The 67259-nt window shown below is 42.5% G+C and overlaps 2 protein-coding genes across 2 annotated transcripts; both read left to right on the forward strand.

Moving 5' to 3' along the window:
• Positions 1–12520: 12520 nt before the first annotated feature.
• LOC142209093 (5-hydroxytryptamine receptor 3A-like) lies at positions 12521–37639 on the forward strand. Its single transcript, XM_075278032.1, has 9 exons — positions 12521–12581; positions 18877–19046; positions 21481–21525; positions 22822–22931; positions 24915–25084; positions 31314–31471; positions 33257–33467; positions 36489–36719; positions 37368–37639. Exons 1-9 carry the CDS (start codon positions 12521–12523, stop codon positions 37637–37639), a joined length of 1428 nt encoding a protein of 475 aa, XP_075134133.1.
• Positions 37640–41519: 3880 nt separating this feature from the next.
• On the forward strand, positions 41520–50230 carry LOC142209094 (5-hydroxytryptamine receptor 3A-like). The gene is made up of 9 exons (XM_075278033.1): positions 41520–41574; positions 42790–42950; positions 43438–43482; positions 44338–44447; positions 46145–46314; positions 47253–47401; positions 48511–48721; positions 48833–49042; positions 49962–50230. Exons 1-9 carry the CDS (start codon positions 41520–41522, stop codon positions 50228–50230), a joined length of 1380 nt encoding a protein of 459 aa, XP_075134134.1.
• Positions 50231–67259: the final 17029 nt, after the last annotated feature.

Genomic DNA, 67259 nt, shown 5'->3' on the forward strand with positions numbered 1-67259 from the left:
TGACTATATTAGGTAGCAAGAAGTACTATGGAATACCCCAGGAAGACCCCCTACCCAGCTATAAAAGAGACCTACATCTAATAATTGGGAAAGCATATAAGGGGGAGTATTGTTCAAACACGAAAGAGATTATATTTTGGTGGAAAATCGATTTACCCCTTATATTGCAAAAAATGAAACCACCAGGAAGACCCAGAACAGTAAGGAATGGTTTCATTGACATGTAGACTCTTGGAGTACCCGGATAGACAGCTACAGAGGTATGTTTTGGCATATGGTGGTACATTTGATACATTTGCATATGATGGTAACACAAAGGAACTGAATTTGAAAGGGGAGATATACACAATAATGAGGATTTTTGTTACATTTTTCAGATGTTTTATCAATTATATGCTTTTAATATGGCAAAGGTCAGAACAGTAGAAAGAATATCTTGAATATCTTAAAGACAACCACGGTGGGCTTAGTTATAGTGGACATAGTGATAAAAAGGGAAATAGCTTTTTAGGTTTGGTACTGTTTATTGACGAAGGTAAAATTGAGACAAAAACATTCAATTGACTCCAATAGCTATTTGAGTTTTAATAGCGTTCATATAAAGAAATAGAAGGTGAATATGCCTTATGGTCTAATGGTGCGGTTAAGAAGAAATTGTTCAAGGGAGAAAGAGAAATAATAGCAGGAATACTAAAAGATAAAAAGCATTGATACGCTGTTATTGAGGGGGCAAAGAAACACATTAAAAAGACAAAAAAGGAAAGATGTGATGAGGGAGAAGATTAAACAGCATAACAGAGAAAGAAATGTAATCTAGATTGTGTAACAGAATATAATAATAACAGAGAGATTATGGAGGATTTGGAGGAGACGTTGGCGGAGAACACTCTGAACAATGTACTGGGAAAAAAAAATCAAGTACTGTACCACCTCTAATATACATTTTAATAAAAAGTGATTAAAGCAATAGACATTCCCCAAAATGGTATAACTAAAAAGTACAAGTAAAAGAAAAACGCCCTATGCATCCCCGTACACGAAAATATAAAAAAGTTATGGGTGTCAGAATATGGCGAAAGAATGAATGTAAATGTAAATAAAACAATCTAAAAATTGGTATCTCCTAAACCAGACCTGGGCAATGTCCAGCCCGCGGGCCACATCCGGCCCTCTGACTGCTTCTGTCCGGCCCAAATAGCTAGTGGAAGGTTTTTCAAGGACCTGTGATGATGTCATCACAGCCTATCACCAGGATAGGCTATGACTCATTAGTGGGCGGAGCCTCACGGGACTGTGTGCTTTCTGCAAGCTGCCGGCAATGGGGGCTGCTGGATGATAGAGAGAAGAGACAGCATGTGTGAGCAAGAGGGGGGAACTAGGGGCAGATGTAGGGGGCAGTTAAACTGAATGCACATGGAGGGGGGGCATTAAACTAGGAGGCAGATGGAGGGTGACATTAAACTGGGGCAGCTGGAGGAGGATATTAAACCATGGGGGGTAGCTGGAGAGGGACATGTCTGCCTCTAGTTGCCCCCAGTTTAATGTCCCCTCTAGTTTCTGCTAGTTTATACTGGGGCACCAGGAGAGGGACTTAATACTGTGGGACATTATGAGTGAAACATTATAATGTGGGGGTATATAATGTTAGGTTGACTGTAGGAGGATTTTACTTTGTGGGGCACATGGAAAAATGATTGAGAATGGGCAGAGTCAGCGGAGAAGAGAGTGGAGCTAAATTTCCCGCGGCGCGCATGGCCCTCTAGAGCCGTTAAAATTTCTCATGTGGCCCCATGGGTAAATTAATTGCCCACCCGTGTCCTAAACCGTACCACAATATAGAATACAGGTGACATGTCATTTTGGCTGTAGAGTGAACGCTGTAAAAATGAAACCCGTAAGAAAGTCGTACGAATGCACTTTTTCTCCAATTCCACCCCAGTCTCAATTTTTCTCCAGCCTCCAGTACATTGTACACAATAATAAAGAATTATTTGTCCCGCAGACATTGGTATATTTACAGAGTACAATTTATACTACATACACTAAACCTTCAAATAATGTTATGGAAGCCATGAAGTCAAAAACAATTATTTTTTTTTTAATTCCTCTGGCGGGAAGGGGTTAAAACTGTACACAGGGATTGTTCCCTGTCGTCCTCAACAGCGGCACAATGTGGGGTATTTCTGCCCCTGTGTGCTGATAGGACAGGCGGATATTTAATTAGCCAATCCAATGCGTGGCAGGCCCTATAAGAGGGCACAAGAACCTCCCCTCTGCGTGTTTTTTTCTGTCCTGTGATGGCACAAGCTGGATGTGGTTAGATGCCTGCAGATCTACTTGCAGCGCACTCGCCCCTTTAGGTGGACTGAAAACCTGTTGGTCAGCTACACGGGGGAAAACAAGGGCGCCAAAGCCGCCAAAGCTACAATATCCCGGTGGGTTACCGAGACTATTAGAGTTCGGTCATGGGTTTGTCCCACCCATCTTGGGGACCTGCTTGCTATATCCCCACATTGTGCCGCTGTTGAGGACGACAGGGAACGAGTGATTATGAAGATAATCTTGTTTCCCTTAGTCCTAACAGCGGCACAAGATTTCCCACCCTGGGAATCATATCTTATGTATAAAACTGTATATAAATGTAATGGAGGTACTTTTGTATTTACACGCAGAGGGGAGGTTCTTGTGCCCTCTTATAGGGCCTGCCACGCATTGGATTGGCTAATTAAATATCCGCCTGTCCTATCAGCACACAGGGGCAGAAATACCCCACATTGTGCCGCTGTTAGGACTAAGGGAAACAAGATTATCTTCATAATCACTCGTTATTTTATATTTTATTCATCAGCAGCCATTTGCCTAAATGACTTTAAAATGTAGCCTATGGCCAATATATTCGAATTTGTAGGAACTAGACTAAGGACATTGACATGGACTTCTAAGAACAAGCAGACTTGTAGTATCTTTACTGGTGTCTATAAGAAAACTGTTAGAATGTCCCAAAGGAATTGTTTAAAGGATATCCCTTTAAGTCGGAATATGGGTACTATATATGCACACAATGATATGGATAATGGAATATCTAAGCATTTATATATGACTAGCTTTAATAATGGCTATATCATAGAATAGAATTACAACCAATTTACATAAACATTGGAATATTTTATTATGAGCAGTATTCATAAGACGTCAAACACTGAAGAATATCTTAGCGCCTCGTGTCTTACAGAAGCCAAAATTGCACTTAGCTTCCACTTCTATGTCTACCATGGAACCAGACAACAATATTATCAATGTGATAATGGCCGCCGTCTCTGTTGCCAAATATTCCTGCATGGGGCTCTTTCTTTTAGCACCAACAGTCCTGAGGACACACATTTCAGCTTTAAATCTTCATTTGTCATTTATTTGGTCCAGTGTATATGCGGTTTGCTGCACATTGGACGGACCCCGTTGTCCACCCATATACTCGTACTGTACGTTTCAGCAAACATTGTTACAATATAATCATATTCTTAGACGAAGTCTTCCAGGCATATTCATTTGTTTCATCCAGGTATGTCGCTTACCCTTAAATTGTAGATTATTGAGCAGATTCCATTCACTATACCTAAATTGGGATGGAATAAAGAAATCAAAGCCTCAATAATCGAATGTGTCTGAAGCTGAATGTAAAACATAAAAAACACTGTTACTTACCTCTCCTGGCTCCTGAATGCTTCATGTCTACTTGGTAACATCTTACACATTACGTGGGCCATGGCTTGTGTTGTTATGAGTCGCAATGCAAGCCCAGCCCAAGTGACGTCTCTTCCGTCATTGAAGATGGCCAACATCAGCTGGGAATGTGCCGAAGCCCGGGAGAGGTAAGTAATAGAGATGAGCGAACACTAAAATGTTCGAGGTTCGAAATTCGATTCGAACAGCCGCTCACTGTTCGAGTGTTCGAACGGGTTTCGAACCCCATTATAGTCTATGGGGAACATATACTCGTTAAGGGGGAAACCCAAATCCGTGTCTGGAGGGTCACCAAGTCCACTATGACACCCCAGGAAATGATACCAACACCCTGGAATGACACTGGGACAGCAGGGGAAGCATGTCTGGGGGCATAAAAGTCACTTTATTTCATGGAAATCCCTGTCAGCTTGCGATTTTCGCAAGCTAACTTTTCCCCATAGAAATGCATTGGCCAGCGCTGATTGGTCGAATTCCGTACTCTGGCCAATCAGCGCTGGCTCTGCTGGAGGAGGCGGAGTCTAAGATCGCTCCACACCAGTCTCCATTCAGGTCCGACCTTAGACTCCGCCTCCTCCGGCAGAGCCAGCGCTGATTGGCCGAAGGCTAGCCAATGCATTCCTATGCGAATGCAGAGACTTAGCAGTGCTGAGCAGAACTGGCTCAGCACTGCTAAGTCTCTGCATTCGCATAGGAATGCATTGGCCAGCCTTCGGCCAATCAGCGCTGGCTCTGCCGGAGGAGGCAGAGTCTAAAGTCGGACCTGAATGGAGACTGGTGTGGAGCGATCTTAGACTCCGCCTCCTCCAGCAGAGCTAGTTCTGATTGGTCGAATTCCGTACTCTGGCCAATCAGTGCTGGCCAATGCATTCTATTAGCCCGATGAAGTAGAGCTGAATGTGTGTGCTTAGCACACATATTCAGCTGTACTTCATCGGGCTAATAGAATGCATTGGCCAATCAGCGCTGGCCAATGCATTCTATTAGCGTGAGCTGAGTTTGCACAGGGGTTCTAGTGCACCCTCGGCTCTGCTACATCAGATTGCTACATCTGATGTAGCAGAGCCGAGTGTGCAGACTCGGCTCTGCTACATCTGATGCACACTCAGCTCTGCTACATCTGATGCACACTCCGCTCTGCTACATCTGACGCACACTCGGCTCTGCTACATCTGATGCAGCAGCAGAGCCAAGTGTGCATCAGATGTAGCAGAGCCGAGTGTGCATCAGATGTAGCAGAGCCGAGTGTGCATCAGATGTGTAGTTGAGCAGAACTGGCTCAGCACTGCTAAGTCTCTGCATTCGCATAGGAATGCATTGGCCAGCCTTTGGCCAATCAGCGCTGGCTCTGCCGGAGGAGGCGGAGTCTGAGGTCGGACCTGAATGGAGACTGGTGTGGAGCGATCTTAGACTCCGCCTCCTCCAGCACAGCCAGTGCTGATTGGTCGAATTCCGTACTCTGGCCAATCAGCGCTGGCCAATGCATTCTATTAGCCCGATGAAGTAGAGCTGAATGTGTGTGCTTAGCACACACATTCAGCTCTACTTCATCGGGCTAATAGAATGCATTGGCCAATCAGCGCTGGCCAATGCATTCTATTAGCGTGAGCTGAGTTTGCACAGGGGTTCTAGTGCACCCTCGGCTCTGCTACATCAGATTGCTACATCTGATGTAGCAGAGCCGAGTGTGCACACTTGGCTCTGCTACATCTGATACACACTCGGCTCTGCTACATCTGATGCAGCAGCAGAGCCGAGTGTGCATCATATGTAGCAGAGCCGAGTGTGCATCAGATGTGTAGTTGAGCAGAACTGGCTCAGCACTGCTAAGTCTCTGCATTCGCATAGGAATGCATTGGCCAGCCTTCGGCCAATCAGCGCTGGCTCTGCCGGAGGAGGCGGAGTCTAAGGTCGGACCTGAATGGAGACTGGTGTGGAGCGATCTTAGACTCCGCCTCCTCCAGCAGAGCCAGCGCTGATTGGTCAAGTTCTGTACTCTGGCCAATCAGCTCTGTCCAATGCATTCCTATTGGAAAAAGTTTATGTCACAAAAATCACAATTACACACCCGATAGAGCCCCAAAAAGTTATTTTTAATAACATTCCTACCTAAATAAAAGTTATCCCTAGCTATCCCTGCCTGTACAGCTATCCCTGTCTCATAGTCACAAAGTTCACATTCTCATATGACCCGAATTTGAAATCCACTATTCGTCTAAAATGGAGGTCACCTGAACTCGGCAGCCAATGACTTTTTCAGATTTTTTTCGATGCCTCCGGTGTCGTAGTTCCTCTCCCACCTCTCCTGCGCTGTTATTGGTGCAAAAAAAGCGCCAGGGAAGGTGGGAGGGGAATCGAATTTTTTTGGAGTTTGCCACGTGATGTTCGATTCGAATCGAACACATCGAACAGCCTGATATCCGATCGAACATGTGTTCGATAGAACACTGTTCGCTCATCTCTAGTAAGTAACATTGGTTTTTATGTTTGTATCCTGCCATGGGTCTCCAATTATCTGAAAAGACCCCAGAGTTTAATAATTGTTCATGGGTTGTCCACAATGGGGCATAATACTATGTGCAAGGATCACTATTGGTCATCATACTTTGTGCAGGGGCCACTATGCGGCATAATACTTGAGGGGGGGAGGTTCATTATTCCAGAGTTTACCCAATTTTTTTTTCCCAATTTAAGCACTGGGAACAGTTATGACACTTTAAATAATTGTGAGTCTTATTTCATAGTCAAGATGAATTCTTTGTCTCCTCTGGGTCTCAATAAGATTATTGATCCCCTAGGATACATACTAATGGTACTGTTATTATGCATTCATGTATGAATGGCTATATGTGTGTATACTTGGAGATCAAATTTAGAGAACAATTTATCAACATTTGATTTTTTCAGAAATAATGTAATCTTCATCATTGAACAGTTAAGGGAATTTTTTGTTGTGGCCATACCATGCTACCACAATAGTGTTTTACAAGATAACCAAGGCACTTCGAAAAAAACTGTTATTTTGCATAAAACTGAATGATCAAAGTAGAAAACAGCAATGTCTATAGAAGAAAAGAAAGATTGCAACTCAATTTTCTGATGGTTACTGGAACAGTCAAGAATTAGTAGGAGGTGTACAGGTCTTTGCTTGGAATGACTTCACAAGTCTCTCATGTTGCTCTGGTGATTTTGGTTCACTCTTCTTCCAGTCTCTTCCACAGTTTGGTTTCTTGGGTCTAGATTTGTCACCAAGGATTTTCCAGAGGTTTTCTACTGGGTTTACATCAGAACTCTGGACTGGTCATTTTATTGTTTCAATGTTTCCATTTTCAAGGAACTGTCGAGCAAGGTCAGCCACAGAAATGAACCAATTGACCATTGAGAATCTCCACATTATCTTCTCCTTCCTTGCATTTGTCTTTCGTGGTCTACCATTGTTCTTGAGGGACTTGAATGAGTTTGTGATCTTGTAAAGATGCAATATTCTAGAGAGCAGAGAATTGGAATGACCAAATTATCTCGCTATGGATGATACGGTCATCCCTTTGGCCAATATCCGGATACTCTACTGCTGGAGGGTTTCAGTCATTTTAGAACTGCTCACCATCTAGTAGCCAGTGAATGTTGGAAAGTTAGGCTGCCAGTTAACCACTTCCGGACCGCCCATAGACTATAAACGTCTGGGAAGTGGTTGCCTTGTTCTGACAGTATGTACTGGTACGTCCTGTCAGAATACAGCAGCTGCATGGAGATTGTTCAGCTACTGAAGCTGGGAGCCAGCTGTAACGTCAGCCGGAGCTCCCAGGGAGATGGCAGGGAAGGTTTATGCCCTTCCCTGCCATCTCGATCGCTGTGTATACAGCGCTCAATGAGCGCTGTATACACGGCTATGGGCACCACCATGATGCGGCCACCCTCTGACCCGGCAGTCACGTGATCCGCCGGCAGCAGCATTTTGCAAGAACTGCTGGGTCCTAAAGGACCCCAGATCAGCTCAGTAAGCTGTGTATATAGTGTGCAGGAGGCTGTATTCCTCCTGCAACTGAGGCTAAATGTACCAGCCCCAGTTATAAAAGAAATCAGCCTCCAGTACAAAAAAAAAAAAGTGATCAGATGTCCCCAAAGGTCTCTTATCACCTTATGGGGACACAATCTGAAAATAAATAAATATATATATATATATATATATATATATATATATATATATTAAAAAAGTTTTTAAAAAAGTAAATAAAATAATAATAATAATAATAATAAAAAAAAACAATAATACGCTAATAAAACGCCGTTATTAAAGGTTATAGCCCCACCCCCAATTACACCATACAAAATTAAAATTACCGTAACGGAGAAGAAAAACTATATTATAAAGTTTTTCAGTGACACTTTGTGTTATTAAATAAAATAATAATAATAATAATAATAATAATAATAATAATAATAATAATTTGAAAACCAGTCACAATTTCCCTCCTATTATGTTTATATTTTTCCGGATATATAAAAAAAACACATTCAAAAATAAAAACAACATAAAAATAAAACCCTATGTCTCCCCGAAAAAAGACACAAAAATTAGTTGACTGAGACATACGAGAAAAATCTTACAGACCTCAAAACCGCACATACAAAATAAACCTAAAATGTGTCTGGTCCTGGACCACAAATTGGCCCGGTACTGAAGTGGTTAAATAGGGTTTATCAGATATTTAAGGAATTTACCATGGGGTCCCAAATAACTGGGAGATATCTGAAAGTGTTCTGTAATTTTGATATCTTCTTTTTCAAATTTATCATTGAGGTTTTTGTACTGTACTTCAGAATCACTGAAACTGATGAAATATGCTTAAAATACAGTTCTTTTACTCCTGTTTGGACAATTACATTAGGAGTACGCAGTGACGGTGACATTTAGGAAATTGTATGTTTTTCTATAATTTCGATCTGATATATGTAATTCACTATTTTTGTATTTCTTAACAGGTTTTCTATTATTTGTAACTGATTTGTATCAAATCTGATATCATTTCCCTAATTGAAGAAGTGTTGTACAAGCATTGCTCTAAGAAGTGTGTCCATGCCACTACGTAGATCAAGCATAAGACTGTCGCCAATGCAGGGACATACTGCAATCTGTATAATGGTTTTGTTTCCCCCAAGTTACCTAATGAAAAATTGGACCCATTCACCCAACGTAAAGATGGTATAGCATTAACCTTTTATATGCACACATACCCATATCCAATGCAACATACAACACTTAAAACCTCACACAACTGTAACATGTTTGCTCTTCTACCATACTGTAGCATCTCTGCCTGTTTAGGTCTCTGTACCACCCTCCGCTCGCACACTGCGGTGCAGAAGGCCTGTTCAGTTTGATTCCTTGCTTAGAGGTTTTTATTCCACAGTCTGAACACCTCTCTATTAGCTATCCTCTGTAATTGAATTTTCACCACGCCCATCTCCTGCACCTTGTTTCCCTCTGTCTATCAAATAGTTAATCTTAGCCTTGCCTGTGTGATTGACAGCCTGTATACCAATCAAGTTTGGGGCAGGTCCTGGACTTCCTATATACAGGTTATCAGCCCCCACAGGTTTGCTGGCTATTTTGTCTCTGTCCTGTGACTTTGTTCTCATTAGCTTCCTACTTCCTCTTACTATTGTATTACTAACCTCTGACCTTTGGCCTCCCTTGCGACTACTCTTTTGGATTAAGCTTTTGTACTGCTTTGTCTCTCCGGCTTTGTCCCTTGGCTTGCTGACTTCGCTTCTGTGTTGTTTTGTCCTTTCTTGCTCTGTGTAACACTTATTTCAGAGAAGGGATCACCACCCAGTTACTCCCTGTCATAAGGATAGTTGTATCAATTAGGTAGGGACAGGGGCTGTGTCGAGTTTAGGGCTCATTGTCTGTCTTCCCCTTCTTCCTTTCCATTCCAGCATCAGCACTTGGGAATTGCACAACTAGCAATTCCCTTACACATGCATTCTGTCTATAATGTAAAAAGCGAATACCCTAAAGAACGCCCAACTATCAGCCCAGTAGACTATGTATGTCCAAGTAGCACTCGCTCTGTTTTTGTGATCAGTGGGAATCCCAGTTATCCTATATTTTTCCTGATCCTATGAAGACTTTTCTTAGGTCAACCCTTTAAGAGAACACTTTCCTGTCGGTGGTTCTCCATTACCCACTGCCTTTGTACTTTCTCTTTTATGTCATGGCTGTATTTCTGGAAGTCCTGAGGCTCATGTGACGCTGAGACCTCAGTGGCCTCAGGAGTTGCTGCATAGGGACCGGTCGCGTTATTTTATACCTCCTCATCTGCCCATGGCTTACTCAAATTCCTGGACAATACCTTTAAGACTGAGCCTCTATGCTAGTCACAACTGCTGTATTATGTAAGGTGTTGTGCCTGGTATACAATGAGGCACTAGTTGTGTTCTCCAGAGAGCTGACCACAGGGTGCCTGGTGTCAATCCCCCACTAATCTGATATTGATGACTTATCCTAAGGACAGGCCATCAATATAGCAATAATAAAATACCTCTTTGAAACAACTTCAGGGATCTGAAATGAACCTTGCCTGATATTCTGATATGTTTCACGTACTGTGGTAAGTCATTATTCCAGTTAGAGCGCTCTACTTTCCTGGATGGTTAAGATATCACTTATGGTAGCAACTGGAAATAAGTCAAGGATATTATGGCTGTAATGGATATGCAATATCTGCATTTATAATAACCTTATACAGTATATCTAAAGGGAAACTTGAAATACCAGAGAGGGACTATCAGAAATATCCTGTATTTAAGACATATTGCTTCTGCTATAAAACCTGAGACAAAGAATTTATTCTCACAACCGTAACAGAACTGGTTACGTACCAAAGAATATTGAGACTGTCGCTTATATGTCTGTTCCACATCTACTTGTTCTCTTTTGACCACCACATTTGCACTTTAAACTTTCTATCCAGATTCACCCAGGTAAGTTATATTATATAACTTCAGAACTGGTATAAAACATTATAGGTGTTCCATTACTTAGGGGCCCAACCAAGTGGGTCCACTCGCCTCCATAGAATTGATTATAATATTTTGTCAGCCAGTAGTTATTATTAAGAACAAGTTTGTGACTGAGTTAAATAGGAGCAGTATAATTCTATGGCTGTCTAATGGGAAGCAGACCGATTTGGGGTTTTGTATTAGTAAAAGGCAGTTTAATGCAAGTAGCTAAAGATATGCTGTAGCCAGTCATGGCACAGCCGAAACATTGTCAAGGAGATGAGTTTCATTAAAACAAAGAACTTGGAAACTGTGTCGAAAGACAGCCATCTATTCATAACAGTTACAAATAAAAGTAAGGGGATAATTGTACACATCAGGGAGAGTGTGTGCCTACATAGGCAGTACGGAGACTTAGAAGTCATTCCTGCTCCGCTAGGGATTCTGGGTAAAAAATATGCAAATCTATTCTCCAGGATGTAATTAGGAGAACAGTGCACTCTGTACACCGCTCTCTAGAGGGCAGCATCCTTAACATCATGCATGACTCAGTTAATAAGTCTATTTAATCATGATGCGGATTTTAATTGCCAAATTAGTATTTCTATTCCAAAAGGAACAGATTCCCAGCTGTGGACAGCGCTGTTTCGGTCTTTTGGACCTCCAAAAGTAAGGGAACCCTTTGCAATTACATAGAATTCTGAATTGTGTCCTATTAAAATGTAATCTAATTGTGACCCCTTGTATTCATAGACTTTAATATTCAACAAATTCCTATTGTAGTTAAAATCACCTCGGCCAAATGTTTTCTGTAGCTTTCATTTAGGCTTACACGTAGTTGAGAAGGAATTGTGGACAAGTGAGTATCAGCTCATCACTTCTTCTAGGATTGCATGTACAGCCTTCTCCTGGTCACACCATAGCATTTTGATATGGTTACAGGTAGGAATCTTCTAAAATACAATCATCTTTTTCTTTTCATTATTTGATTTATGTGAGTGCTTTTGGTCATTATCTTGTTACATCACCCAGGTTCCAGGGTTTTATACTGACTGCCAGATTGGAGTCAGGAAGGAATTTTTTTCCCCTGAAATGGGGCAATTGGCATGAGCCTCATGGGGGTTTTTTTTGTCTTCCTCTGGGGACTGTAGGGTTATAGATTGGATTTGATGGACTGATGTCTTCATCCAACCTCATCTACTATGTAACTATGTAACACTTCTTCAGCTTGAGAGCATGGACAGCTACCCTTACACTCTTCTGTAAAATGTTTGGGTCCACCTTACAACTCTTTGTTCCCTCAAAGTATCCAAAAACTCCTCTGTATAAAACTTTTCTTTCTACCAATTTTCGGCAATTTCTGCCTCCAACGCAGACTCCAGCCCAGATGTGAACCCAGTCTTAGGTCTATGTGTTCTAGACATGTTATGTGTAGAGATTGGTGAGCTTCACGAGCTATTGCAAGTAATTATCTCTATTAGGAAGCTCCAACTCCCCTGAGGGTGCGGATATTACTCAAAACAACAGGAAATCAACCACAGAGAGACAAATGATAATGGATGCTTAAGATGCTTTAATAAGAAGCTAACATCTCAAATCAACTGGCACGCAAAAGAGCAACAAACTAAGATACCGGTAAGTTTTTACTAATAATCAGAGATCGTAAAGATGCGAGTGAGACAGTATAGAGCTACTAATCTAAGATATATTAAGATATAACAAATATCCCTTATCAACCTGGATTTACAGACACTTCTCTTCAACCAATGCCGACATGGTGCAAGGCTGGATACAGAATATCGTCTTCTGCCTACTTCTTCTGATAACTTCTTCAGGTGAGTTCACCGGAGATCATACTGACCACAAGAGCTTGAGAATTACTTTTATGACCCTGCATTACATTATGTTAACCAAAAAAAATTTTTTTGAAAATTTTAACACTAATTTCCATAGGTTATAAGTGAATGTATATTAGTCCTATAGTTATAGATCCACTAGTGGTCAATGAGCTTAAATTCAAGAGACTTTCTAAGACTTTAACACGGATGGTCTATCCTCAGACCTGTAGTTCAACTCCTGGAAACCCCCCCACTCAGGTTTAAAGGGGTCAAGGCTTTCTCTACAACTTTCTCTCATTTAAGTTGTGGGTGTCAGATCCCTGGATAAGATATTGATGACTTGTCTTAAGGATAAGTTACCAATAATAGTAGCATTGGGACTTCAGAACGTCATATAACAGCGAAAGCCTTTGGAGTTGTGTCTAGATTGTAATAACCAACACCGGGGCAAAACAGAGAATACTTTACTATGAAGATTTAGCAGTTGCTTGAAGAATTCTATCACTTATTAATAAGCCTCTGCTGTCATTTTCTGGAACCTCATGCAATGAATGAAGGTATAATAATGACAATTTATATGAATGTCTAACTTGGATAAACCATACATACTCTTTTTGTGCAACATGTACTTTAGTGCTTATTGTACTGTTCTGCTCTCTACCTGTACTACAGTGTTGGCCAAAAGTATTGGCACCCCTGCAATTCTGTCAGATAATACTCATATTCTTCCAGAAAATGATTGCAATCACAAATTCTTTGGTATTATTATCTTCATTTAATTTGTATTCAATGGAAAACCACAAAAAGAATTGTCAAAAAGCCAAATTGGATATAATTCCACACCAAACATAATAAAAGGGGTGGACAAAAGTATTGGCACCGTTTGAAAAATAATGTGATGCTTCTCTAATTTGCACCTGCTACTTACCTGAGGCACCTAACAGGTGGTGGCAATAACTAAATCACACTTGCAGCCAGTTGAAATGGATTAAAGTTGACGCAACCTCTGTCCTGTGTCCTTGTGTGTACCACATTGAGCATGGAGAAAAGAAAGAAGACCAAAGAACTGTCTGAGGACTTGAGAAGCAAAATTGTGAGGAAGCATGAGCAATCTCAAGGCTACAAGTCCATCTCCAAAGACCTGAATGTTCCTGTGTCTACCGTGCGCAGTGTCATCAAGAAGTTTAAAGCCCATGGCACTGTGGCTAACCAACCTAGATGTGGACGGAAAAGAAAAATTGACGAGAGATTTCAACGCAAGATTGTGCAGATGGTGGATAAAGAACCTCGACTAACATCCAAACAAGTTCAAGCTGCCCTGCAGTCCGAGGATACAACAGTGTCACCCCGGACTATCCGTCAGCGTCTGAATGAAGAGGGACTGTATGGTAGGATACCTAGGAAGACCCCACTTCTTACCCAGAGACATAAAAAAGTCAGGCTGGAGTTTGCCAAAACTTACCTGAGAAAGCCAGAAACATTTTGGAAGAATGTTCTCTGGTCAGATGAGACAAAAGTAGGGAAAAGGCATCAACATAGAGTTTACAGGGAAAAAAAAGAGACCTTCAAAGAAAATAACACGGTCCCTACAGTCAAACACGGCGGAGGTTCCCTGATGTTTTGGGGTTGCTTTGCTGCCTCTGGCACTGGACTGCTTGACCGTGTGCATGGCATTATGAAGTCTGAAGACTACCAACACATTGTGCAGCATAATGTAGGGCCCAGTGTGAGAAAGCTGGGTCTCCCTCAGAGGTCATGGGTCTTCCAGCAGGACAATGACCCAAAACAAACTTCAGGTCAGCACTAGAAAATGGTGGTGAGAAAAAGCCCTGGAGACTTGTAAGGTGTCAGCAATGAGTCCAGACCTGAATCCCATAGAACACCTGTGGGGGAGAGATCTCCTGATGGCAGTTTGGAGAAGGCCCCCTTCACATCTCAGGGACCTGGAGCAGTTTGCCAAAGAAGAATGGTCTAAAATTCCAGCAGAGCATTGTAAGAAGCTCGTTGATGGTTACCGGAAGCGGTTGTGCGCAGTTATTGTGTCTACCAAGTATTAGGCTGAGGGTGCCAATACTTTTGTCTGGCCCATTTTTGGAGTTTTGTGTAAAATGATCAATGATTTGATCACTGATCAATAATTTGATCACCAACACTGTACATGTCCTGTACTGCCTTCTACCTGTACTACATGTACTGTACTGCCCTCTACCTGTACTACATGTACTGTACTGCCCTCTACCTGTACTACATGTACTGTACTGCCCTCTACCTGTACTACATATACTGTACTGCCCTCTACCTGTACTACATGTACTGTACTGCTCTCTACCTGTACTACATGTACTGTACTGCTCTCTACCTGTACTATATGTACTGTACTGCTCTCTGCCTGTACTACATGTACTGTACTGCTCTCTACCTGTACTACATGATCTGTACTGCTCTCTACCTGTACTACATGTATTGTACTGCCCTCTACCTGTTCTACATGTACGGTACTGCACTCTACCTGTACTACATGTACTGTACTGCTCTCTACCTGTACTACATGTATTGTACTGCCCTCTACCTGTACTACATGTACTGTACTGCCCTCTACCTGTACTACATATACTGTACTGCCCTCTACCTGTACTACATGTACTGTACTGCCCTCTACCTGTACTACATGTACTGTACTGCCCTCTACCTGTACTACATGTACTGTACTGCTCTCTACCTGTACTACATGTATTGTACTGCCCTCTACCTGTACTGCATGTACTGTACTGCTCTCTACCTGTACTACATGTACTGTACTGCCCTCTACCTGTACTACATGTACTGTACTGCCCTCTACCTGTACTACATGTACTGTACTGCCCTCTACCTGTACTACATGTGCTGTACTGCCCTCTACCTATACTACATGTACTGTACTGCCCTCTACCTGTACTGCATGTACTGTACTGCTCTCTACCTGTACTACACGTCCTGTACTGCCCTCTACCTGTACTACATGTCCTGTACTGCCCTCTACTTTACTACATGTACTGTACTGCCCTCTACCTATACTACATGTACTGTACTGCTCTCTACCTGTACTACATGTCCTGTACTGCTCTCTACCTGTACTACATGTACTGTACTGCCCTCTACCTATACTACATGTACTGTACTGCTCTCTACCTGTACTACATGTACTGTACTGCCCTCTACCTGTACTACATGTACTGTACTGCCCTCTACCTGTACTACATGTACTGTACTGTCCTCCATCTGTACTACATGTACTGTACTGCCCTCTACCTGTACTACATGTACTGTACTGCTCTCTACCTGTACTACATGTACTGTACTGTCCTCTACCTGTACTACATGTACTGTACTGCCCTCTACCTGTACTACATGTACTGTACTGCCCTCTACCTGTACTACATGTACTGTACTGTCCTCTACCTGTACTACATGTCCTGTACTGCCCTCTACCTGTACCACATGTACTGTACTGTCCTCCATCTGTACTACATGTACTGTACTGCCCTCTACCTGTACTACATGTACTGTACTGCTCTCTACCTGTACTACATGTACTGCACTGCTCTCTACCTGTACTACATGTCCTGTACTGCCCTCTACCTGTACTACATGTCCTGTACTGCCCTCTACCTGTACTACATGTACTGTACTGTCCTCCATCTGTACTACATGTACTGTACTGCTCTCTACCTGTACTACATATATTGTACTGCTCTCTACCTGTACTACATGTACTGTACTGCTCTCTACCTGTACTACATGTACTGTACTGCTCTCTACCTGTACTATATGTACTGTACTGCTCTCTACCTGTACTACATGTACTGTACTGCTCTCTACCTGTACTACATGTACTGTACTGCTCTCTACCTGTACTACATGTACTGTACTGCTCTCTATCTGTACTACATGTATTGTACTGCTCTCTACCTGTACTACATGTACTGTACTGCTCTCTACCCGTACTACATGTACTGTACTGCTCTCTACCTGTACTAGATATATTGTACTGCTCTCTACCTGTACTACATGTACTGTACTGCTCTCTACCTGTACTACATGTACTGTACTGCTCTCTACCTGTACTATATGTACTGTACTGCTCTCTACCCGTACTACATGTACTGTACTGCTCTCTACCTGTACTACATGTACTGTATTGCCCTCTACCTGTACTACATGTACTGTACTGCCCTCTACCTGTACTACATGTACTGTACTGCTCTCTGCCTGTACTACATGTACTGTACTGCCCTCTACCTGTACTACATGTACTTTACTGCCCTCTACCTGTAGTACATGTACTGTACTGCTCTCTACCTGTACTACATGTACTGTACTGCTCTCTACCTGTGCTACATGTACCGTACTGCCCTCTACCTGTACTACATGTACTGTACTGCCCTCTACCTGTACTACATGTACTGTATTGCCCTCTACCTGTACTACATGTATTGTACTGATCTCTACCTGTACTACATGTACTGTACTGCTCTCTACCTGTACTACATGTACTGTACTGCTCTCTGCCTGTACTACATGTATTGTTCTGCTCTCTACCTGTACTACATGTACTGTACTGCTCTCTACCGGTACTACATGTACTGTACTGCTCTCTACCTGTACTGCATGTACTGTACTGCTCTCTACCTGTACTACATGTACTTTACTGCCCTCTACCTGTAGTACATGTACTGTACTGCTCTCTACCTGTACTACATGTACTGTACTGCTCTCTACCTGTGCTACATGTACCGTACTGCCCTCTACCTGTACTACATGTACTGTACTGCCCTCTACCTGTACTACATGTACTGTATTGCCCTCTACCTGTACTACATGTATTGTACTGATCTCTACCTGTACTACATGTACTGTACTGCTCTCTACCTGTACTACATGTACTGTACTGCTCTCTGCCTGTACTACATGTATTGTTCTGCTCTCTACCTGTACTACATGTACTGTACTGCTCTCTACCGGTACTACATGTACTGTACTGCTCTCTACCTGTACTGCATGTACTGTACTGCTCTCTACCTGTACTACATGTCCTGTACTGCTCTCTACCTGTACTACATGTACTGTACTGCTCTCTACCTGTACTACATGTATTGTACTGCTCTCTACCTGTACTACATGTACTGTACTGCTCTCTACCTGTACTACATGTATTGTACTGCCCTCTACCTGTACTACATGTATTGTACTGCCCTCTACCTGTACTACATGTACTGTACTGATCTCTACCTGTACTACATGTATTGTACTGCTCTCTACCTGTACTACATGTACTGTAATTCTCTCTACCTGTACTACATGTATTGTACTGCTCTCTACCTGTACTACATGTATTGTACTGCTCTCTACCTGTACTACATGTACTGTACTGCTCTCTGCCTGTACTACATGTATTGTTCTGCTCTCTACCTGTACTACATGTACTGTACTGCTCTCTACCTGTACTACATGTACTGTACTGCTCTCTACCTGTACTACATGATCTGTACTGCTCTCTACCTGTACTACATGTACTGTACTGCTCTCTACCTGTACTACATGTACTGTACTGCTCTCTACCTGTACTACGTGTACTGTACTGCTCTCTACCTGTACTACATGTCCTGTACTGCTCTCTACCTGTACTACATGTACTGTACTGCTCTCTACCTGTACTACATGTATTGTACTGCTCTCTACCTGTACTGCATGTACTGTACTGCTCTCTACCTGTACTACATGTATTGTACTGCTCTCTACCTGTACTACATGTATTGTACTGCTCTCTACCTGTACTACATGTACTGTACTGCTCTCTACCTGTACTAAATATACTCTATAGCTCTAATCTTTTAATGTGTTTATTATACTGCTGTCTACCTATATAGTGCTACATGTACTTGACTATAATGCTTTATACTGTTTTACATACAGTATGTTGTGCTGTCCTCTACCGATGCTACTAGTACATGGACTGTCCTTCCTCTCTCTCAGTTATAGAATTAGCTGCTACTTTGGGAATTGTGTGTAGCTGCATATATGACATTATTCTATTTGTTCTGTGCGAGCCCATTGATATGCTTCTGCCCTTAACTTAGTAATTCTCTAGATTTCAGCTGCTTTTTCAGACATTTACGTTAGCTCCTTAGATTTTTTTTTTACTTTATTTTTTATTTTAAGTGTCCATATTGTGGGCTTTGGAGGCTCCTGCTTCAATATTTCCTCATTATAATGGCAGTTCAGGTTGAATTAAATAGTTTTGTGTGTTTGACAGGAGGAAAGGGAAAGATTAAAATGAAAAGTCTCAAATACTCCAATTTGACCCAAGTGCGTCTATTACACTCTCTGTTGGATGGATATGAAAAAGACCTAAGACCTGTAAAGAACTGGAAAAATGGGACCACAGTGTATTTAGATATATCGCTATATGCTATTCTATCAGTGGTAAGTACAGATAGTTGGCTAAGTGTAAATTGTACTGTACCAATCTCTTCATTTAGTCCTATAAATAGAGATGAGCGAACAGTGTTCTATCGAACACATGTTCGATCGGATATCAGGGTGTTCGCCATGTTCGAATCGAATCGAACACCGCGTGGTAAAGTGCGCCAAAATTCGATTCCCCTCCCACCTTCCCTGGCGCCTTTTTTGCACCAATAACAGCGCAGGGGAGGTGGGACAGGAACTACGACACCGGGGGCATTGAAAAAAATTGGAAAAAGTCATTGGCTGCCGAAATCAGGTGACCTCCATTTTAGACGAATAGTGGATTTCAAATCCGGGTCATATGAGAATGTGAACTTTGTGACTATGAGACAGGGATAGCTGTACAGGCAGGGATAGCTAGGGATAACCTTTATTTAGGGGGGGAATGTTATTAAAAATAACTTTTTGGGGCTCTATCGGGTGTGTAATTGTGATTTTTGTGAGATAAACTTTTTCCCATAGGGATGCATTGGCCAGCGCTGATTAGCCGAATTCCGTACTCTGGCCAATCAGTGCTGGCCAATGCATTCTGTTGGCGTGATGAAGCAGTGCTGAATGTGTGTGTTTAGCTCAACTACACCTTGTGCACCCTCGGCTCTGCTACATCAGAGCCGAGGGTGCGCTTGAACCCTTGTGCACACTCTGCTTCATCAAGCTAATAGAATACATTGGCCAGCGCTGATTGGCCAATGCATTCTATTAGCCCGATGAAGTAGAGCTGAATGTGTGTGCTAAGCACACACATTCAGCACTGCTTCATCACGCCAATACAATGCATTAGCCAGTGCTGATTGGCCAGAGTACGGAATTCGGCCAATCAGCGCTGGCTCTGCTGGAGGAGGCGGAGTCTAAGGTCGGACCTGAATGGAGACTGGTGTGGAGCGATCAGACTCCGCCTCCTCCAGCAGAGCCAGCGCTGATTGGTCGAGTTCCGTACTCTGTCCAATCAGCGCTGACCAATGCATTCTATTAGCGTGAACTGAGTTTGCACAGGGGTTCTAGTGCACCCTCGGCTCTGCTACATCAGATTGCTACATCTGATGTAGCAGTGCCGAGTGTGCATCAGATGTGTAGTTGAGCAGAACTGGCTCAGCACTGCTAAGTCTCTGCATTCGCATAGGAATGCATTGGCCAGCCTTCGGCCAATCAGCGCTGGCTCTGCCGGAGGAGGCGGAGTCTAAGGTCGGACCTGAATGGAGACTGGTGTGGAGCGATCTTAGACTCCGCCTCCTCCAGCAGAGCCAGCGCTGATTGGTCGAGTTCCGTACTCTGGCCAATCAGCACTGGCCAATGCATTTCTATGGGGAAAAGTTAGCTTGCGAAAATCGCAAACTGACAGGGATTTCCATGAAATAAAGTGACTTTTATGCCCCCAGACATGCTTCCCCTGCTGTCCCAGTGTCATTCCAGGGTGTTGGTATCATTTCCTGGGGTGTCATAGTGGACTTGGTGACCCTCCAGACACGAATTTGGGTTTCCCCCTTAACGAGTTTATGTTCCCCATAGACTATAATGGGGTTTGAAACCCATTCGAACACTCGAACAGTGAGCGGCTGTTCGAATCGAATTTCGAACCTCGAACATTTTAGTGTTCGCTCATCTCTACCTATAAACATCATAATGAAAGTATAAAATATAAAAAACAAAAAACTTGACAGTCTTCAGTAGATGATACCTATTTTAATGGCTAACTCATAATGATGACAGAATATAACGTTTCGAAGCTCTTTGGCTTCTTCTTCAGATATAACTAAGAACAATTTCTGAAGGCTGCATATTTATGTACAACAGGACACATAGGGATAGGATTTCAGGAGGGAGGGGGATGAGGAGAAGAGGCTTATTAGTATACACATGTAAACAATTCACAGTTCCCAGGTTCTTATCTGACGCATAAATGGGGTATCCAGTGTATATACAGGATGGGCCAGAATCGTCTTAATTCTTTTATTGTCCCATGTATTTGACCTGTACCTATCTCTGGAACCCTGGTCTCCCACCATATCCAGGCAGATATTACATAGAAAGTAGAGGCTGTAGCACTTGTCCACTTCTTTGGGAGTCCCAGAAACAGCTTAGCATGATTGAGTAGCTGGTTCCACAACTGCCATAGAAGTGAATGAAGAGAGGGGTAGTCAATTCTCCATCCATAATCTGCCTGAATGTGGGGTGGTAGATGGTGCCCCTGCCCCTCCCTTGGCTAGAATGTGGTCAGGAGACTAGAGTTTTGGACAAAGGCACAGGATCTAGAGGAGTCATTACTTTTAAGGACAGAACTATCATACAGTATTCATCTTAGATTCATAGATTACATTTGCGGAGGTCTCGACACAAATGTAAGCAGAATTTTGGTACTATACTTGGGTGCCGTGTTCTTTTGTTCCTTTTGCAGGAGGAGAAAGATCAGCTGATGTCCATCTACTGCTTGTACAATCGGGTAAGAGAACCAAGACGTCATCAAAATTAATAGTTAAAACTGACTTCATGTTAAATACATGTTTGGGGATATTCTAGGATCTCTCAATTATCATACATCCACTGGAACTCAAAATTGACAATTTGTTGTGGCTCCATGATTATATTGGGTAATATGAAGCAGTGGCAAAATATTATCTCCGTCAACCTCTAGAAGTAGCAAAGTCCTCTGACCTGGGCTGTTTTAGAATTTTCATTCATATGTTTTTAGCCCCAAGTGATATCTAGTAAGACGACGTTCACATCTGCATCGGAGTCATCACTTGGCTGTGAGGAATACCCCCTAACTGTAGTCTTCCATAACTTTGTATTGTCAGAACGAAGTGTTCCTCACAGCCAGGGGCGTACAACGTAGGTGGCCCATAAGCACTGGCATCAGTATTGAGATTGCAGCTTCCATCTGGCCCATAAACCAAGGAGACCCACAGATTACCCTAACCACAATAAGGTGGATTAAACTCATTAGCACCCATAACCATCACTATCAAGAATTCACTATAGGGAGAGGTAGGGTTCTCGGACAAAAGATTGAACTGGGGCCCACAAGACTTTAGTTACGGCACTGCTCACAGCCCAATGATGATACTGAATTCCCTTGATAGTGCAGGGATATTGGTGCCAAAATTAATGGCACCATTATCTCTGCAAATGATGCACATACTGGCAAAGCATTATATAACGCCACTAATATCAGAGGACATTTAATGTCACATACATGTGAATTGAACCTTATGTGCTTTAGCAGGACTTCCATTACTAGATTAAAAAATATCTGGGCAAATGGGACATCCTAGTCTTGTTCCATTGGTAGTACCAAAAGAATTACACTTGTGAATATGAATAATTGTTGAAAAACGTGTAGAGAACAAGTCCCAAGAAAGGAGCAGAGAAATCAAAGTGAGTCCAGTCCATGTATATCAAAAATCTCCAGCGTGTTCTGTTGAAAAAACTTTTTCCACATCTAGAATCAAGAACACCCTTGGGATCTGCTTGATCTCCACTAACCACTCTGGATGGAAGAGGAGGCATGTGGCATCTTTGGCTTACCTACCTTGTATATCATTACTTGGTTTGACTGAATTTTGGAATCACCAACTCCATCCATTGTCACTGTTTAGAAGGGAGATTGGTTTATATTTAGTCACCGCTTCCTTTTCTAGTCTGATTTAGGTAACATTATGCTGGGGATAAATGTGATTTTGAGAATAAATTGCCAACCCCTTTATGGATTTATCCCTTAATGGAGTTTTCTTTTTAGTACTGGACTGATGAATTTCTGCAATGGGATCCAATGGAGCATGACAATATCACTTTAATTTCATTCCCTACGGAGAACGTATGGCTGCCAGATGTACACATCCATGAATTGTGAGTAGAAGTTTTAATTATGAAAATATTTGGTTATTAAATTTTTAAAAAATCCAAATGATAGAAAATTCTATATCTGTAAGTGAAGTGTAAGAGAAAATATGGCTTTATTACTAAACTTTTACCCATTTAACTATTCCTATTGCCTTCACGGGAAATTCTTAATACTCATTAATTTAAATACATTTAGTAATTTATTTTGACAATTTTTTTTGTTTTCTTTTTATCCCATTAAAGAAGCTTTTTCTGCATCCTTAATGGCAACTAATTTTTCAATAGACTTTGCATAAATCAATAGTACAAATATAAGAAACTCTGCAATATTTTTTTCCAGAGAAAAATGACTCTTTCTCCTGTTTTCTGGCTCTTTTCCTACTCCCACCTTCTTCTTAAACTGAAATTAACTCTAAAATCTCTGCTGAAACCATCTTGCAAGCCAGATGGACTGTAGCTTATAGGTGTATCAAATAACAATATATGGAGAGACACGGCTGGAAGAGTTCTGGAGGAGAGACAGAACTGCTGGAGCTAAACAGGAAGTTTCTATCTCACTCCAACTGCTTAATTCACATGAATACAAGTCAACACTTCTCTATAATGTCTTTGATTCCAAAAAATTAAAGAGGACCTTTCATGTTGTTATTAGAGATGAGCGAGTAGTACTCGATCGAGTAGGTATTTGATTGAATACTACGGTATTCGAAATATTCGTACTCGATCGAGTACCACTCGCTGTTCGAATGTAAAAGTTTGATGCAGAACCAGCATTGATTGGCCAAATGCTATACAGTCAGCCAATCAATGCTGTTTCTTCTCCTACCTTTAGAAGTCTTCTCTGTGCAGCTTCCCCACTGCGTCTTCCGGCTCTGAATTCACTCTGCCAGGCATCGGGCCTGGCCAGAGCCGACTGCGCATGTTCGCTTGTAGTGCGGGCATGCGCAGTCGGCTCTGCCCAGGCCCGATGCCTGGCAGAGTGAATGAAGAGTCGGAAGATGCCGCGGGGACGCTGCACGGAGAAGACTGCACGGAGGATCCAGCCCGACCCTCACTCGTGGACTTGGTAAGTATAATTTGATCGAACGTTACCTACCCCTGAAACGAGCATTTTCCCCCCATAGACTATAATAGGGTTCGATATTCGATTCGAGTAGTCGAATATTGAGGGGTTACTCAAAACGAATATCGAACCTCGAACATTTTACTGTTCGCTCATCTCTAGTTGTTATAGATGTGTGATATTATATACCGTTAGAAAGGTAACAGTGCACTGAATTTGACGGCTTTCCCAGTATGAGCCCTGTGCTGAAGAAATCGGTGGCATTAAGATTGGCGCTGATATCTCCCCACTGTCAGCAGGACAGACCTTACAGCCCTTCTGACAATAGGGGTATATTGGTGCTGAAATTAACACCACCTATATCTTCAGCACCAGGGCTCATATCGGTAAAGGCATCAAATTCAGCGCACTGTTGGCTTTCTAGTAGTATATAACAAAATATCTTTGAGGATGTGAAAGGTCCTAATAACCCAGTGGTCAATAGTAATCATGGCATGTAAGTGGTTACAAGGGGTTACAGGAGAAACAAGTCAAGTATCAGCTCACCCAGATCATGATCAAAGTTGTTGTATGCCTAATGGTCAGTCTATATGGGGGACCAAACACCAATATGGCACTAGGTACTTGAAGTTAAAGGAAAAATTGAATAATATTCAAAAAACTTCTTCAAATCCATTTTTATTCCAAAAATGATAAAAACACATACTATCTAAAAGCCTGATCAAGAACAAGGTTTTACCAAGTCTAAACTTCCTAACAACCTTCCAGGCTATATAGATCAAGTTATGCAACAAATGGTAAAAATACTTGTCCTATCCATGAAAAAAATGTTGATCTGCACCCCAGAATAGCCATCAGTTCAGGACGATTTTCTTTGTGATTTTCCATTGTCATTCATTGTAATAAGAATTCATGTCTTCCCAAAGTGTGGAGTCAGAAACACCCTCAGAAAATGATTTCATCTACATTAACCACAAGGGACTAGTCAACTACCAAAAACCATTCCGAATGACATGTATGTGCACGTTCTACATCTACTTCTTCCCTTTTGATCAGCACAATTGCACTTTGACCTTTCAAAGTCAGCTTCACACAGGTAAGTTATATTACATACCTAGCAGGCAATCCTGACACTTATTACAATATATTATGAGCAGGTATCCACAACCTGTACTTCTTGGTGAAAGATTTGGGCTGAAATTACAGTATTGCAAGCAGCCCTAGGCTCGAGGCCTAGAAGTTAGAAGACACCGCCGGAAGAAGACATGGTGAAGACCTCGTTCCAGAAGAAGATGGAGGTGGCGCTGGAGAGTTCTCTGGCAGCATTGGGGATGTCTCCAGTGCTGTTTCAGTGCTGAGGCACACCCCACCCCCACCCCCAGTGCTGCGAGAGAACTCATTTACATACCAACAAAAAACCGAATATCAGGCGAACAGCGGCGTGGAGAAGACAATGAAAGGCAGGAGAAGAATAACCTTTCTTAAGGCTATTCCGACGTGTTAATGAGAAAAAAATGTGATTGAGTGATAGGATCCCTTTAATGGTTCCCCCATATCTGTATGTTTTCTGAAAGCAGACACCTGATACATTGTCAAACTGATACTGAAGTCTTTACATAAACAAGCACCTTTATGCAGTTTTGTGTCAAAGTGGAAAATATATATATATATATATATATATATATATATATATATATATATATATATATAAGATATGGCTTCTGAAATTAGCAGAACTACAAAGACTGAAAATTTGATTTTAGCCTAAGGCCCCATTTTGTGGAGCTTTTTTTATTTTTACAGAATTGCAAGCAAAAATGTGTAAAAAAGAAAACATAGCTTCTAGCACAGCTCATCCACACTATTATATTTGTTTTGTATATTTTGTTTATTATATGTAAACACTCAAATGTACAGCACCATGTAATTAATATATTAATGTACAGCACCATGGAATTAATATATTAATGTACAGCACCATGGAATTAATATATTAATGTACAGCACCATGTAATTAATATATTAATGTACAGCACCTTGGAATTAATATAATAATGTACAGCACCATGGAATTAATATAATAACGTACAGCACTATGGAATTAATGTAATAATGTGCAGCGCCATGGAATTAATATATTAATGTACAGCACCATGGAAATAATATAGTAATGTACAGAACCATGGAATTAATATAATAATGTATAGCACCATGTAATTAATATATTAATGTACAGCACCATGTAATTAATATATTAATGTACAGCACCATGTAATTAATATATTAATGTACAGCACCATGTAATTAATATATTAATGTACAGCACCATGGAATTAATATATTAATGTACAGCACAATGTAATTAATATATTAATGTACAGCACCATGTAATTAATATATTAATGTACAGCACCATGGAATTAATATAATAATGTACAGCACCATTGAATTAATGGTGCTATTTAAATAATAATGATGATGATGATGATAATAATAATAATAATAATAATAATAATAATAATAATAAATTGTGAAGATGCATTGAAACACATGTCTACATTCAGAGGTTTGTTTGCATGTCAAACAGATGCACACCTGGATTGCACTAGACTTGGATTGCACCAAAAATATTTGCACACCAATTATGTAGGGAACTATATTGGTATAGGTATTTGATTTCCCATTCCCCTATACAAACTTTAACCCTTACCAATAACAGTACATCTCTATATATTACTTATGTGATAACTAAGAGCACTTTCAGATGGGTGTAATGTGGTGCTTTATTGCTCCTGATCTGCAGTTAGAGCACATAACCCTGGTGTAGGAGCTGCGTCTATTGGTGCCAAAAAAAAACCCCAAAAACCCATTATATAATATATATTATCTGAAAGTAATTTTTCTTTAAAACAATCATTAATGGCAACCGTCTGTGGGCAAATGTGTGTTTTCTGACTGGCAGAAATCTCTTCCATCTGTCAGAGCTGTATTAGACATTTCTCTGTAATGATAATAATTATCGCTATTTTTGGTGCTATGTAATGAATATCGCCAGGGAGGAGATTTGCACAATTTACATAAAAGAGCAAGTACAGTCTTAATAGGGACGGAATATCATATTAACTAATGTTTGTATCTGTGTAGTGTGAGCGTTCGGTGTGACATTTTTTGATACTGCGTTCCAGATACTGGTAATTATCTGGGTTAAACTATCAATAAATGGGCATGGAGGAGTTATTACATGGGTGAATGCTCATGTTCTTACTTGTTTTCCCAAAAAAGTAAGACAACAAGAGAGCAAGTACAAAATACTAGGGAGTGACATGAAGAGACGTTTTTATTACCCTTCTCCCTGGTGACATGTTCAGTTATATAGGGAGGGGAAGGTCTATACCTCTCTCCTCCTCGCCCTACAGCCTGTAAGCATTCCCCTGCTGGCACCCCCTGTCCTCCTCCATGCTGTCTGTGATCTATACCTTGTTACATAACTTTGAATAGGCACTGCTGTTTCAACAAACTCTGCATAAATAAATCGTGGAAAAAATTATTAAAAAACGGCCAAGAAGTGTAGGAGATAAGAGAACAAACAGGCTTCGTCTGATGCTGGAGCTATGTAGGAGCTTTCAATCACAACTGAAACATTTCACTTACATAAGTAAATGTCAGTCCTTCTCTATATATGTCCTGTATGGTCTGTGAGTTAGGGACAGATAACTATGGAGCAGATTCCTCCTCTAATCACTTTGAGCAGTGTGTAACATCTAGTCTCCACTCACCAGCTTAGAAAGATCCACAAATTCCAGATCTAGCATGCGGAGAGGAAAACTGCTAAGAACTGCAGAATATAAGTCATACAATGACCATAAATAGTGTTACTCCTCATGTACACACACATAGCAGCGTATCCTGAAAAGTAAAATGAGACTGACACGTAGCCAGAGATCCAGCCATTTGATGCTATGATCCAGAGGAAGGACTGCATATATTTTATTATGCAAAAGTTATAAGCAATGCTGCAAAGTATGAATACTTTCAAAAATAGAAGTGTTAATTAGAGATGAGCGAGTAGTATTCGATAGAGATGAGCGAACACTAAAATGTTCGAGGTTCGAAATTCGATTCGAACAGCCGCTCACTGTTCGAGTGTTCGAATGGGTTTCGAACCCCATTATAGTCTATGGGGAACATAAACTCGTTAAGGGGGAAACCCAAATTCGTGTCTGGAGGGTCACCAAGTCCACTATGACACCCCAGGAAATGATACCAACACCCTGGAATGACACTGGGACAGCAGCGGAAGCATGTCTGGGGGCATAAAAGTCACTTTATTTCATGGAAATCCCTGTCAGTTTGCGATTTTCGCAAGCTAACTTTTCCCCATAGAAATGCATTGGCCAGTGCTGATTGGCCAGAGTACGGAACTCGACCAATCAGCGCTGGCTCTGCTGGAGGAGGCGGAGTCTAAGATAGCTCCACACCAGTCTCCATTCAGGTCCGACCTTAGACTCCGCCTCCTCCGGCAGAGCCAGCGCTGATTGGCCGAAGGCTGGCCAATGCATTCCTATGCGAATGCAGACTTAGCAGTGCTGAGTCAGTTTTGCTCAACTACACATCTGATGCACACTCGGCACTGCTACATCAGATGTAGCAATCTGATGTAGCAGAGCCGAGGGTGCACTAGAACCCCTGTGCAAACTCAGTTCACGCTAATAGAATGCATTGGCCAGCGCTGATTGGCCAATGCATTCTATTAGCCCGATGAAGTAGAGCTGAATGTGTGTGCTAAGCACACACATTCAGCACTGCTTCATCAAGCCAATACAATGCATTAGCCAGTGCTGATTGGCCAGAGTACGGAATTCGGCCAATCAGCGCTGGCTCTGCTGGAGGAGGCGGAGTCTAAGATCGCTCCACACCAGTCTCCATTCAGGTCCGACCTTAGACTCCGCCTCCTCCGGCAGAGCCAGCGCTGATTGGCCGAAGGCTGGCCAATGCATTCCTATGCGAATGCAGACTTAACAGTGCTGAGTCAGTTTTGCTCAACTACACATCTGATGCACACTCGGCACTGCTACATCAGATGTAGCAATCTGATGTAGCAGAGCCGAGGGTGCACTAGAACCCCTGTGCAAACTCAGTTCACGCTAATAGAATGCATTGGCCAGCGCTGATTGGCCAATGCATTCTATTAGCCCGATGAAGTAGAGCTGAATGTGTGTGCTAAGCACACACATTCAGCACTGCTTCATCAAGCCAATACAATGCATTAGCCAGTGCTGATTGGCCAGAGTACGGAATTCGGCCAATCAGCGCTGGCCAATGCATTCTATTAGCCCGATGAAGTAGAGCTGAATGTGTGTGCTAAGCACACACATTCAGCACTGCTTCATCAAGCCAATACAATGCATTAGCCAGTGCTGATTGGCCAGAGTACGGAATTCGGCCAATCAGCGCTGGCTCTGCCGGAGGAGGCGGAGTCTAAGGTCGGACCTGAATGGAGACTGGTGTGGAGCGATCTTAGACTCCGCCTCCTCCAGCAGAGCCAGCGCTGATTGGTCGAGTTCCGTACTCTGGCCAATCAGCGCTGGCCAATGCATTCTATTAGCCCGATGAAGTAGAGCTGAATGTGTGTGCTTAGCACACACATTCAGCTCTACTTCATCAGGCTAATAGAATACATTGGCCAATCAGCGCTGGCCAATGCATTCTATTAGCTTGATGAAGCAGAGTGTGCACAAGGGTTCAAGCGCACCCTCGGCTCTGATGTAGCAGAGCTGAGGGTGCACAAGGGTTCAAGTGCACCCTCGGCTCTCCTACATCAGAGCCGAGGGTGCGCTTGAACCCTTGTGCAGCCTCGGCTCTGCTACATCAGAGCCGAGGGTGCGCTTGAACCCTTGTGCACACTCTGCTTCATCAAGCTAATAGAATGCATTGGCCAGCACTGATTGGCCAGAGTACGGAATTCGGCCAATCAGCGCTGGCCAATGCATCCCTATGGGAAAAAGTTTATCTCACAAAAATCCCAATTACACACCCGATAGAGCCCCAAAAAGTTATTTTTAATAACATTCCCCCCTAAATAAAGGTTATCCCTAGCTATCCCTGCCTGTACAGCTATCCCTGTCTCATAGTCACAAAGTTCACATTCTCATATGACCCGGATTTGAAATCCACTATTCGTCTAAAATGGAGGTCACCTGATTTCGGCAGCCAATGACTTTTTCCAATTTTTTTCAATGCCCCCAGTGTCGTAGTTCCTGTCCCACCTCCCCTGCGCTGTTATTGGTGCAAAAAAGGCGCCAGGGAAGGTGGGAGGGGAATCGAATTTTGGCGCACTTTACCACGTGGTGTTCGATTCGATTCGAACATGGCGAACACCCTGATATCCGATCGAACATGTGTTCGATAGAACACTGTTCGCTCATCTCTAGTATTCGATCGATTAGGTATTCGATAGAATACTACGGTATTCAAAATACTTGTACTCGTTCGAATACTACTAGCTGTTCGCAGTAAAGATTCGATTCAGAACCAGCATTGATTGGCCGAATGCTATACAGTGTATAGTATTTGGCCAATCAATGCTGGTTCTGCAGCACGAGTAAGTTCACAGTAGCGCTTGCCTCCCGTCCGGAAGGAGTTTGCAGGAGGACCCCCCGAAAGGAATATCAGCGCAACTGCAAGCGCTGTGCAGTTAAAGTGCACGGACCCGTTATAGTCTATGGGGTCCGTGCGCTTTAACTGCACAGTGCTCCTCATCAACACTCCTCAAATGCACAGCGATCCTCCTGCCACTCGTGGACTTGGTGACTCTCCTTTAGTCGAGTTGTGGTTTCCCCTGAAACGAGCATTTTTTCCCATAGACTATAATGGCATTCGATATTCGATTGAGTAGTCGAATGTTGAGGCTCTACTCGAAACGAATATTGAATCTCAAATATTTCACTACTAGCTCAGCTCTAGTATTAATAGTTTATTTTTGTCTTGACCACTCAAAACAGCATCAGTTCTTCTAGGAACTTGCAAACAGTTTTGAAGGAACTCGGCAGGGAGGTTGTTCCAAACATCTTGGAGAACTAGGCTTAGATCTTCTGAGTGTAGGCTAAATTTTTTTTAAAAAAATTATCTTTTCTAGTCTGATTTTGTCGAACAATTTTGCTTTGTTACTTCAAAGATCTCCGAAAGATGAACACTGGTCATCTCAGGAGGCTTCACAGTATCAAAGTTCTTTATTATGTTACACTAGACCTTGTATCTTATTCTACAACTATAATATTAGCTATGACAATTCAATCTGACTTACACATTTTCTTCTGGTTTTCCAGTGGAGCATATTAAGTTGTCCATGTGGAGAAAACCAGAGGATATGGAGAAGGATCTGATGAAGTTTTACAAGAAAGGAGAATGGGAACTTCTCAATATCTCCTACAGCTATAAAGAAGTGGATGACCTGGGGGACATATTTAGTGCGGTAGAATTATATGTGAGTTGACTCTAATGGCTTCTTATGTTGTCTACAGTATGACCAGATTAGGTAGAGAAGTATCAGACATATTGAATTTCAACATGCCTGACTCCATGTTCTTACGGGAGAGAAAAGCAGTCACAAGTGGTGTCTGGCCCCCGTTTACTCATGTTTAGATCTCATGTTAAGTTATGCTGCCATGTTCATTGGGAAGTCAAAGAGTGGGTCTTGGTTGACAAATATTGAAGGCTTTGGCCAGCTACCTTCAGTCACCGTAGATCTATTGATTCATTTTGTGACTATTTTTGTACATCGTTATGCATTCATTTTCCAAAAAATATGTCCATTATAGTCGACCATATGCAAATTCCTCTGAAATCAAAAAATGAAAAACCAGAGTTATATGGTATTTTGGTATTCCTTCGCATGAAAATTGATGGTGTCACCCTGGAACAATTGAAATCAATTTATCAGATTGGCCACAGTGTTTTGACACTTATTACTGAATTTCAATGAGCCAATCATTGCCAAAGTCAAAGTGGCCATTGAAAATAATAACAGAGGTAGTTCCTACTGAATTGTCCGCTATTGAATTTTATGGACCGGACAGCTACTGCTTTCAAGGAAGTTTATTCATTGCTTTTCAAAGCAATTGGGGCCCTTCCCAATTCTAGCAAATTTTGGCAAAACAAATTTTGGAGATTTGCTCATCTCTAAACTTAGGCAGATATAACTGGAGATCAGTCAAGGTCTGCATTTTAGTTTTTTTTACTACTTTGAAAAACATTGAGTATTGCACATTATATTTACATAAAGGTATTGTAAGGGAATTGCAATTTGAGCAATTCTCCAGTCACTGCTGCTGAAATCAGTAAGTAAGAGAATAACAGACAGTGAGTTCTAAACTTGACCCAGCCCCTGTCCCTGCCTACTTGCCTCAGCTACCCTAGGTGGTAGAGGACAACTGAGTGACAGTCCCTTCTTTGAATAAGTGTTACACAGAATAGGACAAGACAAAACAACACAGAAACAGAGTAGAGCAAGCTGAGGTCAAACCAGAGAGACAAACAGTACCAAATCGAAATCCAAAAGAGTAGTAACAAGGGAAGCCAAAGGTCAGAGGTCAGTAATACAATACAATAGCAGGAGAAACACTTAGCAAGGACAGAGTCACAACAGCCAGCAAATATATGTGAGCTGATGACTTGTTTATAAGAAGTCCAGAACCCGCCCCAGGCTTGATTGCTGGATAGGCTGTTAAACACCCAGGGAAGGCTAAGATTAACTAGTAGAGGAGCAAAGGGAAACCAAGGTGAAGAAGATGGACGTGGTGGAAAATCAATTACAGCGGTGAAAGAATAGGAGAGTGTTCAGACAATATAAGAAGAAACTAAAGCAAGGAATAATAACTGAACCCGCCTCCTGTGCCGCAGCGCAAGAGCGGAGGGCAGCACAGGGGCCTGAGTTTTACTACATTTTTTTTATAAAATATGTCCCATGTTATGCCATGAAGCTTTCACAGATAATACATGACTGTTCATGTGAATTTGGCTAAGGATACCAGTTTCTAAAGACATTAATTTACTACAATATCTTGATATGATAGGCTGTAATTCTCAATACACCCACTGGATAGCCACATGTTGTATGACTTAGTGACAGAATACTGCACAATCATGTTGTTGTGAAAAGGTAATCATCTCATGTCACACATATTTGGATACAGTCAGCTAAGAGGAAAGGTAAGGAAGGACACGTGTTTGTTTCATTTCCTAATTAGACAACTGATTTGTTTTCATGTAGATCGTCTTCAGAAGACATCCAATGTACTATGTGGTGAATCTAATTATCCCCAGCGCATTTCTCATAATAATAGATATTATTGGCTTCTACCTCCCTCCAGAAAGTGGAGAAAGAGTTTCATTCAAGATTACCCTCCTTCTGGGTTACTCAGTCTTTCTCATCATAGTTTCAGACACATTACCTGCCTCGGCCCAAGGAACTCCAATAATAGGTATTAATAATTTACCAATTTTAAGCATGTCTCCCCTAATCCCCTGTACAAATCTCCAACTCAAAAACATACAAAGTATGAAAGAGAAATATCAAATGTTTTTGACTATAAATTCTGAAGACAGAAAAAATCAATAAGAATGAGGAGAGCAGATTATATTACTTTGTTTAAAGGGGTTGTGCTGTTAAGAACACTCATCCCCTATCCACATGATAGGGAATAAGTGTCCGACTTCTGAGTTTCAAATGCCGGGAACATTAGCAGTGAGGAGAACAGTGGACCTAAAGTTCCCTTAAAGTCTATTTTTGAATGTAGCGCCAGTGTACTTATATGTGCTTGTTTCATTCACGTCTATGGGGTTGCCGTGAGTGTAATATGTGGTTGCCCCCATAAATAGAAGTGAATGGAACACTTGTTATTCAAGTACACTGGCACATCATTCACGAGGAAGCTTTAGGGAGATGTTCAGTCCCCCATTTTTATGATTGTTGAGGGACCCAATGGTTGAGTCCCCAGTATGGTTGAGCCGATCTTGAGACGTCAGGATCGTTTTTAAAATCCAATTTCCAATAATTTTCCATCCGAGCCCAATCCCGATCCCAATTCTGATCCTAATGCAAGTCAATGGGATTTGTTAATGATCAAAAATGATCCTGTTCACTACACAGCATGGAGTCCAAAAATTGAAGGCTTCAATTTTTGGACTCCACACTGTGCAGTGATTAAAGGGATTCTACCACTAAAACACATTTTTTTCTAGTTAACACGTCGGAATAGCCTTTAAAAAGGCTATTCATCTCCTACCTTTGGAAGTGCTCTCCGCCGCGCCGTTCGTTCAAAATACCGGTTTGTACCGGTATGCTAATTAGATCTCTCGCAGCGATGGGGGCATCCCCATTGCAGCTCGAAAACCGACCGCAGCGCCGCATCTATGGTCTTTGGTATCCTCCCCTTGCTTCTTCAGCGTCCTGTCAGAAGCCTGCGCAGTACGCTCTGTTCGGCGAAGATTGCCGAATGTACTGCGCATGCGCGAAATTGCGGTCCCAGCCATAGTGCGGGCACCGCAATTTTGCGCATGCGCAGTACGTTCAGCAATCTTCGCCGAACAGAGCGTACTGCGCAGGCGTCCGACAGGACGCTGAAGAAGGAAGGGGAGGATACCAAAGACCATAGAGGCGGCGCTGCGGTCGGTTTTTGAGCTGCAATGGGGACGCCCCCATCGCTGCTCCTGCGATGGGGACGCCCCCATCGCTGCGAGAGATCTAGTTAGCATACCGGTACAAACCGGTATTTTGAATGAATGGTGCGGCGGAGAGCACTTCCAAAGGTAGGAGACGAATAGCCTTTTTAAAGGCTATTCCGACGTGTTAACTAGAAAAAAATGTGTTTTAGTGTTTTAGTCCCTCCCACCTACCTGCACAGATCCCCTGCCGCTGCCACTGCCATTCTCCGTTCTTCTCGGTCCTCTTCTAATTCTTCTAATTCACATACCTACAGAGAGCTGTGCGTGCCCCTGCCTCCCAGGCTAGTGATACTGATGATGGAAGAAGGTGGGGCTTGTTGTGGCTTAGGAGAGTGTGGACGGGTACAGGGCAGGAACACGTGAGTGCATCACTCTCCCCTCCCAGTACCCGCCCACACTCTCCTAAGCCACAAGCCCCGCCTTCTCGCAGTATCTGTAACACTAGCCTGGGAGGCGGGGACGCACACAGCACTATGTAGGCATGTGAATTAGAGAGAAGAGGACCGATAAGAATGGGGAGAGGCAGTGGCAACGCTTCTGTGCAGGTAAGTTGAGCAATCGGGAACGGAATTTCATTCCCGATCTTTTTTATATCGCGATCGTGAAATTTACTTGATCGCCGATCGGGATCAGACCTTTTCCAATCCTGATTGCTCAACTCTAGTCCCCAGTGATCAGATACTTGTCCCCTGACCTGTGGATAGGGGATCAGTGTCCTTAACTGCATACCCCAGGTAATCTTCCTTTTTGTTTTGCCTCGTTGTGTTCCAACAGCCATAATTTTTTTCCATTTACATACACATATTAGCATATTAGAATTTGTTTTCAACTGGATAAGTTGTATTAATATTATTAATATTAGAATTATTTTGGTTTATTGCACCTTTTTCTTAATTTATGAATGTTGTTTTTATGGAAACAAATCTAACATATAAAAAAAAGTTATGGCTTTTAGAAGGTAGGGAGTAGAAAGGGGTTAAAACTCTGCCAAATCTTAAATTACTTATTTTTGCAAAAATGTTTAACTTTTAATTTTCTACATATTTAACCCCTTCCCAACATCTGCTATAATAGTATTTCAGGCACTTAAATATGTTGGACACTCAGCTTGCACTGATCATGGGCATTAATGCCCCAGCATATCGGTTAATGCTGACTAAGGCACCATTTTCCCAATGGCACATGGAAGCCAACATTTTGGGGATTATAGGCCCTTGGAACAAAATCCAGGGCAGTGATCTGTGGCTATGACAACCAGTAGGCTATTGAAGGTTCTTAGGCTTGACTGACATATCTTGTATTAGAGGCTGCTCTATGCAGTAGATGAAGTGTTGTCAATTTGTAATGCATTGCAATGCATTAGCATTGCAATACATTGTATTAGTGATCAGACCCCCTGGACTTTGTGACTGCACAGTAAATGCCATAAGACAAAGCCCATAAGAAGGACGCGTCAGCACAGTTGTTCTACAATTCTGCCCCATTTTGTTTTGTTCTTTTTTGCCAGCTTCCCAATACATCATACAAAATATTAAATGGTATCATTACAAAGTACAGTTTATCCTGCAAAAATGAAAAACAACCTGCAACGGGAAAGGATTAAATATTGTTATATCCTTGGGAAAATCCCCGGAAACATAGTGGCATTTCTGACCCACATACATCTATCAGATTATCTTTGTACAAGATATTTGTATGAGGCTTCTTTATATAATGCCTTGTACTACATGATACCAAAACTGTCATTGACTTCCTTTTGCATATATTTTTGTTTTTAGAGGTGTATTTCCTGGTCTGCATGGCTCTACTCGTCATCAGTTTGACAGAAAGTATTTTCATAGTTCGTATAGTCAGTAGGAAAAATATCCAGTCGAAGGTTCCCAAATGGATGAAGAAACTGATTCTGAAATACATGTCCGTCTTGCTTTGCATGAAAGACAAGAGACGTTATTTTCATCCCAATGTCGAATCTTCTGATACATCACAAGAGATGGAAACCCAAAATACTGGTTAGTTACATACTCATATCAATACAAAATGTATGGCAATGGATTAAGTCCATATTCATATGAAATGTCAGGGGTTCTACTCGATGATGTAGTCATAGTAGATGATCCAAAGAAATTAAAGGAGTTTTCTAAGCGAAATTTTTTTTTATAAAAATTTTGTTAGATCTATTAATGGATTAATTAGTGCACCCATATACCTTTAGCAGTGTATTGAGTGATTTACAGGTTTCTCTGAGGTCCTGGCATCCTCTGCATTTGTTTACTTGTTGCAGCTTCCTGTTCTCTTATCCTGTAACTACCATGATTCATTGATCTTCACTAACTCACAATACCTCCCTCTCACTCCCTCCACCTCCTTTTCTCACTCCCTCCTCCTCCCTCTCTCAATCCCTCACACCCTCCCCCTGTTTCCCTAGCTAGCCTGCCCAATACTAGCCCTTACTAACACAGCTCCCCCACCCATCATACCAGGAAGTAGGGATCAGTGGGGACTCAGATAGCATCAAACCACTGTATTTTTCACAAACTTTTACCACTTTGACACTAACTATATTTTTCATTCTTTTAAAAAAAGCCTTACTACACCATAAATGTGAAAATGGTCCTAGTGTTTCTTTCTATGACAACTTAACAAACTTTTATTTGTAGATGAGTATTCCAGATATTCTGAAAATGGAGGAAGCATCAAAATATCTCCTACAACTGTGTCAATGAAAGAGCATGCTGAGATCCTGCAAAGTATCTTCAATGAGATATTGGCTCTTCAGCAACATCTGGAGAAGGAAGATGATCTGGAGACCTCTAAAGAATGGCTCCTTGTTGGATATGTCCTTGATAAATTTCTTTTCTGGGTGTATGTAGTAACAGTTTTGGCTTATGTAGCTACTTTGGCAATTTCTTGGTCTTATTACTATATATAGTTTTTGGAAGAAACAGCCCATAGACAGGAGTGGTGCTGTTTCTTCTATAAAGCAGCCATGCCTTTTTCATCTCATACAACCCTTTTAGATACATCATATCTCTACCAGAGTTTGTGAGATTCATTTAATGAATATTTGTCTAAGTTTTGCCCACCAGGTTTGCTTCAGACCAAACTTTTTCAATCTAAACTGAAAGTGCTATTATCTTACCATGGGGTCTCTTCAGACTCCACAGTATAATAAGCAGAGGTCTAGAGTAGATGCAGAAGAACAATAGTCATATTCCTGTTCCTTCACCTCTCCTGGGCTCCCTTATGGCTTCTGGTGTTTGTTCACTGGCTTTCCAGTTCTCTTCTGACCTCTCCCAGCCTCATCGATGATATCAATGGCCCTTGGGGACCATTGAGGCATGGGATTGGGCCTCAATGGACATGTGGGTGCAAGAGTCATGACTTTGGAGCACCCCATGTGATTGGACTTCAGTAGTCCTCCAGGAACCCCAAAGAGAACCAAAGACTTTACCAAGGGAGCTCTGGATGCCATGAGAGAGCCCTGAAGAGATGAGAGATGGTGAGTAAGACTGTTCGCTATTTTCTTCACAACTGTATATCACATGACCATGGACTGTATATTACAGGACCATGGACTGTATATTACAGGACCATGGACTGTATATCACATGTCCATGGACTGTATATCACATGACCATGGACTGTATATAACATTCTGGTAATTCAAAAACTGCCAACATTGTTGGTTTTTCAATGCAATGGTGCTGAGACTATACCAAGAATTGAGTAACTTATGAAAAACATCTAGCAAAAGAGGATCCTGTGAAAAAAAAAACACCAACAAAAAGGGTCAGTCAGACCAAGATATCAAGAATTATTCTGATGAACATGTGCTATAAAGCAATTTTCAGCTTATGCTCCAACTATGACTGCAAATGACTGCGGTTCTGAAAGCCAAAGGAGGAGCAATGTGCCATTAAATGGGTGTCTCTAATAAAATGGCCATTCAGTGGATTACAAGATAATGTGTCTTTATATTTAGTTATTACACCCAAACTGTCTGACCATGAACCTGCCCTTAAGAAATAAACAAAAATTAAAGAAATGGGATAGAATAGTAGTAAAAATTAAATAAAAATATACAATTAAACAGTAGATATCTGAGTTATCTGACATTTAATTAATTTATTATTGACAGTATTGATGCATGTGATAATAGCATGGTAAATTAATAAGCAATTTGTCATACAAAAAAAATCCATTGCTGTATGTGTTTGTAATGCAAGAGTGTTATTGTTAACTTGTATTAAAAATACATTTTTGTGTCCCTCCTGTCCATCATTCCAGGTCCCCTTTGACACCTTTACCTTTCCCTGCTTATGACCCATGGAGGTCCCCTGTGGACTCCACCATTCTTGAGTAGACATGACCTTATCATGAATGATCTTCTTACTAAAGATCTTGGTCATCAGGATGGCTTCACCTAGACTTGGGCCTCTTGGTCTTTTGTTAATCTCATTCTGAATGCTAACAACATTTCCCCCAACATCCTGCTGTGGCCTTCTCCCACTTTTTTATTTTCTCTTCTGCCCTCCCACCATTTTATTTTCTCCTTCCTCTCGCCAGGTCTATACCCTCAGCATAAGACTTAGCACAAACTCATGTTGCTTTTAGAAAAGCGGTTTCATTTGGCATACATATACTCTATCTGGACAACTTTCAGCCAAGGGGACAGGTGAGGAATCACAGTAACCATGTGTTATAGAGTGGTCTCAGGGCACATCTTGTAAATTTTGTTATGTGGGCAGGGCTAAATTTTTTAGTAAGCCAAAATGTATTTTTGGACTGCGGGAGAAAACCAGAGAACCAAGAGGAAACACACACAAACATAGAAGAACACACAAACCCCATGAAGATGTGGGCCTTGGTCAGATTCAAACCCACCAGGATTCCAGAGCTACAAAGCATCCATGGTGACCACTGACCCTCTGTATGTGAACATTCCCATATGGTTTCAAACTCAATAATAACATCATATCTGGAACTTAGAACCTGACAGCGTAAAACGTTATGGGTGAATGGATCACTTGATCACTCCAAATCCCGACTTAATAAAAAATAGTAATAAAAAATAATAATAACAATAAAAGTAAGATCTGAAAAAACTAAAATAAAATCTTCAAGGTAGATATAGTATACCACTGCAAACACCCTGTCGGTGGTATTGGTGTCATGTGATGGTGAGCAATAGAATTTTTAGCTTTTTTGGAGAAACTGTAGTTATGGTTGAGATTAGTGATGGTAAAACTTTCTCTTCGAGTTCTCCAAATTCACAATTGTTTTTCTAGAAATTCTTTGGCGTGCCAATGTACCACTACCAATAATGGTGGGATTATTCAGTGATAGCACATTCAGGTAAATTGCAAAATTGGCAATCTCAAAAACACCACAATTTTACCAGAGATTTACTGAGACTTTCTTTGCCTATGTATCCTAAATATGAACACAAAGTAATTGCAGGAAGCAACTGTAACCAATACCTCATTAAGGTTATAGCCAAAGGACTACTATGGCAATGACAACAAAGGGAATCCCAAATACTAGTGTTATCCATAGATACTGGTCCTGGGTGGAAATATAGAATGATCTGACTGTGGTATGTTGAACCAAGAATGGGTCAAAACAGTAGATCTATGCTGTGGATGTCACTTTGCCACACAAATAGAGTAATCTCACAAGACCATCAAGTTTTGCACATTCAATTATCTTTTGACATAGATAAGTGAATATATATATATATATATATATATATATATATATATATATATATTTATTCTAGAGATGAGTGAGTAGTATTCGATCGAGTAGGTATTCGATCAAATACTATGGTTTTCGAAATACTAGTACTTGTTCGAATACTATGGCTATTCACAGTAAAGGTTCAATTCAGAACCAGCGTTGATTTGCCGAATGCTATACACTGTGTAGCAATCAGCAAATCAACGTTGGTTCTGCACCAGGCTCGTCCTTGCTAGTCGGGAGAGCTGGCAGCTTGCATTTATGCGGGAGCTGACTTTTTCTCATAGGAATGCATTGACCAGCGTTGATTGGCCGAATGCTATACAGTGTACATCATTTGGCCAATGAACGCTGGTTGTGCCGGAGGCTCGTCTGTGGGGAGGCGGAGTATAGCATTCAGCCAATCAATGCTGGTTTTTCAGGAGGAGTAAGGTCACATTAGCGCTTGCCTCCCGTCTGGAATGAGTCTGCAGGAGGAATCCCCCTCCCCGAACAGAATATCAGGCCAACTGCAAGCGCTGTGCAGTTAAAGCGCACAGACCTGTTATAGTCTATGGGGTCCATGCGCTTTAACTGCACAGCGCTCCTCCTAAACACTCTCCTCCTGCTACTCGTGGACTTGGTGACTCTCTTTTAGTCAAATAGTGGTTTCCCCTGAAATGATCATTTTTCCCCATAGACTGTAATGGGTTTCAATCGAGTGGTTGAATATTGAGGCTCTACTCGAAACGAATATCGAATCTCGAATATTTCACTACTCGCTCATCTCTAATATTCTCGTCTATTCTCCTGTAATACATTTATTCTCCTCATTTGTTGGACAGTCCAAATCAAATCTAAACTCTCAGGAATTCATTTCCAGACAGACTTATTTGACTAAACCATTGGATATTAAAATAAACTCCAAAATGGCAAAAAGTTAACCACAAATTTGCTACTCATCCGGGAGCCATGACTCAAGCAATATGTATTTGTATGGAGGATTTTAATAGCCAAAGCTGACAGTCACCTCAACTACAAGAGATATTAGCTCTTACGACTCAGATCTAATTCTATCATCCTACTCTACAATGATGCTTGGTTGGATTCAGGGCATCGTCTTCTGCCTTCTTCTACCTTGGTCAGGTGAGTACATGGTTAAAGCTGTGTTCACGAGAAGCAATAATAATAAGAAATGTCTCCGATCATCAGGGAGGAGGTAAATGTTTGCTTTGCCACAATATGGGATGGGACAATCTTTCTTGGTGTCCAAAACATTTTCAGAATGTGGCCTCCCATCTTTAGTCCCTGAAGTTCAGCATGATAACTATCATATGGACAGTCACTTATTTGCTACCTGTTGGCCCCATTTCTCGAAAACTCTTAGTATTCTTATTTATTACCATACCCTCCACATATGCAACCCCACTGTAGTAGGGTCCATGGGGTCCAGCTGGCTACCAGAAAGTCACCGATCCATAACTATCAGCAGCTGAAACATAGTGTGTACAATAGTGGTCCCAACAGTCCAGTCTTATCAAACAGCTGGGTGCTGAGTGTCAGACCCCTATGGATTTGTTATTGATGAACTATTCTAAGAAAACGTCTTTTAAGGCAAGGTATTTTTTATCATTTTAGTTTTTCCATATGCCCTAATAAGTGACATCCTATACACATGGCTACTAGAGATGAGCGAACACTGTTCGGATCAGCCGATCTGAACAGCACGCTCCCATAGAAATGAATGGAAGCACCTGTGACGCTGACTTTGCCGGCGGCCGGCTGGCGTCACAGGTGCTTCCATTCATTTCTATGGGAGCGTGCTGTTCAGATCGGCTGATCCGAACAGTGTTCGCTCATCTCTAATGGCTACTCTGCCCATCCCTCATTTCAGCCTTGAATACAATTATTTGAGGTAGATTAGGCCTGGGCTAGGCTATCTTCTTTTGATGGAAGTCTTCTTCGTCTGTTACGTTTTGTGACCCTTCCACTGAGGCCACTGATTGGACTCAGCGGCCTAAGGAAAGGACATGGAGACATCAGAGGTAGTGATGTCCTGTGTCCTTGACTGAGGCCACTGTCAAGGAACTTTCACCAGAAGAAAAAAATGGAGATGCAGGACTAGACTGTGCTGGAAGACACTGGAACAGGTGGAACAGGAGAGCATGTTTTGGGGTTTTTTTTTTCACCTCCCCCAACCTAATCAAAAAGACAAAAAATATCCTGAACAACCCCTTTTAAGATGTCTTCTCTCTGTCTAATTAAAAAAATATATATCCTGGACAACCCCTTTAAAGACTGTCTCCAACAATTAAATTGATATTTTATAACTATATATTTTTATACTACATTTATTTGTAGAGACCCAAAATGTGTCCATTGCTAAGCAGTCAAACTCCACTCCAGTGCGTCTCCTACACAACCTGATGGATGGATATGAGGCAAAGCTGAGACCAGTAAGAGACTGGAAGAAGCCAACCCTAGTGTATATACATATAGTTATCCTTGGTATCCTTGCAGTGGTAAGTACACATCTTATCTGCTCTACATTTTGACTTATTGAGTTATATTATTTGCATGAAAAAAATATGTATATGGGGGAGAGAGGACGATATAGGTCCATCTCTAACATAGAATATGGCACTATCCCCACCCCAAAATCACTCAGTTGTTTTCAGCAGAGAATATAGCAGGAAGCAGATAGCACTGCTCTCTGTGTAGTGGCCAAACCTGGTATTGCAGATTAGTTGTTGTAGTTGTTGAATGGGACCTAAGCTGTTGTGTGCTATCTATAGACTAGGTCCTGTCTTTAGGATTGTGTCCTATCTTTAGGATAAGTCATGAATATTTGTAGCCTAGAAAACCCTCAGGTCTAAGACATCTATTTAATGTAATCAGCTTGTAATGTATAACTTGGTCATCATTAAATTGTCCTGTCTATATACAGTGCATGATTTTTATTTTGGTTATTCTATACATCATATTTTATGAGATGTTTCTGTTTTAAAGGAAGAGAAAGAGCAAATCTTAACAATGTACTTCTTGCACAGTCAGGTAAGATGCACTACCGTGTCTCATGCCTAAAACTGATTATGGGTGAGGTCACGTGTTGAAATGTTTACAGTGATGTTGTGGCCTCCAGGATAATAAGATACTCATTACGTATTCATATTACATGGGCATGGCAGTATTCTGGTCAGAATTTTATAAGATATTTGTAAGCCAAAACCTGGAGTGGAACATACAGGGAACCTATGATGGGATGGTTTGCGCTTCTTCTGTGTTCAGATCCCACTCCTGGTTTTGACTTACATATACTCTTACAAAATACTGGTCAAAAATTTTCTCTCAAGACATTTGTAGTAATGGTGGAGATAGGGAAGGGTCATAGTGCTGTACTGCCACTAATGTTGCCACATATACTACCACTGCCACCACTCAGCCAGACATAGCCTACTGTCTTGTCCACCATATCACTCCATGAAGCACGGCCACTCATGTTGTTACAGCCACCACCACTCATCGAGACATGTTCTATGACCTGGTCACAATGAGGTCAGCAATCCGAGCTCAGCATTGAGACCTGTGATTGGGCCTTATCGGTGACCTGGATGTGCCAACCGCCATTACGTTATTATTTATGTCCATTATCGTTGGAATTTTAGCTCTTTCCCCCTCTTTATCCTGTCAATCTAATTTTTTCAGTTGTCTCTTGCACAATGGAATTCAGCAGAGATTCCAGAGTCAAAGTCAGTTTTGAGGGAGATGAAACAGGAAAAGAGTATGCTAAGTAGAAAAAAGCTTTATTCTCTAATAAGATATATTACAAAGTTTCTTCTATGAATTTGTATAAGATTTAATGTAAAGTGATTGCGCTTTCAGCTACTATTATGCTTTGTCTTTGTGTAGTACTGGAGAGATGAATTTCTACAATGGAATCCAATGGATTTTGACAATATGACTATTATCTCCATTCCTTCTGAGACCATATGGATTCCAGATATACGGATCGTTGAACAGTAAGTGCAGACTTACATGGCGTAGTGCAGCGAAGGGGAATATAAAGGAAGTTGTTACTGTAATCCTCTAAACTGAAAAAAAAAAAGATATTAGGACTTTAGCACTCTGCATAAACTCCGTCATGACTAAGGACAATGCCAGGGATCTATCGAGAACAGCAATTAATATCACAGTGTTGATAACACATCTCCTGCTGGAAGATGTGACCCATTCATGAAGAGCCACATCCTCAGAGGCACGGTTCTTCTTCTTGTACCACGGAAAAAAGTGGTCAGTCAGAAACTCTATATACTTTGTAATTTTCACACCTTCAGGAATCCTATAGAGGCCCACTTGCTTTTACTGCATGATACCAGCCCATAACATAACTCCACCACCTCCTTGCTGACATTGCAGCCTTGTTAGGACTTGGTGACCATCCAACAACCATCCACTATTCTATCCATCTGGACCATCCAGCATTGCACGGCACTCACCAGTAAACAAGTCTGTTTCAAAATTAGTCTTCATGTATGTCTGAGCCCACTGCATGCGTTTCAGCTTGGGAGCACTGCTTAGGGCTGAATAGTATGTTGATGCATAACTGCAAGCCTCAAAAGATCCTACACAGTGGCGTAACTAGAAATGGCGGGGCCCCGTGGTGAACTTTTGACACCGACACCGATGCCGAAGACCTCGACTGACCCCCTTCTACGCATTTCTGCGCGTTCTATTATACCCATAGTGGCCCCTTAACACAGTATTATCCCCCATAGTGGCCCCTGCACACAGTATTATCCCCCATAGTCGCCCCTGCACACAGTATTATGTCCCTTAGTGGCCCCTGCACACAGTATTACCCCCCATAGTTGCCCCTGCACACAGTATTATGTCCCTTAGTGGCCCCTGCACACAGTATTATGTCCCTTAGTGGCCCCTGCACACAATATTATCCCCGTATAGTTGCCCCTGCTCACAGTATTATCCCCCATAGTTGCCCCTGCACACAGTACTATGTCCCACTGTGGACACCCATAAACAATTATTATACTCTGGGGTCTTTTCAGACCCCAGAGTATAATAATCGGAAACCCGGGGGAATAAAAACATAAAAAACCACTGTTACTTACCTGTCCCCCGGCTCCTACGCGGTCTTCTCCGCTGCCTTCTGCACTGCGGTCCTTGTTCAATGACGTTGGACGTCACATGACCCGGGACACAGGTCGGGTTCATGTGACATCAGGAAGGAGGCCTGGCAGGATCGTGGAGAGGTAAGTAACATGTTTTTTATGTTTCTTACCTCTCCCGGTCCGCCAATCATTATACTCGGGGGTCCGAAAAGACCCCCGGGCCCCGAGTATAATGATAGCAGCGGTAGCGGCTGTCACTGTGCCCCCAATGTCCCGGGCTCTGTGGCAGCTGCCTCTGCTGCTATGGTGGTAGTTACGCCACTGCTCCTACACCTTGTAGTTCTATTTGCTACTTTGTAATGCTATTTTAGCAGCCGCTCTCTTAAGTAATTGGAGATGACAATAGTCCAGGAGGTCTCGATATTTATTGTAAGCCATCTGCAGTATGGGATTGTATAGGGACTAAACAACAAGTGATTACAGTACTGGCAAAGTGATCTAAAGAGTCTTTGCAATGATATCAAACTGTAAACTATGTATCAATAAGCAAGTAATCATTTAACCCTGTGTGTTGTTTCTCCCCACAGAGTGGATTCTGAGAAATCCTCAGAACATAATTTTGTCTACATTAATAACACAGGACTAGTAAAATATCAGAGGACCCACAAACAATCATTCGTGTGCTTGTTCAACATCTACTTTTTCCCATTTGATGTTCACAATTGTAATTTAAGCTTTTACAGTCAGCTTCACACAAGTAAGTCTTTACTTTACCTAATGCATATTTCAGTGTAATTCCCCTGCATAGACATAGGGGTTGTGATGAAGAGACCATCAGTTGTGTATTTCCAGTCCTGTATTTTACATTTTGGGCATTACATCTTGTTCATTTGAACCCTTTTAGCTGCAGGAACGTTGTATTTCTGGTCTACAATCAAATCCCTTTGTTGTTCTGTCCCTAGTTCCATTTGCATACTTGTGCTAACCTCATTATCACAGCAGATGGAAACTTGGAGTTGTGTATTGAAAGACCTCTAAATACAAAAACCCCAGACTTGGAATCTGCAAGCTAAACTTCAAAGGGAATATGGTTTTCTGATAATCTTTCCCTAGGAGGTCATGCCACAGTTGCACTGTTAAATTCCTCAGGTGTGCAAGGCAGAAACGAATGCTTCATGCCCGTACTCAGTAGTGTTGGGAGCAGGGGAAAGGTCCAGACCCTGAACTCATTACCCAAAGGGAATTGAGGTGTCATTTTTGGTGTCTATACAATGGGGATCTCGCCACAAACCCCATTATAGCACTTTTCCTAACAGCGCATACTCTGTAGCGGAAGCAGGTCAGGACCCCAACTGCAGAGACATCCATGGACCCAAAAGAGAAGATAGCAACAGTCTCTAAATACTCGTGTCTCTTCTTCAGTCTTCATACTGTACTTCTCAATGAGTATTGCGTAGTGAATAGAGGAAGTGGCAATATCAATGTCTATACTGGACACAATGGTCATGTCATTGTCAGGTTCTGCCTGGCCTAGCAGAACTGCTGGGTCTTAATAAATCTACATCATATCTGCAGCCCATGTCATTGTAATCCATTGCCCTAGCCAATTTATTTACCTGATCCTACACATATTATTTTGTCAAATCTATTTGTTGTAATATTCCAGCCCATGATTTATTGATATCTGGTTTCTAGTTGAAGATGTGAATTTGTCTGCATGGAGAACAGACTTTCAGATCCATGATATATTTTACCGTCAAGGGGAATGGGAACTTTGCAATATCTATTCTTCTTACACACTGGAGGGTGACGATGGCCAGCACATTCCCATATTGACTTTCCATGTGAGTTGGATTTCCTTCCGTTCTGTCATATGATTTTATGCTGGCTTACCCTGGACATTGTCATGTCTCTATTAACTATATACATGCTGAATATTTGTAAGTCATTCTATTTATTATATAAGTAGGGTAGAGTGATCGGGATCGGAAAAGATCGGATCCCAATCGGCGATCGAGTAAATTTCGTGATCGCGATTGGGTTCCGATCCAGCCTAAAAAAGATCGGGAACAGAATTCCGATCCCAATCGCTCAACTTACCTGCACAGATACACTGCTGCTGCTGCTCCCCGTTCTTCTCGCTCCTCTTCTCTCTCATTCACATACTTACAGAGCGCTGTGCGCGCCCCCGCCTCCCTAGGTTAGTGTTTGAGATGCTGGGAGAAGGCGGGGCTTGTGGCTTAGGAGAGTGTTGGCGGGTACTGGGAGGGGAGACATGAGTGATGCATTCACATCTCCCCCCCTGTACCCGCCCACACTCTCCTAAGACACAACAAGCCCTGCCTACTCCCAGCATTTCTAACACTAGCCTAGGGAGGCGGGGGTGTGCACGGCGCTCTGAAGGCATGTAAATGAGAGAGAAGAGGAGCGAGAAGAAAGGGGAGCGGCAGCGGCAGCAGATCTATGCAGGTAAGCAGACACCAGGGGGGCTAAGTAGCTGGTGGATTTTTTTTTAAATCACTAAACAGCGTGGAGTCCAAAAATTAAAGCGCTCAATTTTTGGACTCCATGCTGCATTGTGAATAGGATCATTTTTTAAAATCCGATCTTTGATCATTAAAATAAATCCCATTGACTTGCATTATGATCAGAATTGGTATCGGGTTCGGATGGAAAATGATCGAAAATTGGATTTTAAAAACGATCCTGAAATCTCAAGATCGGCTCAACCCTATATATAAGCTCTGTGTATAAGACATTATAGTTTAACTTGCCAAATTTACTGAAAAAGGTTGAATATCCCAATAGAATCTGTCCTTAAATCTCCTACTATATGATCCTGACCCCCATTGTCATCCTGAAAATATGCTATCATCATCCCTTTAAATGCAAGTAATAAAAGGCATATTTTATTTGTGAATTCCTGACCTTTTCCTGAATGATTTCACCATAGGTTACCTTTAAGAGACATCCACTCTACTATGTTGTCAATTTAATCTTGCCCAGCTTATTTCTCATGATTTTGGATATCATTGGATTCTACATCCCTGCTAATACCGGAGACAGGATTGCTTTCAAGACCACTCTGTTACTTGGTTACTCTGTCTTTCTTATCATAGTTATGGACAACTTGCCTGCTTCATCACATGCGACACCTATTATAGGTATAGTATGACCATCAATGCAAATCACAACCATAAAGTGCAAACACAAAGATTGAGACTGATCTACTAATGTATTATAAATTTTATTACATAATTTTGTGTTCTTTCCAGATACGTATTTCATTCTCTGCATGGCTCTGCTTGGGATCAGTTCGGCGGAAAGTATTCTCATATTCTGGATAGTGAGTAACACAAATGTCCCGTGTGAGCTACCGATATGGGTGAGGAAGTTGGTTTTAGAAAAGCTAAGCATCTTGGTTTGTAGAAAGGACACTGAGTCATACAAAATGTCCCTGCAAGAGATGAGCCCAGCTAGTATTGGTGAGTAATAGAAACCAATTCTCGATTGAATAGTATAATAGTCAAGTACATACAGTGTCTATGTCTCAGTGTGCTGTGTGCAGAATATCCAGTGTATTTCCATGAGATGCAGCTGTATTCCATTCTCTTCTTTCCTACATGTTAAAGGTGGCAGAGAAAATCTATCACAAGCAGGGGCAGGGGAGTAAACCTGAATACCTGCATACTTAGGAATATTCTGGACTTAGTTGTGTGAGTTAAGGGGCATAAGTTCTATGTCTGAGATCTATCCCTTGCTGTCTTTCTGTGAGTCCAGACCAGAGATGCGTAATGGAAAAATGGTCACTAATCAAGATTTGTGCTGTGTAAGCAGCCACAGGAAAATTGCCGTGGGCATGTGCAGTTGGCTCTGCCCGAGACCCGATGGCAGAGCCGACTGCGCATACCTAGAAGTTTGAAGCCTGCGCTGGAAGAAGATGCAGAGAGAGGCTGCTTCAGATGATGATAGAGGCGGCGCTGGAGAGTTCTCTCGCAGCATTGGCGACGCCCACAGTGCTTCGAGATAACTCATTTGCATACAGAAGAAAACCAGGATTTCTACCGAACAGCGGCGCGGAGAAGACATCTAAAGGTAGGAGAAGAATAGCCTTTCTTAAGGATATTCCTACGTGTTAGGGTAAAAAAAATAGCATTTTAATTATAGAATCCCTTTAACTCTGCAAGAGTATACACATACATCCTTGCAGAGATAACAGTGGACCCCCCAGGTATATAGTTCTAAACAGGAACATTTTTGCTCTGGATCAAGACTGTCTCATATTAGTTTGTCTCCACCTGAGTAAAATAAATACAAGGTCAAGCATATGTGTTCAGGAAGTCTTCTTTATGTCGGACAAAAGAAACAAGAAAATGTGATATATTTTGTTTTCTATTAACTCAGGTGAATTTGACAAAAATGCTAGCAGCAGAGAACCTACCACCCAGTCAACTACAATTCTGGACACTCGCAAAGATATCCTGGAAAACATCTTGAATGAAATCGTTACCATCCGGCAGTATGTTGGAGGCAGAGTCAACCAGGACATGTATAAGGAATGGCTGCTGGTTGGATATGTCCTGGACAAATGTCTTTTTTGGCTTTACCTGTTACTTGTCATGATTTATATTGTCAGCATAACCGTTTGCTGGTCATATCATGTATCCATATAAAGTATACCAGAGTGCACAAGCTCATGAGGTTAGTCAAAAGGATGGAGAATAAAATGTTTCTGATGTAGTTGACATTTAAATTTTGAGGCACAAAATACCATTAGTTTTTTCCTGCAAATGGATGTACAGATGTAGCAGATCTTAATGTTTTATCCAGGATTCCAAACATGACTGTTTTCTTCTTCTCAGGAAGTGTCATCATGTCCGTTGGTCAATAAGAAACAGTGGCGTAACTACCGTGGTAGCAGCAGTAGCAGCTGCCACAGGGCCCGGGCCATTAGGGGGCCCGGTGACAGCCGCTACCGCTGCGGTTTTTTTCAATAGGCAGTTACGGGCCCTATTCACTTGCCGATCCTGGCTGGGCCGGGATCGGTAAGTGACACCGCGGGCCCCACAAAGGCTATCATTATACTCGGGGGTCTTTGCAGACCCCCGAGTATAATGACCGGCGGATCGGGAGAGGTAAGGGAACATAACAAACAGTGTTACTTACCTCTCCGCGATCCTGCCAGGCCTCCGTCCTACTGTTGTTTGACTTCTCTGACGTCACATGAACCCGGCATGCTTCCCGGGTCATGTGACGTCCGACGTAATTAACGAAGGACGCGAGCACAGGAAGACAGCACAGCACAGGAGCCGAGGAACAGGTAAGAAGCAACAGTGTTTTTTTTTTTTTTAATGTTTTTATTCCCCGGGTCTCCGATTATTATACTCTGGGGTCTGAAAAGACCCCAGAGTATAATAATTGTTTATGGGTGTCCACAGAGGGACATAATACTGTGTGCAGGGGCCACTATTGGGGTTAATAGTGTGTGCAGGGGCCACTATTGGGGTTAATAGTGTGTGCAGGGGCCACTATTGGGGTTAATAGTGTGTGCAGGGGCCACTATTGGGGTTAATAGTGTGTGCAGGGGCCACTATTGGGGTTAATACTGTGTGCAAGGGACACTATTGGGGTTAATACTGTGTGCAAGGGCCACTATTGGGGTTAATACTGTGTGCAAGGGCCACTATTGGGGTTAATACTGTGTGCAAGGGACACTATTGGGGTTAATACTGTGTGCAAGGGCCACTATTGGGGTTAATACTGTATGCAAGGTACACTATTGGGGTTAATACTGTGTACAGGGGCCACTATTGGGGTTAATACTGTGTGCAAGGGACACTATTGGGGTTAATACTGTGTGCAGGGGCCACTATTGGGGTTAATACTGTGTGCAGGGTCCACTATTGGGGTTAATACTGTGTGCAAGGGACACTATTGGGGTTAATACTGTGTGCAGGGGCCACTATTGGGGTTAATACTGTGTGCAAGGGACACTATTGGGGTTAATACTGTGTGCAAGGGACACTATTGGGGTTAATACTGTGTGCAGGGGCCACTATTGGGGTTAATACTGTGTGCAAGGGACACTATTGGGGTTAATACTGTGTGCAGGGGCCACTATTGGGGTTAATACTGTGTGCAAGGGACACTATTGGGGTTAATACTGTGTGCAGGGACCACTATTGGGGTTAATACTGTGTGCAGGTGCCACTATTGGGGTTAATACTGTGTGCAGGGGCCACTATTGGGGTTAATACTGTGTGCAAGGGACACTATTGGGGTTAATACTGTGTGCAAGGGACACTATTGGGGTTAATACTGTGTGCAAGGGACACTTGGGGTTAATACTGTGTGCAAGGGACACTATTGGGGTTAATACTGTGTGCAAGGGACACTATTGGGGTTAATACTGTGTGCAGGGGACACTATTGGGGTTAATACTGTGTGCAGGGGACACTGTTGGGGTTAATACTGTGTGCAGGGGACACTATTGGGGTTAATAGTGTGTGCAGGGGACACTATTGGGGTTAATAGTGTGTGCAGGGGACAGTATTGGGGTTAATACTGTGTGCAGGGGCAAGTAAGGGACATAATAGAGTGCGGAGGAGGGGGTCGGTCGAGGTCTTCGGCGTCAGTTGGGATGGGGGGGGGCCCATGTCAAAAGTTCGCCACGGGGCCCCGCCATTCCTAGTTACGCCACTGATAAGAGATAAGAAAGCTTTATACTTAGCTAGAGGTGATTCCAATCAGTCTCATTGGACTCAACTCTGGTGGTCCTGGTGCTTGTTCTTCAATAAATCTGTACATGATGTACATCCCAACTACACTGCATCCAAAGTCCTCTGGCCTTACTGAAGATCTGCTGCTGCGCATCCGCACTGAGCCCTATGGTTGCAGTGGCCCACTCCGTGATCATCGAGTGGGACAGTCCCGCATTTCAGGTACTGTCCCGCTGTTCTGGGCAACAGACAGTGGGTTCAACTTTATCTGTGTCCCTAGGACACAGATAGAAGTTTAATACATTACTGAAGTATAGAGCTATGAGATTTCAGCTCCGTGCTCCATTATTCTGCCTTTGGCTGATGTTGCCTGTGGCAGGGAAACGCAATGAGCACCGAGTCACAGACATCATTACAACTGGAGCCTCTACGTCTGGGGAAATGGGGTTAGATGAGTATTCTATTTTTGCTTTTTTTGTGTGTGCTGGTTGAGGGGGCAGGGGTCTTATGAGGGGGCTAGTCATGGGGAAATTAAAGAGGACCTTTCATGTCCTCGGGGCACATGCAGTGTAATACACTGCTGGAAAGCCAACAGTGCGCTGAATTCAGCTTTCAAGTTGTGTGCCCCCGCTGAAGAGCTATCAGTGCCGGTACCGTAGGTCTTCAGTGTCACCGCTCAGCGTCATGGCTGGGTGGTAAGGAAGCCCCTCTCACAGTACAGCACAATAGACACTACTGTGAGGAGGGGCGTTCCTGACTGTCAGATACTGAAGAGCTATGGTAACGGCACCGATAGCTCTTCAGCGGGGGCACAGAACTTGAAAGCTGAATTCAGCGCACCGTTGGCTTTCCAGTGATGTATTAAACCGCATGTGCCCCAGAACATGAAAGGTCCTTTTTAAATTACGTGAGGGTGGTCACTTATAAAAAGTTTCAACAGGGCTCCCTAACATATTAAAGTGGCCCTGTACGCTCACCGTTAACGGGGAAATTTGGGACGCTAAACCCCTGGTCCATAATGACCTGTGGGTGGATTAATGCCTCCAAATCCCCCGATAAATCTCCTTTAATTAAAATATTCCAAAAAAAGAAAATAGATTTCCTTATCCAGACAACCGTCATAAAATATCATTGCCATAGTTAATTTTCATATAAAAATGACAAATATGTCCAACCTAGAAATAACAATGCGGATACGTACTGTATATAGCAATATATTAACACTGCGAGTGATTTCCATATTGTGCAAAGTTGAAAGCGTTTACTTTTACCATAGTATACCATCAATATACAATCTCTAGAATAATATATAATAAGTCTGTAAAAATGTGCATTAGGATGTGTATTTTATAACGTATATATAATGTATTTATAATGTATTTTAAAAATGTCAAGAGACGTGAAAAACTACATTACTCGAACCTTGTTATTGCATCTGTAGAACACATAAAAAAGCTCATTTTACTGTTCTTTTATCATTTACATTCTAGTTATCATAAGATACTGTACTATGTTACTATTGGCTTTGTTCTATATCCTGTATTTTCACAATCCTGTATTCTACGGACATTAATGCAGTCATGTATATTTAATAGTCATGGCATTTATTATATAGCATATGTTTTAGAGTGCCGTCAATTAGTTACAATGGAATGGCGTACCTCTGCTAATTGGGGGAATATCTATATTAGAGATGAGTGAACAGTAAAATGTTCGAGGTTCGATATTCGTTTCAAGTAGCCCCTCAATATTCGACTACTCGAATTGAATATCGAACCCCATTATAGTCTATGGGGGGAAAATGCTCGTTTCAGGGGTAGGCAACATTCGATCAAATTACACTTACCAAGTCCACGAGTGAGGGTCGGGCTGGATCCTCCATGCAGCTCGCACTACAAGCAGACATGCGCAGTCGGCTCTGCCCAGGCCCGATGCCTGGCACAGTGAATTCAGAGCCGGAAAACGTTGCGGGGAAGCTGCACGGAGAAGACTTCTAAAGGGTGGAGAAGAACCAGCGTTGATTGGCCGACTGTATAGCATTCGGCCAATCAATGCTGGTTCTGCATAGAACTTTTACATTCAAATAGCGGGTGGTACTCGATCGTGTACGAGTATTTCGAATACTGTAGTATTCGATTGAATACCTACTCGATCGAATACTACTCGCTCATCTCTAATCTGTATATTTCCCATATAACGTACTGCTATAACTTTTATTTGCCTATGTATGCTATAACTGAACTTATTCATTGAAAACATGTATAGTAGAATATCTGGCTTCAACTTTTTCCCAAAAAGAAAGCTGTTCCTTTAGCACCACCTGTTAGGTTAAGTTTAGATTTGTGGCAGAAATCGGCAGAGAGATAAGACCTGCACAGAGGACTTTTCTCTCCACCGGTTCAGTATAAAAATGAAGGACATCCAGACACAATTACAGTGTATGGGGTTCATTGGTGTCCGTGGATAACAGCTGGTTTAGTGGTCCACCTCTCCATCGTTCAGGCTCGCCAATGGACCTGAATGACGGAAAGCTGGCCGCAGATGTAAACCTAGACTAAATCAACAGCCAACCCTTTAAACAAGCCATGGAACATGACTTGGATCTAAACCAAACCTAACACACATCTGCCACTGTTTGGGATTACTCCAAGGAGAGATTTTTGATTAAGTAATTTTTTTTTAAGTCAGTATTTCTAAACCTGGAGAAAAATGCATCAAACTTTACATGACGTTTGATAAACTCTGTGTTTAAAGGGAATCTCTTAAGTCTAAAAAGCCTCCCAGATAATAGTGCTCTGTAGGAACCATTAACAGAAGCAGAACCCTATCCTTTTGACCAGATGTCAATGAAGCAATGCATATATATATTTTTTTATGGATATGCAGCTCAGCTTGCATGTGCATTGGAGGTGGGTCTGATCTGCCTACATATAGCCACAAGTGCTTTGGAGGCAGGTTTGATCTGCCTATAGATAGCCACAAGTGCTTTGGAGGCAGGTCTGATCTGCCTATAGATAGCCACAAGTGCTTTGGAGGCAGGTCTGATCTGCCTATAGATAGCCACAAGTGCTTTGGAGGCAGGTCTGATCTGCCTATAGATAGCCACAAGTGCTTTGGAGGCAGGTCTGATCTGCCTATAGATAGCCACAAGTGCTTTGGAAGCAGGTCTGATTTGCCTATAGATAGCCACAAGTGCTTTGGAGGCAGGTCCGATCTGCCTATAGATAGCCACAAGTGCTTTGAATGTCTTCTATAATTGCTACCTAATGTCACCCCTTTAGCAGTAAATGACCTGTAAGGTTTCTGCTTGCCTCACAGCCATTGGTAGGCAAATCTGGTAAACAGACCCGCCCCCAATGCACTTGAGGCTGATTTCCATATATACAAATATATATATATATATTTTAATCTAGATTGTGAGCCTCATATAGGGATCACAATGTACATTTATTTTCCTATCAGTATGTCTTTGTAGAATGGGAGGAAATCCACGCAATCATGGGGAGAACTCCTTGCAGATATTGTTCCTGGAAGGATTCGAACCCAGGACTCCAGCACAAATAAATAATTTATCTTTGCATTGGTTTTAATCATAAAGTATATATGTTTCTGCTCACACTACACATACTTATTTCACATAAAACCCTAAGAATTTTGTTCTGAGATGGTGCACCATTTTCTATGTCCCCGGATTAAGATTGCAACACAAAAAATCGGCGGTGTGTCAGTTTGATGGGCTAAGCGCCTACACCCCCATCCACGTGAATAATGCACAAACGCAAAATGGTGCAACATATTTACTAAATATTTTGCTGAAATGCAAGAAATTCCAAAACCCTTTTTTACAAATTTTTGAAGCAGAATTCTGGAACGTCAGACTTGATAAATCCCATCGTAGAGTTTCAACTTTTTTTTTCCAATTGAATAAATGAAATGTAGCCATCATTTTCATCCCTTTCTTTCCATGTTTTCAGACAAACAATTCAATTTTACTTTTCCCTCCTGGATTCATATATTCTTCAGACAAGGCATTTTAGTCTCTGAATAACTAATGTGCGCTGCTCTGCGTTATATTATTCACATACCATTTGTCTGTGTTTGTCAGATTCTAAATAGATCATTTCAATAAAAGAGCTGAACACAACGCGTTTGCTGTGAGGTTTTTCTTTCCGGCTAATTATCAGTGTTTTGATGGCTCGAAAATTCCTTTAACGCACTTAGAAGGTCTTAAGGTCTCCATGTTATATCTATTATCTTTTTGTAAAAGTTTTGTAGAAATAATTGGCTGAAATTCTCTTTGAAGGACTTTTCAAAAGCCATCTAGGGCTAGATACACGTCTGCCTTAGAGTCTCCATAGGAGACTCCGTCGTAGATCCCATCTATAGTTGGTGGAGAGAAGACTCCTGCAAACTCAATGAACACCCGGAGGACCCCATTATTTACCCTAATTTTTAAGCAAACAGGCTCTCCATCTTTTGGGTTCCCAAGCAAACCGAAATGATGGAGAGTTGAATGCTAGCATGGACCAAGCGTTAGGACTCATTCACATGACAGGACTTCATGGCTGTGTGCTTGGCATCATATTAATGGCCACATAGAATTTACCCCATAAGACTGTCTAAAAAGCCTTGTGCCACATTTACTAAATGCTTTAGACACTTTTTAGACACATTTTAAAAGAGGCGTGGCTTCACTGGAAAGCGGTGCGGTTTTGGGAAAATGTGTACCAAAACAATGTAGGGAAATACATCATACAGTGGAATATATCAAAAAGTACAATGACAAACAACTGTAATACGCTTTTCCCATGGAGACTCAAAGTAGGGGAGTTAGTGGCTGTTATACATCTCCAACACCTATAAGGGTCAGTTTTTTGTACCTATCAGTATATTTTTGGCATATGGGAGGAAAACCGTAGTACCTGAAGAAAACCCACATAAACATGGGGAGAACATACAAACTCCTGGCAGATGTTACCCTTGGTCAGATTTGAACCCAGAACTTCAGAGTAACAGTGTTAACCCCTAGCCACTGTATAGCCTGAAAATTAGCACCAGGTACACTTTTTGGTGGGTTAACTATCTCACCCATATACAATTGTTCCCAACATGTATTTTCTCTATGCTTTATGCAGGGGCGTAACTACCAAGGTAGCAATGAGAGTAGCTTCCACAGGGCATGGCAGCTGCCGCTACTGCTGAGGATTTTTTTTTTAATAGGCCGTTACCAGTGCTTGCCCTTCTGCAGAGGCTGGGAGCAAGAGCCAGGATTGGTAAGTAAGGCCAAGGGCCTTTGAACCCCACAGAGACTGCTAGCATTATACCCAGGGGGGTCTCTTCAGACCCCCTGAGTATAATGATTGGAGAGCTAGGAGAGATGAGGGAACATAAAAAAACATTGTTACTTACCTCTCTTGGGTTCCGGATGGCTTCAGGCCTACTTGGTGACATCCCAGACATTATGTTGGCCAGGCTTGCATCCTTTTGCATTGTGACGCAAGCCAAGCTCAAATAACATCTCTTCCATCATTGAAGATGGTCGACATAATTGGACAGTGCAGCGGAGCCCAGGAGAGGTAAGTAACAGTATTTTTTTAATGTTTATATCCTCCCCTAGGTCTCTGATTATTAAAATCTCAGCTCTGAAAAGACCCCTGAGTATAATAATTGTTCATGGGTGATCCACAATGGGGCATAATACTGTGTGCAGGGGCCACTATGGAACATAATACTTTGTCAAATGTCAAATGTTCACCTTGGGGCCCCACAATTCCTAGTTATGCCACTGGCTTTATGTCATTTTACTATAGATTTACATAATATACACTATGTGATCAAAAGTATCCGGACACCTGGCTGAAAATGACTTACAAGTTTGTGGCGCCCTCCATCGGTAATATGGTGTTGGCCCATCCTTAGCCTTGATGACAGCTTCCACTCTTGCAGGCATACGTTCAATCAGGTGCTGGAAGGTTTCTTGGGGAATGGCAGCCCATTCTTCACGGAGTGCTGCACTGAAGAGAGGTATCGATGTAGGTCGGTGAGGCCTGGCACAAAGTCGGCATTCCAAAACATCCCAAAGGTGTTCTATAGGATTCAAGTCAGGACTCTGTGCAGGCCAGTGCATTACAGAGATGTTATTGTTGTGTAACCACTCCGCCACAGGCCGTGCAGTATGAACAGGTGCTCGATCGTGTTGAAAGATGCAATCGCCATCCCCGAATTGCTCTTCAACAGTGGGAAGCAAGAAGGTGTTTAAAACATCAATGTAGGCCTTGCTGTGATAGTGCCACGCAAAACAACAAGGGGTGCAAGTCCCCTTGATGAAAAACACGACCACACTATAACACCACCGCCTCCGAATTTTATTGTTGGCACTACACACACTGGCAGATGACGTTCACCGGGCATTCGCCATACCCACACCCTGCCATCGGATCGCCACATTGTGTACCGTGATTCGTCATCCACACAACATTTTTCCACTGTTCAATTATTATTATTATTATTGTTTATTTATATAGCACCATTAATTCCATGGTGCTTTACATTTGGGGGTTACATACTATACACAGAATATACAGGTACATATCATACTAACAGTGATCGGCTGGAACAGTGGGGTAGAGGGCCCTGCCCGCGAGGGCTTACAATCTATGAGGGAAGGGGGTAGAGACAGAAGGAGAGGGGGAGACTGTACAGATGGCAGTGCGGTGATAGTGTTATTGGAGGTTGTAGGCCTTCCTGAATAGGTGAGTCTTAAGGGCCTTTTTGAAGCCTGTGATTGTGGGGGTCAGTCTTATGTGTTGTGGTAAGGAGTTCCAGAGTATGGGGGATGCACGGGAGAAATCTTGGAGACAGTTGTGTGAGGAGCGGATGAGAGCAGAGCGGAGTAGGAGGTCATTGGAGGATCTGAGGTTACGTGTGGGCAGGTAGCGGGAGATAAGGTCGGAGATATATGGAGGGGACAGGTTGTGGACGGCTTTGTATGTTAGCGTTAGTAGCTTGAATTCAATTCGCTGGGCTATAGGTAGCCAGTGGAGGGACTGGCAGAGGGGAGCAGCCGATGAAGATCGGGGGGTGAGGTGGATTAAGCGAGCAGCACAGTTTAAGGTGGACTGGAGGGGGGCGAGGGTGTTCGCTGGGAGTCCATGGAGAAGGGTGTTGCAGTAGTCTAGGCGGGAGATTATGAGGGCCTGGACGAGCATCTTGGTAGTTTCTGGGGTGAGGAAGGAGCGGATTCGGTGGATGTTCTTGAGCTGGAGGCGACAAGAGGTGTTGAGGGTTTGAATATGTGGTTTGAAGGATAAGTCAGAGTCCAGGGTTACCCCAAGGCATTGGGCCTGTGGGACAGGGGTAATTGTGCTTCCATTAACTCTGATAGATGCGTCGGGTGGAGGGGCCATACAGGATGGGCTGAAGATGATAAACTCAGTTTTATCCATGTTGAGTTTGAGAAAGCGGGAGGAGAGGAAGGAGGCTACGGCCGCTAAACAATCTGGAACTCTGGCCAGCAGGGAGGTAATGTCAGGCCCAGAGATGTATATTTGGGTGTCGTCGGCATAGCAATGGTACTGGAAACCGTGGGATTCTATGAGTTGGCCTAGGCCAAGGGTGTAGATGGAGAACAGGAGGGGTCCTAGGACGGAGCCTTGGGGGACACCTACGGAGAGAGGGTGTGGTGAGGAGGTGGCGTGCGAGTGGGAGACGCTGAATGTGCGGTCGGTGAAGTATGAAGAGATCCAGGAATGGGCCAAGTCTGAGATACCAAGGGATGAGAGAATTTCTAACATGAGGGAGTGGTCAACTGTGTCAAAGGCAGAGGAGAGATCAAGGAGAAAGAGGACAGAGTAATGGCGTTTGGCTTTGGCGGTTAGCAGGTCATTGGTGACTTTTGTTAGGGCAGTTTCAGTGGAGTGCTGGGGTCTGAAGCCTGACTGTAGTTTGTCGAGGAGCAGGTTGGACGAGAGATAGAAGGAGAGTTCTGAGTGGACGTGTTGCTCAAGCAGTTTTGAGGCGTATGGGAGCAGTGAGATGGGACGATAGTTGGCAGGAGAGGACGGGTCGAGGGACGGTTTCTTAAGTATAGGAGTGACAGTGACGTGTTTGAAGGCAGAGGGGAAGGATCCACTGGTTAGGGATAGATTGAAGAGATGGATTAGGGTAGGCGTGACAACTTCAGTGAGCTTGGGGATGAGATGTGATTGAATCGGGTCGAGCATGCAGGAGGTGAGGTGGGATTTGGAGATTAGGGAGGAGAGTTTTTCATCAGTTATGGAGGAGAAACAGGTCAGGGATGGGGAGCAGCGAGTAGTTGGGTGGATGGATTGTCGGGGGAGTAGGGTGAGGCTGTAAGAGGCAAAGTCGTCAGCTGAGATAAGTGATGTTGGAGAGGGGGCGGGAGGACAGAGGAGGGAGTTGAAGGTGGAGAATAGTTGTTTGGGGTTGCGAGAGAGTGCGAATATGAGTGTGGTGAAGTAGACCTGCTTGGCAGCGGTGAGTGCGTTCTTAAATGTGAGAACTGCTTCTTTGTACTTGAGGAAATCCTCCTGGGAGTGGCTTTTCTTCCAGAGGCGCTCTGTAACCCGCAAGGCACGTCTCAGTTTTTTAGTCTGGTCAGTGTGCCAGGGTTGTCTATTGGTTGGTCGGGCTCTGGAGTTTGTGTAGGGGGCCACAGAGTCAAGGGCTGAGGTGATGGTGGTATTATAGAAGGCAGCAGCGGCATCTGTGTCCTGGATTGAGGATATGTCAGTGAGTGGTAGGAGAGAGTCTGAGAGGGTGCAGGTGTCAAGGCGGCTGAGGTTCCTGCGTGGGCGTGGTGGTTGAGAGAGTGGGGGGTCGGTTGGAGAGGAGAGGGCAGAGAACGTGAGCAGGTTGTGGTCAATCGTCCAATGTTTACGCTCCTTACACCAAGCGAGGCGTTGTTTGGTATTGACCTGCGTGATGTGTGTCACCCAATCACCTGACCACGTTCGAAGTCCGTGAGTTCCGCGGAGCGCCCCATTCTGCTCTCTCATGATGTCTAATGTCTACTGAGGTCGCTGATATGGAGTACCTGGCAGTAGGTGGCAGCACAATGCACCTAATATGAAAAACTTATATTTTGGGGGTGTCCGGATACTTTTGATCACATAGTGTATGTAGTAACCTCTTATCTTCATGTACTGTATGTATTTGATCCCATCACTTGCATAGTGACTGCCTCTTCTTCCATCTCCAATATCCTAAATATGGACTGCAGCAGGTTTTCTCAGAGTCTGCTAGAATTAAAAAATACTATTAAGAGAATTGTGCAATTAGCAGAAAGTGAGACGGAAAGGAAATTAACACATCCACTTAGAAGGCGAAGATCCTAAAAGTGGATGCTTACAAAGTAATGTATTTAGACCTTTCTTCTACAATGCATTAGTAGAAATGTGTTTTTTGGTCTTTTTGCACAAGAACCCTTAAGAGCATATAAACTATTTATCCGTCTCTTGGGGTAGAATCTTCTTAGCTTAGTTTTATTGTAATGTGTTTTTATAGTATGATTTAATTTACATACAGTAAATATTTCGCTACCTGGTTGAGTCAAAATGATAATTTTTCTGTTTTTTAAGTTGCCCATAAACAATAATTCAATGTCAGAAACAAATTCAACGTAACCTGTCATACTGATCTCAGGGGACATAAGCTCCCACCAGACGTGATGGATCTGTTTTCTAGGAACATCTCCAAGATGGATCCCATTGACTTTCAAAGATGATGGGTCTTATGTAGGTCTTCCAGGTATGAGAAATATTAAATATAAATCATGCAGTGTTGTGTACCAAGGAGTCTTAAAGGGGTTTTCTGGGAAAATTATTAATTATTATTATTATTATTATTATTATTATTATTATTAATAAGAAAAATGGTCTGCTAGTGCTATTAAAGGGTTAATAAGTGCCCCCAAATTCCTTTAGCAGTGTCTTGAGTGATTTCTGGGTTTCTCTGGGAGCTCCTGACATCTTCTGCATTTGTTTATGAGGTGTAGTTTCCTGTTCTTTTATCTAACAAATACCATGATGCATTGCTTTTCAGTAAGAGCTGTCTGACACTAATCCCCTCTCACTCCCTCCCCCTCCCTCTCTAAATCCCTCACACCTCTTCACTGTTTCCCTAACTAGCCCACCCACTACTATCCCTTCATAACTAACTAAGCATGGGAGATCACTTCCGTCTATGGGGCCGACTCCTTCTACTCTCGTTGTCTGCCAGCACCTGCACAACAGAGCCAGACTGACAGCACTTCACCTTTATTGCGCATGCGTGGGAGGCCAGCAGACATGAAGAAGAGGAGGAGCTGGGCTCCTCACGGGGGAAGCGATGTTCCATGTCTAGAAGATATGGACAGGAAGACAGGTACGTATGATGGAGTGTGTGTAAGTGTGTGGAGGGGGAAGGGGGGGTGGAGTTAGTATTGGAGACGTTCCATTTCTGAAAATGGAGAAAATCTGAAATGGTCACATGACCGCCCTGGCAATCTAGGTAACTATAGATTTCCTGCAAAGTGAGTAAGTTAGAAGTTAGCTTAGTGTAGAAATATCATTTTATCCTGGACAATCTCTTTAAGCATCTGCCTAAGCCTTATTCACATGATCCTTTTAAAGCCCATGAATATCTATGGGTCTAATCACATGTCTTTTTGGATTTTGGCATCAAGAGTGAGGCGGGGAGCTGTGTCACTCTCAGATCAAAACCCGCCTGCCACGAATGCCGCGGTCGCGGCTTCCCCCTCTGGAGTCAGCTCAAATGAATGGGCCGACACCGGAGTTTGCTGCTGCCTGAAGAAAGGGCAGCTCGCTTCTTTTTTCTGCTAGCGGCAACATACCGCTAGCGGAAAAAAGAACGCTAGTGGTCTCCATAGACCACCATTGTATGGAGGCGGATTTTGAGGTGAAATCTGCTGTCAAAATCCGCCTCCTTGCCCCCTTGTGAACTAGCTCTAAGAGGGCATTGTACTGGGTGGGGTAAATAAGGGAGCATTCCACTATGTGGGGACGAGTAAGGTAGCGTTATAATTTGGAGGCCATTGAGGGGGCATTACACTGTTTGAAGGTCACTAAGGGAGCATTATACTATGTAAGGACCACTGAGGTGTCATTATACTGTGGTTGGGCAGAAATTGGCATAAGGGTGCATTCACACGGAGTAAAATGGAGTGTAATTTGGAGTGTAATTTTTACACGTGTAAAAAATTTACACGTGTATTTTGGAGTGTTTTTTTTTACATGTGGCGTTTCAGTAGCGTTTTTTGGAGCATTTACAAGTGTCCAAAAAACACTCCGTAAACGCTACTGAAACGCCACGTGTAAAAAAAACACTCCAAAATACACGTGTAAATTTTTTACACGTGTAAAAATTACACTCCAAATTACACTCCATTTTACTCCATGTGAATGCACCCTAATACTCTGTTGCAGCCACTAAGGGGGCATTATACTGTGTGGGAAACACGGAGGGGTCATTATAGTTAGTGAGGCTCTAAGTGGACATTATACTGTGGATGGGCAGAAAGTGGATATTGTATTCTGTGGGGGTCACAAGGTGCGCATTATAAAGTGTGGGAACCACTGAGGGGTTATTATATTCTGTGGGGCACTAGAGGGGCATTATACTGTGCAAGGGCAGAAACAGTACATTCAATTTTATAGTGGCTTCTAAGGGTGGCACTATATTGTGTGGAAACCACTAAGATAGCGTGTTGGGGTTTTTGGGTGCAGTAGTTGCTGGGTTCTGGGGAAGGAGATTCTATATATCCTATTAATATTATAAATGTGAAAGTTTGTGAGTTTGGATGTTTGTGGGTTTGTGTGTTCGGATGTTTGTTAGTCAATCACGCAAAATCCGCTCGACCGATTTGGCTGAAATTTTCCACAAACATAGTTAATACACCCGATTGCGCAATAGGCTACTTTTCGTCACAATAGCGCACATACGTTTTTCCCAGGACCCCCACAAACCCCAAACTCACATCATCATCTCTGCAATCTCACACACTTTGGACCATAGCAAGCCACAAAATTCATATTGCCCTCTTCAGCCTCGCCCCTAACCCCACACAATCTCATATACATACACTATACCACTTTGCCCCTCACCTTAACGATACTCCAGGAGGCTGTCTTTAACGCTCCGGAGCAGCCATGTTTGCCAACCCCCACCGCTCTGACAATCCGCGACACTGCCCACCCATGTCAATACCCCTAGGCGGTCTAATAAATGCAAAAAAAAAGTTTAAAAAAAGTAAAAAACAAATATTAAAAACAAAAAAAAAAAGGATTAAAAATTCAAATCACCCCCCTTTCCCTAGAACACATATAAAAGTAGTTAAAAACTGTGAAACACATACATGTTAGGTATCCCCGCGTCCAAAATCGCCCGCTCCACAAAGCTATACAAATATTTTTCCTGTTCGGTAAACGCCGTAGCGGGAAAAATGGTCAAAAGTACCAAACCGCCGTTTTCTCACTGTTTTGATTCTGATAAAAATTTGAATAAAAAGTGATCAAAGCAATAACATTTCCCGAAAATGGTAGACCTGGGCCACACGGTGGCTCAGTGGTTAGCACTGCAGCCTTGCAGCGCTAGAGTCCTGGTGTTCAAATCCCACCAAGGGCATAAAACCATCTGCAAGGAGTTTGTACACTCACCGGCCACTTTATTAGGTACACCATGCTAGTAACGGGTTGGACCCCCTTTTGCCTTCAGAACTGCCTCAATTCTTCGTGGCATAGATTCAACAAGGTGCTGGAAGCATTCCTCAGAGATTTTGGTCCATATTGACATGATGGCATCACACAGTTGCCGCAGATTTGTCGGCTGCACATCCATGATGCGAATCTCCCGTTCCACCACATCCCAAAGATGCTCTATTGGATTGAGATCTGGTGACTGTGGAGGCCATTGGAGTACAGTGAACTCATTGTCATGTTCAAGAAACCAGTCTGAGATGATTCCAGCTTTATGACATGGCATTGCATTATCCTGCTGAAAGTAGCCATCAGATGTTGGGTACATTGTGGTCATAAAGGGATGGACATGGTCAGCAACAATACTCAGGTAGGCTTTGGCGTTGCAACGATGCTCAATTGGTACCAAGGGGCCCAAAGAGTGCCAAGAAAATATTCCCCACACCATGACACCACCACCACCAGCCTGAACCGTTACCGATACAAGGCAGGATGGATCCATGCTTTCATGTTGTTGACGCCAAATTCTGACCCTACCATCCGAATGTCGCAGCAGAAATCGAGACTCATCAGACCAGGCAACGTTTTTCCAATCTTCAATTGTCCAATTTCGATGAGCTTGTGCAAATTGTAGCCTCAGTTTCCTGTTCTTAGCTGAAAGGAGTGGCACCCGGTGTGGTCTTCTGCTGCTGTAGCCCATCTGCCTCTGACGTACTGTGCGGCGTTCAGAGATGCTCTTCTGGCTACCTTGGTTGTAACGGGTGGCTATTTGAGTCACTGTTGCCTTTCTATCAGCTCGAACCAGTCTGGCCATTCTCCTCTGACCTCTGGCATCAACAACGCATTTCCGCCCACAGAACTGCCGCTCAGTGGATGTTTTTTCTTTTTCGGACCATTCTCTGTAAACCCTAGAGATGGTTGTGCGTGAAAATCCCAGTAGATCAGCAGTTTCTGAAATACTCAGACCAGCCCTTCTGGCACCAACAACCATGCCACGTTCAAAGGCACTCAAATCACCTTTCTTCCCCATACTGATGCTCGGTTTGAACTGCAGGAGATTGTCTTGACCATGTCTACATGCCTAAATGCACTGACTCGCCGCCATGTGATTGGCTGATTAGAAATTAAGTGTTAACGAGCAGTTGGACAGGTGTACCTAATAAAGTGGCCGGTGAGTGTATGTTCTCCCCGTGTTTGCGTGGATTTCCATCCCATATTCCAAAAAAGACATACTGATAGGGAAAAATGTACATTGTGAGCTCAATGTGGGGCTCACAATCTACATTTAAAAAAAAAAAAAAAGAAAATGGTAGAACTACAAAGTACACCCAGTCCCGCAAAAAAAGACGCCATATACATCCCCGTACATGCACGTATAAAAAAGTTACGGCTGTCGGAATATGGCGACTTTTCAAAAAAAAAATTTCTTTTAACAGTTTTGTTTTTGTTTTTAAGGGGTCAAAATGTAACTAAAGCCATATACATTTTGGTATCCCCGGAATCATAACGAAACACAGAATACAGGGGACATGTCATTTTGGTTGCACAGTGAACGCTGTAAAACCAAAGCCCGTAAGAAAGTCGCAGAAATGCATTTTTTCTTGAAATCCACCCCATTTTGCATTTTTTTCCTGCTTCCCAGTACATTATATAGAATAATTAATGGTGGCATCATGAAGAAAAATTTGTCCCGCAAAAATTAAGACCTCATATGACTCTGGGAGCGGAGAAATAAAAAAGTTATGGGGTGTAGAAGGAGGGGAGTCAAAACGAAAATCAAAAAATGCCATCGGCGGGAAAGGGTTAACTTCAAATACCTCTGTCCCAAAGTCACTATGTAAAGTTTCTCACAACACCGTATATATAGCAGCTCAAATACAAATTAACTTCAACACAAAAGTCTCACGTATTCTCTGAATTACAGCAAAAACAAGATACAAACTTACATTTCATATCCCATACCTTATACACAGTACGAAAACCTTACTCACGCCTGTATATACCCACTTCTACAATCACCGCAGACGAAGTCGCGGGTACCAGCTAGTGTATATATATATATATATATATATATATATATATATATATATATATATTACATTCTATTTATATATAACAGATATCAAGATGTCGAACTATATTTGTCACAAAACAGACTTAGGCTAAGGCCCCACGTTGCGAGCCGCAGCCAAAAAGCTACCAATTGCTACAGTTCTCCGGCTTCAGCCATGTCTTCTGCTGTTCTGCTGTTATATAACCCACATGGAATG

The sequence above is a fragment of the Leptodactylus fuscus genome, chromosome 6 (genome assembly GCF_031893055.1).
Source record: "Leptodactylus fuscus isolate aLepFus1 chromosome 6, aLepFus1.hap2, whole genome shotgun sequence".
Classification (NCBI taxonomy): domain Eukaryota; kingdom Metazoa; phylum Chordata; class Amphibia; order Anura; family Leptodactylidae; genus Leptodactylus; species Leptodactylus fuscus.

Bases quoted from the DNA above. Each gene is read 5' to 3' on its own strand.
- LOC142209093 (XM_075278032.1), top strand. From the start codon at position 12,521: ATGGTGCAAGGCTGGATACAGAATATCGTCTTCTGCCTACTTCTTCTG. The intron at 21,526-22,821 runs GTAAGAGAACCA...TTTTCTTTTTAG, and splicing joins TCTACTGCTTGTACAATCGG to TACTGGACTGATGAATTTCT. The intron at 25,085-31,313 runs GTAAGTTATATT...CTGGTTTTCCAG, and splicing joins TCAAAGTCAGCTTCACACAG to TGGAGCATATTAAGTTGTCC.
- LOC142209094 (XM_075278033.1), top strand. From the start codon at position 41,520: ATGATGCTTGGTTGGATTCAGGGCATCGTCTTCTGCCTTCTTCTACCT. The intron at 46,315-47,252 runs GTAAGTCTTTAC...TCTGGTTTCTAG, and splicing joins TTACAGTCAGCTTCACACAA to TTGAAGATGTGAATTTGTCT. The intron at 47,402-48,510 runs GTGAGTTGGATT...ATTTCACCATAG, and splicing joins TTCCCATATTGACTTTCCAT to GTTACCTTTAAGAGACATCC.